The sequence below is a fragment of the Panicum virgatum genome, chromosome 4K (assembly GCF_016808335.1).
Source record: "Panicum virgatum strain AP13 chromosome 4K, P.virgatum_v5, whole genome shotgun sequence".
NCBI classification, from domain to species: domain Eukaryota; kingdom Viridiplantae; phylum Streptophyta; class Magnoliopsida; order Poales; family Poaceae; genus Panicum; species Panicum virgatum.
This window is the reverse complement of record NC_053139.1, coordinates 19,160,899-19,231,684: the sequence shown is the minus strand read 5'-3', so window position 1 is coordinate 19,231,684 and position 70,786 is coordinate 19,160,899. Positions and strand designations below refer to the sequence as shown.

General features: G+C 45.7%; 4 protein-coding genes and 4 long non-coding RNA genes across 14 annotated transcripts in view; all 8 read right to left on the bottom strand.

Moving 5' to 3' along the window:
* LOC120703410 (ERAD-associated E3 ubiquitin-protein ligase HRD1-like) overlaps window positions 1-1,929 on the bottom strand; it is a 6,634-nt gene extending 4,705 nt beyond the window's left edge. For 2 of the 6 annotated variants that reach the window (XM_039987492.1, XM_039987493.1), the window contains exons 1-2: window positions 1,733-1,926; window positions 974-1,612 (exon numbers count right to left, since the gene is read on the bottom strand). In XM_039987492.1, the coding sequence (XP_039843426.1) occupies window positions 974-1,506 (533 nt within the window). In that variant the 5' untranslated portion in view covers window positions 1,507-1,612; window positions 1,733-1,926. Of the gene's footprint in view, window positions 1-973; window positions 1,613-1,732 lie in introns of all 6 variants that reach the window. The other 4 variants (XR_005686947.1, XM_039987490.1, XM_039987489.1 and 1 more) reach the window with 4 other exon arrangements.
* A 25,252-nt stretch (window positions 1,930-27,181) lies between these two features.
* LOC120705118 (putative cyclin-dependent kinase F-2) lies at window positions 27,182-28,625 on the bottom strand. The gene has a single exon (XM_039989632.1). It carries the CDS (start codon window positions 28,577-28,579, stop codon window positions 27,302-27,304), a length of 1,278 nt encoding a protein of 425 aa, XP_039845566.1. The 5' UTR covers window positions 28,580-28,625; the 3' UTR covers window positions 27,182-27,301.
* A 1,140-nt stretch (window positions 28,626-29,765) lies between these two features.
* Window positions 29,766-36,421, bottom strand: LOC120703409 (protein FATTY ACID EXPORT 1, chloroplastic-like). 2 transcript variants are annotated; one of them, XM_039987488.1, is made up of 6 exons: window positions 36,334-36,403; window positions 31,001-31,196; window positions 30,513-30,680; window positions 30,237-30,283; window positions 30,092-30,132; window positions 29,766-30,008 (listed from the first exon to the last, which is right to left on the bottom strand). In XM_039987488.1, exons 2-6 carry the CDS (start codon window positions 31,176-31,178, stop codon window positions 29,927-29,929), a joined length of 516 nt encoding a protein of 171 aa, XP_039843422.1. In that variant the 5' UTR covers window positions 31,179-31,196; window positions 36,334-36,403; the 3' UTR covers window positions 29,766-29,926. The 2 variants fall into 2 exon arrangements, with proteins under 2 accessions (XP_039843422.1, XP_039843421.1); XM_039987487.1 differs by having other exon boundaries at window positions 29,768-30,008; window positions 30,225-30,283; window positions 36,334-36,421.
* Window positions 36,422-46,442: 10,021 nt separating this feature from the next.
* On the bottom strand, window positions 46,443-46,909 carry LOC120705117. The gene is made up of 2 exons (XR_005687790.1): window positions 46,723-46,909; window positions 46,443-46,622 (listed from the first exon to the last, which is right to left on the bottom strand). It is a non-coding gene; the product is annotated as an uncharacterized LOC120705117 (long non-coding RNA).
* A 316-nt stretch (window positions 46,910-47,225) lies between these two features.
* LOC120705116 lies at window positions 47,226-48,645 on the bottom strand. Its single transcript, XR_005687789.1, has 5 exons — window positions 48,600-48,645; window positions 48,424-48,519; window positions 47,645-48,312; window positions 47,450-47,548; window positions 47,226-47,351 (listed from the first exon to the last, which is right to left on the bottom strand). It is a non-coding gene; the product is annotated as an uncharacterized LOC120705116 (long non-coding RNA).
* An 89-nt stretch (window positions 48,646-48,734) lies between these two features.
* Window positions 48,735-49,495, bottom strand: LOC120705115. The gene is made up of 3 exons (XR_005687788.1): window positions 49,447-49,495; window positions 49,280-49,353; window positions 48,735-48,947 (listed from the first exon to the last, which is right to left on the bottom strand). It is a non-coding gene; the product is annotated as an uncharacterized LOC120705115 (long non-coding RNA).
* A 298-nt stretch (window positions 49,496-49,793) lies between these two features.
* On the bottom strand, window positions 49,794-50,633 carry LOC120701999. The gene is made up of 3 exons (XM_039985781.1): window positions 50,467-50,633; window positions 49,983-50,370; window positions 49,794-49,894 (listed from the first exon to the last, which is right to left on the bottom strand). Exons 1-3 carry the CDS (start codon window positions 50,557-50,559, stop codon window positions 49,794-49,796), a joined length of 582 nt encoding a protein of 193 aa, XP_039841715.1. The 5' UTR covers window positions 50,560-50,633.
* Window positions 50,634-51,439: 806 nt separating this feature from the next.
* On the bottom strand, window positions 51,440-52,128 carry LOC120705113. Its single transcript, XR_005687787.1, has 3 exons — window positions 51,733-52,128; window positions 51,593-51,655; window positions 51,440-51,513 (listed from the first exon to the last, which is right to left on the bottom strand). It is a non-coding gene; the product is annotated as an uncharacterized LOC120705113 (long non-coding RNA).
* Window positions 52,129-70,786: the final 18,658 nt, after the last annotated feature.

The window sequence follows — 70,786 nt, the reverse complement described above, 5'->3', positions numbered from 1 at the left end:
GAGCCCAGCAGCAACAGCAAGAATGCAAGAATGCCCCCATCACCAGCCATAGAATCGAGTTGAGAGAGCACCCCCTCCGCGCAACCCCCCCCCCCCCCCCCAGCAGCCTGGTGTTGTAGCATCGGGGGCTCTCTGCCCCGTGCCACTGCTCCCAGGGGCCACGCGGCGCGGGCCTCCCGCCCAGCAGCTGCTTGCACTTGCACAGGCTCTGCCCTGGCCTCCTGCCCAAGCTAGCTTGCTGGCTTGGCGTCAGTGGCTGCTTGCCGGGGGGTGTGAGAGAGACACACACAGGAAGGAGGGGGAGAAATACTAGGAGATGGGACCAAGAGAGCGACCCAGCTGGATGCTGGCTTGCCGCTGGCTGCCTTTTTTATATATACAATTCATCGATCATTTACTTTTGTGTTTTCTTATCAATTTTTATGTACTTTTTTAGATCATGCACATTTAATTCATCTGACAATGTATGAACAACTTGTCCCAAATTACCACTTGCATATAAAATGGCTAACTTGTTAGTTACAAGATATAGATAAAATAAAGGTGTGTGTGAGAAGTAGGGAGGCAAATGAGAGATTGGTTGGAGTGCATAGAGAAGTAGGGGGCTGCAATATGGATGAGAGGCCCTCATATGACAGTAGGGGCTCAAATTTGAGAGATTGGTTGGAGAGTCGCTTATGGTAGGCTTGGTACAGTGCAACTCCAAAAAGAGAGTCGCTTGATACACGGACATAATAACATGTAGTACTTCTGCCATTAGCGTGGGAATTGTTGTTTCACGGTATTTGTTCATCATAATCAATTTCTATCCCTACTCAAAAGTTGCAAAAGAGAACAAATTACTGTAGTGCCTCCCATTGATACAGCTATAACGTGAAAACAGAAACACAGATACATCTCAAGAGTTTCCATATGCACGAGGCCGCAAAAAGAAAGCATTTCAGGAAAAATAAGAGCTGAAAATTGAGCTTACTCAAATGAGAAGAAGATGGCAACTGACGCCTCCCGCTTGTCTATGAGCGACCTGAGCGAGTTCGACAGGAAGAGGCAGTCCATGATGAGTAGGAACACCATGAAGGAGACGATCCTTATATGCGAGAGCATGGGCACCGAGGGCGTGGTCTCGATGTACTCGACCCTCTTCTGTGCCAGCCAGTGCAGCGCCTTGACGAGGAGCAGCGCAGCGACCATGGCCAGGAAGGAGACGGAGAAGTCCTGACGAAATATGGTGACCGCGAAGAGGATCTCGACGACCTCCCGCCAGGACTGCTCATTGAGGCGCTCGACCTCGGCCTCCCGGAGGGAGCCCAGGAAGAGGCGCTTGACGAGCTGCCAGGCGACGCACATGGCGACGAGGCCCGTGTTGAGGAGCAGCACGAAGCAGATCTTGGAGGTGGAGAGGTAGACCATCGCCGGGTAAAACTGCTCCCGGCTGCTGAAGGCGTAGTACACCGCCGACGCGGTCGCCAGCAGGCTGAACGCCGCGTACGTCTGAAGACGGATCATCTTCGCTTCGCCTCCGGCGCCGGCGCCGGCGCCGCCCGCAGAAAATTCCCCCTCAACAAAAATTTCCGCAACAGAATCGCACCGCACCACCACTGGATCAGATCGCCTAGAACAAAAATTCAAATTACTCAGCAGAATAGTAAAAAAATTCACAAAAATCAGCGCGCGTTCGAAACCCTGGGTGCTGTATCAGATCGGGAGCGCCAGTGCGATGTCAGCCCCTTACCCGGATCACCTCACTGGCGCGAGGCGCGGAGAAGGTCGGCGGCTCTACGAGAGGTCCGACGGCGACGCCTTGTCGGAGAGAGGCTTCGACTCATTCAAGGTGGATAAGCCGCCGCTGCGATTTTGGGGGAAGAGGGTTTGGAATTTTCTTTCCTTTTCTTTTTTTTTGCTCGTTCGATTTTTTATTTTCTTTTTTGGGAAAAAACGGAGTTCCCGGCACCCGGCTGGAAGAAGAAGAGGTGTGAGCCTGCGAGATGGTGACTAGGCTCGGTCCACCACGCGCCCACGCAAGATGTTGGCGTGTGGGTGATGGACGGCGGTGGGGCGCCGTGACGTGGTGGAACTGGAATTGGAAGGCTGCGGCGTGGGCGCGGACTTGAGGGTCCATGGATGGCGTGGCTTGCGCCAATGAGTGGCCTCCACGTGTACAAGAAACGTGGAGGATGGCCAGAGGGGAGCCATTATTACTCGGCCTGCTCATTATTACTTGGACGCAGATAATTTTTGGTCGGTTGTAAGTTGGACCGGTGGTACGGCCGATATCTATATAAAAGGCAAGAAAAAAATAAAAAACACATGCATGCACCTACTTTCATAATAAAAAAAATTATAGTTTCAAAACTGAGCATCAGAATCAAAATCCGATTGCACATGTGTGTTTGTTTCAATAAAAATTTCAAAACAATATCTCAAACCATTATGTTTTAATGATATAATTTTTTGAGAGAAAAAAAATATTTTTTCACGTATTCTAATTTGCTTACAGTATTTGCAAAAGTTGCTTAAGGGTTTACATAATGTTGCTTTTGCATGCTCGAGTTCAGTTAAGTAAATATTGGTGTTCATATTACGAAAATAGATTGTTTACTATCCATAATGGATAAGGGTAAACAATTTTTTTAGATAGGTAAATGTTGATTGCATGATTAATAATGGGCAACGTTAGCAGATCGATTGAGCATTTTAACTAATTTATTTTGGTATTTTTTCATTGTACATAAAGCAATCAACTGAGATCTTGTTCTGAAGATCTCCTCAAAAGAGATACAATTATGCAGTCGGAATTTGAATTTAATAGATCGTTTAAGAACTATAACTTTTTTAGTTTGAAAATTGATTGCATGTGTCACTATACTGCGGTGGTGGATGGTGAATTTAGTCTGCTGTATAATAACGCAAGCGGTGGTGGATGGTGAATTTAGTCTGCTGTATAATAACGCAAACATGCGGCCGGCCGTAATAAAATCATTACCTTATTACTTTCCCAGTTACAAATCCACAAGTTCATTCAGACATTCACAGATTCTAATTAAAGAGCTACTCCACTCTACTCCGCAAAGAACTAGCTCCACTCCACTTTTTTTGAGCACCTCAAGAGGTAGATGAAAATGGGATGGGAAAATGTCATCCCGAACGACACCGTTTACCGTCTAAATCGACAATAAATTACTTCCTCAGGAAAATTAGAAAAACAGGAAAAAATGGGAAAACCAGCGGGAACAGGAACGAATCCAATTGGGGTGTTTTCTTGACTGTATTCTCTGTTTTTGGTTTTCAAGTGGGAAATTTTCCGCGAGAATTCCTGTTTTTATAGGTCATAATCTTCATTTCAGCCATACTTACTTCCTCAGCGCCAAGAGGGGTGGCCAGTATTTCATGAACCACGATAAATCTACAAGCGCACGCAATACCGTTATAGCATTTTACCCGAGAGTATATCAGAGTGTCATTTATATTTTCACATTGAAGACGGCGGTTGAAAGTGCTAAGGCTAGTTAATGAACTGATCTAGATTAGATATTCAATTGCATAAACAGGAGTAAGATAAAATAGCAGGATAGGAAGTAGTGTGACACACAAATTTACACTCAGCTCCAAATATTCTATAGGTAGGGAGCAAGGAAGAAGTTAGCAACTCGAGTCAAAGGTACTAGGCTAGCTATATCTATGCTATTCTACGGTTAGATCAACAGAAGATTAAACTGGTACAAAAGGGAGACCGCTACTAGCTTGACGGGAGGAGCCGACCAAACCATACGGCTTTTTATGGACCTCCTACCCCCCCCCCCCAATCCGAATGTGGAGGATTATTGGGCATGGGCAGGGCTGTCACCACCTCTACACACCATGGGAAAGGGCGACAATCCAGCAACACTTAACTAATCTAGACACCACGTCTACACTAGTAAGAAATACTCACTCCGTCCCAAAATACTAGACATTCTAGGAATTCTAAGACAAATTAACAAGAAGGTGAAATGACCATGTTTGCCCCCTATATATTATCTATATTTGGCACTAAGTGATTCTTGCATTCACATGCACTTTTCAAACAAGGTAGGGTGACTTGTTTTTTGGGACAAATTTTGAATCCTAGGATGACTAGCATTTTGGGACGGAGGGAATACTCTAGTATCTCGCGCAGAGCCCCCACCCTCTGGATGGACAGACTCATACTAGAGCAAACAAACGAATACTGCAGCAGTTGCCAGAGTTCTAAAGCTAATATGTTAACCATCGCAAGCACATGGAGATATTTCCAGATCATGAAACATATATACGATAGCTCAGAATATAAATCATATAGATATTGGTAACCATAGTTTAATTTTACTACAAACGACTGAGAATTACACAAGAAAACTAGAGAGGAACCCATACCAGAACTCCTAAGCAACTCCGGGGACTCGATGACTACTAGACTTCACCTAAACTCCACTAAAATAAGAGAGTGAGCTTGAGCTTCAACTTGAGGTGTGTCCTTAATCTAACCCCCTCTCATATTTATAGGAGGAAGCCACGGGCAGCACAACACTCTTCTGCACCTATGCCTCCTCGAACCGACGTTGGGAGCCAATGGGACGCCTCCACATGCCTGGTTGAAGGCGGTGGGGCCGACTGGGCCATCGGCCGACCAACCAGTGGCGCCAACCGCCCCCAACTGTTGGGGTTGGCCTGTCCTAGGCTCCCTCTTGTCCAAACAAGGTGCTAGGCCCTAAGCCAGTGTTGTCGGTCGAAACCTACCGGCGAGCAGCGACAGGCAACACGAAGAGCCGGGAGGTCGCTAGGGCGCTGGCAGGCACTGCTCCCTCGTCGACGGCCCGCAATTCCATCACGCGCCCGGAGGTTCTGTGGAAAACCGGGCGTGCCACCTGACCTATACCCGATCAGGAGGGTGCAGACGTGCTCCAAACAGTTTCCTGCGTACAAAGACACATGTAAACATAAGTCCGAGCCGTGGTCGGCTCCCCGGGACAACTCTTGCATCGGCTTTAAAGAACCGATCGAGTCCCGGTGTCAGATGAGATCTGTTTGCATCCGGATGTGATAAATAAAGCAAATAACTGTAAAGCTGCTTCAATTAAATCTAGCTAATCTAATCCACGATGGTAAAAGCTTCACTGCTAGATCGGAACATCCTACACGTGACTAGGCCTAATGAACGTAACAGATATCTAAACCCAAACCCAAAACAGAGGCCTAAGAACTAGCAAGAGCCGATTCCCGGAACAATCCCTATCAAGGCCAAGATAAAACATCTACTACGCCACCAGATCATCCAATCCGTTTGCAAGGCCTAACCTAGCAGATATTACGCCAACTCCTAAGACAAGAGCAAACCATAACAGATTAGATCTACTAAACATAAAAGAAGCAGGGTGTTGCCTCTGTGCGACTAATTCTATGCGACAAGAACTAGCATAAGATTGAAATGTGACTGCACAGAGACAACATGATATTCATAGATGATAAGAAACGAAGCACAACAGATCTACTAAAAGCCATGCTACGAACATCAGGATAACTAGCATTACTCGCCATCAAAAACGCTTCAGTACGAGTAATGCCAAGGTAAAAGCAAGAACTACGCTGCCCTGATCGCAAGAAGCGATCAGGGCAGCATGGCGCTTACTTGGATGAAACCCTAGGACTAGGGGTGGCGATGCGCCGAGAGTTGTTGTTTGCGAGACGTGATGATGCTCTCCTTTACGAATAACAAAGGGTACATATTTATAGTCCGGAGACTTGGGAAACAATCTAAGCTAATCTTGTCCCGATTGGACTCTATCTCTAATCTTTGAACTAAATCTAAGGATACATGGCCCATGTGGCCCAGATGCTCACGCAGGAGCCGATTTACAAGTCTTCTTCAATCTTCTGCTTTAAACCCATCTTGCTTTCGGCTCATAAATTAATCCTGTTAATTTATGGCGATAACACATGCCCCCTGGTTTTGGCAATGATAGTTCCAAAACCAATTCGTCGCTTCATCTTCTCGTTAATGCTCATTAAACACACTACAATCACCAAAGAAGACGCAACATCTCTGCAACTGGCTCCTTGTAGAATGTGAAACTGCCGATCCGTTTTCCATCTTTTCGCTATTTAACCTCGCCCCGAATTGGCTCTTCTTCACAGCAAACTCCTTCTTCCTCCCAAAGCCAGTAGCGCACCAATCCTTCACCAGCCATGGCCATCTCTTCTTCCTTCGGCTCCAATTCTTTTGGAGATTCCTCTTCTTCCTCCTCCCCATCTCCTTCCTCTTCTTCTCTCTCCACCTCCTCCATCGACTCTATCCCAGAGAGCCGAGAGCCGACCCCCGAATGGGACCCGATAGCGGCGTACGAAGCACTGGCTCCTCTGCATTGGGATGCAGAGGAGTTCGATTTCGGGGTCGTCAACGAGGAAGACGAGCCCGAGACCGAAGGAGAAGAAGACCTCCAGTTCCTGTTCCAAGAGGAACTGGAGAGCAGCGAAGACGACGCCTTCTCTTGGGAGGGAGCCGACCCCTCTGAAAAGATCGACTCTTCCTCCAGCGACGACACGGCGGTAGGAGGAAACCCCCACCAATTCCTCAAAGCTCCCACAGAGGGGAGCGAAGAAGGAAGCAGCAGCGACGGCGGACGAAGCAGCAGCAGTGCCGAGGACGACGGCAGCAGCAGCAGCAGCGACGACGGCAATGATGATGACGACGACGGCGGAGACGCACCGTCGCGAAGCCTGAAGCACCGTAGGTATTCAGACACCTACGACTGGTAGATGTAGGTAGTATCGTAAGGGTAGGATCACAAAGCCGAAGGATTTATTCCTTTGTAAAATTGGCTTTCCTTGTAATGAACCCGTATCAATGAAATCAATTTCCTTTAATGAAATCGAGTTTTCTTCAATTCCGTGTGTCCGATTACCTTCCAAAAAGCCGATGGCAACGCATCAGTCTTCTATAAATATCCAAGAGCCAACGGAATTCAAACTAAAAGCAACCCGCACAAGAGTAGAGTAACACTTCCACCTTGAACCGAACTCTTGAATCCGAGCATAATTTGAAAACCAAGCTCTACAAATGTAACACCCGGTTTATAAAAGGAACATAAACCGAGCTATCACATACGTGCCAGGATCAAGTCACACGTATATACAACAGAATGAACAATATATCACAGCACATATCATGTAAAATGATATAATAAAGCGAATACGAATGTTATTTATTATATTAATGACAAAATGTCTGATACAGCGGAAGCGTAAAATACAAATACGATAAAAACTCTCCGAAGCTGAGCAGGGCGCCACAGGGACGTCGACTGGGAGACGAACGCCTAGAAGTCCTCGTAGTCCTGGTAGCGCTGAGCGAACTCCCTCGCGTCGGCAGGAACTGAGCAGCAGTAGAGTATTCCCAAGAGGAAAAAGAGTAGAGTAGGCAAGAGTGAGTACACAACTTGTACTCAACAAGTATAACACAAACTATGAGGCTCTATGGTTGGCTGACTGACTGCAATAGCTTTTAAGTCTTAGCAAAATTTTATTAACACTAATTACTACAAGTTGATGAATTACCATAAACCCAGTTACATAGTAATTAATCAAAATTAATCATGTTACTACTGAGAACCAAACCGAAACCACCAAGGTAACCCCGAGAGACACCTCCCTCGTCGGAAGGAGATAACCCCACTAATCAAAAGGAGGATCTGGGCCGCTCATGACCGTGAGTATACCAGTTTTACACTCTGCAGAGGTTGCACATCTTTACCCACAAGTCGTGAGCTATGCTAGTTGTTCATCACACTTCCTTAGGTGAGATGACTAGCAAACTCACTACGAGGCCTTTACAAAGAATCTCGTTGGTAAGGAATAACCGCGAGGGTTAGATCGGCAACTATGGAGCAGGTCTAGTGGGCGTCAAGAATACCACAGACGAGGCCACTCAGTACGAGGGACATAGAAGCTTACCACCCTTGCCCCGCAGGTAAGTTACTCCAAACCAAAAAGACCTAATTATTACGCCAAGACCGTCCCATTCCAGTCTTGTGGTAGCGCTGTTGTCCCAGGTTGTCGCTCTATGAACCGGTCCTTATGGAGAGTGGCCAACTAGGCAGTAAGCACCGTGCTGGCCCCCTAAACCATGTTTCTAACAAAACTAATTTTAACGAGATGTGAGCCACTCAAGCCACACAGAGGGCCACTCTCAGAATTAAGTTGCATATACCATTAATCAAATTAATTAAAAAGGACCATTATATGTTATAGCGCGGCACCTATCACAACTAACCAAAATGCAACCCATGGGATATATATAAAGGATATAAAGTGGCTAGAAAAATCCTTATAGACATACAGTATTAAAATGCAGTATGAAATTGTATTTAAAAGTGATAGGTTGTTCATGTTATACTTGCCTTCCTCATACTGGTCCTGCTGCTGCTCAAACTGGTCGGAAGACGGCTGCTCTGGGTACTGGTACTGGGGCTCCTCCGGTAGCTCAACATCTACTCACGAACACATGGCCAAAAACAAAGACAACAACATAAACATACATGCAAATAAAGGCTAACACTAAGAAACAGTACAATAATACATAAAAACAGCACACTTAACTAGTCTAAAACTATTCTATGCGTTACAACGATCGCGTGGACATAAAGAACGCCTAAAACGGAGTTAAAACGCAAATTCTAGGCCTAAAACAAGTTCTAGGGGCTTATCTGCGAGAAAAACTAAGTTCCAGGGGGTTTTCTGCAAAAATCGAGGGCCTAAATATAAATAAACATTAGATCTAAGGGCTAGCGTGCAAAAACACAGGGCCTGGACTGCGGGTTCAAAAACCAAGAAACTCAGGGGCTTAAGTGAATAAAACAGGGCCATTTTGGAAATAGTTTTGAACGGGCGCGGACTGCGGGTTGAAATCAAGAAAGCCGAGGGGCTCTTTAACAAAATGCCAGGCGAACCGTTATCTTCAGATCAGGACCGTCGGATCTCGATCTGAGGGCTCAGGGAGGCTCGGGTCTAGATCTAATCTAGGCCGTCGGTCTTGGATCGGGTGGCCAGGGAGGTTTGGGGTGCTGGGCGGCGGCGCTCAGCGCCGGAGTTCGGTTCCGCGGCGGCGGTTTCACCGGAGGAGGCCAAATCCGGCACTCCGGGTGTCGGTTTGAGCCGGGGATGGGCTGTGGAGCACCATTGCAGCATGGGTAATACACCTATGCGCTCAGAGCAGCGGATTAGGGCTCGGGACGGCGTGTGCGGCGGCGGTGGCGGGTGTGCGCGGCGGAGCATCGCCGGCGTGCGCTCGCGCGGCTACTGGGGTGTGCTACAAGCTAAGGTAGCTAGTGTAAAAGTACGGCGGGGTCTTGGGGGTGCTCACCGAGGACGCGGATTAGTCGGGGTCGCAGTGCAGAATCACCGGCGTCGGGGTCCGGCGGCGGCTCGGCGTGATACTCGTGGACGGGTCGCTGCAGAGCGTCACCGACCTCCTGGATCACACGGGAAGCCTCGCTGTCGATCGGAGTCGAAATCCGGCGCAATCCCGGTGTGGTGCGGGCAGAGCTCGGGGAAGACCGGCTTGTGGAGATCACCGGCGGCACGGCGGAGCGTCTGCGGGGTTTCGCAGAGGCGGAGGTGTAGCGGGATGGCGTGGACGCGGCGGCGCACGAGTTCTGCACGGCGGAGCTAGGCAGGGGCACGGCGTGGCTCGGTTCTAGGCTAAGTAGGTGGGCTAGGTGCGGCGCACGAGGTGACCAGGGGTGTTTAAAGAGGGCTGGCGAGATTCTCGGCACCGGGCGACGGAAAGTGAGCTCTGGTGATCTCGGTGGGGCTCGGTGGCTGGTTCTGCGGATCGCGCGGACTGCGCAGCTACCCGGCGCGATCCCGGATTCTGGGGGCCGGCTTCTAGAAGGAGGAAGGGACGGATATGGCTGACTAGTGGGCCACGGGGGATCGGGGTGGTCCACATAGTAGGGGCGGGCGAGCGGGGCTGAGCTGTGCGGAGCAGAGGCGAGGCCGTCACGGCGGGGAAGAAGGTTCTGTCCTGTGGGGCCGCGGCGTCAGCGAGCGGGGGAAGCGCGAGGAGCAGTGCGGGCTGAGCGCGTTGCGCGATGCGGGCCGAAGCAGAGCATGCCGGGGCGCGCGTGTGCGGAGGGAGTGGGCCGAGCGGGTTGAGCCGGCTTGGCCAGACTGGGCTGAGGGGTTTGCTGGGTTTTTGGGCTGGAGGGAAAGAAGGAGATGGAGATGGGCCGGCTGGTTTGGGGCTGTTTTGAGATGGGTTTTCTTTCCTATTTCTCTCTTCCTTTTTCTATTCTATTGCTAAAACAAACAAACAAAGGTTTGAATTCAAATATGAATTGGAATTCAAACCACACTCAAATATTTTAAACTATGCACCAGCATGAATGCAACACCAAAAATTAAATCTATGATAAAATTTTAATTACTAGAGGAACAAAATTAGATTAAATGCAAGACTAACACAATAATCCTTAGAAAAATAAATAAAGCCAATTAAATTTATTATAAAAGCTGAAATTAAAATTATGGTGTTACAACAAATCCGAGCAAGAACTCTCCAAGCAGCCGGAATTCGAATCAGAGCCTACAGCAATCAAACCCTAAGTCAACAGATCTGAACCATGGCAGATTCTGCAGCTCAGACGATAAGCTCTGCAACCGATGATATGGCAATCTGCGGCCTGAAGGTAATATCCGGCCTAATCCTTTAGTTTTCTTCAGCTTACCAAGCCCCTGAAACACTAAACTCTGAAACATGACACCATATGCATATTTCTGAATTTCTAAACTTCAGGTGTCAGACATCCTTCTACTGCATCCCTCCAATCCAAAATCTTTCTATCTTGGCCCACAAACCCATGAAAACCCCATAGATCTGATCTCTTGTGAAGTAAATAGGATCCCTTTTGTGAGTCAAAACATTGATTTAAACCTCTGGGCCGACTGCTTGAGAGCCTGGCCTAATCCTCCTGAGAGCTAGATTACATGGTATAGCAAAGTAGCAAAAACTTACATGCCCCTATGGCAAGACTTGCACGTAGCCGATGCACTTAGTTTATCATTATCTCCACTCGACAAAGATGAAAATCTTCTGAAAACCATCGGCTATTTCTGGTCCGACGCTCTGAACTGTTTCCTTTTTGGTCATGGACCCATGACCCCTACTCTGCTGGATGTCACCATGATCACTGTCCTAGACATTAGTTCTCCTAATCCTGCTGCCCACAAAATGACAGAAGTCCCCTTCAAACTTTCTTCCAAAGTTAACTGCACAAATTGGGGTACTTACATGAATCAGCACATAAAAACAAAAGGTCCAGTGACTGAGAAGGAACACACAGCTTTCTTAAATCTTTGGCTAGAGCACTTTATCTTCTGTGGTCCTTCTTTAGCTCCAACTAAGAACTATCTTCCCTTGGCCTATCACCTGGCCCATGGCAATCACACCGGCCTAGGCAAACTCTTCCTTGGAGAAACCTACAGATATCTCCATCTGATGACATCTAACCTGCTTAACCACAAGAAACTGAGAACTGGAGGCCCTTGGTTGTTTATTCAGTTGTGGGCACAACTATACTTCCAGCACCATATTCCCAACTTCCAAGGCCTGACCAAGAACTCTTTCCCTGATGAAAGTGGCAAACCAATTAGATGTACTTGTTACGGCCAATTTTTATTCAGCCTTCCTGGCAGTAAACTGAATTCAGCAGATGTAGCAAACTGGTCCAGAGTCTTCTATAAAGGACTAGATAATCCCCTCTACTTCCCATTTACTGAATCTGAATCCTTTGAAAACCCAACTGCCTTTAGATTAGACAACTTTGCCGATGATGACAACACTCGGCATCTGTATTCCTTGATGATTCGACCTGGCTTCCTCCCCGTTGGCATCAGTACTTCTAATAGAATTATCAAGCCAGGTTATGAATCTTACCAACCAGTTATAGTAGCTCGGCAATTTGGCCTAGGACAGGTCCCTCCCCACTTCCATATTCACCACTTGGTGGAGAGCAGAGCCGATCTACCTGATGGTCTCACTAGCTCAAGATGCTATAACATGTTCGATGACCTCCACATTCCAATACCAGCCGATCTGTCCTTCATATTCTCATCAATCGACTTCAGCACATGGTGGGGAATGTGGAAAACACATATATTCAATAAAGCTCTAGGTCCTCAACTGCAGCAAATTGGTCCTGAATATATAATCCCCGAGGAAGAGGTACTAAATTTATGCATTTTGCTCTTTCCAAATCATCCATTCCTTCTTTTGGCTAATCCTGCTCATCCTGCTAGCAGCAACAAGATGGTCCAGAACCTACGACCAGCACTGGGGAGCCATTCCACTTTCTTCCAACTGCTCCTGATGTACTCTTCTGCAAAGGATCACCACCAATGAAGAAAGTGATAATGACTATTCAGCCAGACTTACTTCAGTCGGCTTCCAAGCGAAGACAAACTTCTGCAGTAGTTGCCCCCCGAGTCTTGACCAAGAAAAGGAAGATGATCACGAGGCGAATAGTCAAGAGACCAGTACCAACTTCCCCAAATCCATTAGAGTCCAACACCAACCAGGTAACTCATCATTCAAAAACTTCTTCTTTATTTCACACACATGTACTCTGATTGTCTGTAATTCTATTTCCAGGATGCAGCTGAAGAAATCCCCAATGTAGAAAGCCTGGATCAACATGAGATGGCAGTAACTCCTGATGCACTGATGGATGCAAACGAGGAACAAGCCGATACAGTCGATGTTCTTGACATCAACACCAGCTCTGACAAGACGATTGCTCCTGAACCGCCCAACACTTCTTCTTCAGAACAGGTAACATTTCAAAACCAATTCTGAACCAGCCGATAACTCCATAAATACGTCTTGCTCTAACTCTAGATACGCCCATAGGGCTTTGACATTTCAGGTTTGCTTTCCTTTGACCCGGCATCAATGAGTCTGACTGTCCCTGGAGCAGAAACATCATCTCTGCAGCAATCGGCTATCTTGGCACATCAGTTTCAACTCATCAAGGATCTACTATCTGCTCCGATCACTGCTCTAGTTGATGATTCCAGCAATATAAAGAACATCTTCGAGCAAATAGAATCCCAACTCCCGGAGCCATTGCAAATCAAGCTTTGGCCAGCCAGCAACCTTCCATTCTTTCGGATAGAAGTGAATAAAGCACAACAAAGGATGGAAGCATGTCACTCTCAAGCTTCTCTGAAAGCTGACGTCACCCAAAAATGCAAGGCTCTCAACCAGAAGAAGGCAACTCTAGATATCAAAGTTGACGTGTCTGCCAACATGAACCGACTCGACCTCCTAAAGAAAGAACTAGCGGAACTCGAAGAAAAGGTCCGCACCACCAAGGAACTCATCCAGGCCGAGGAAGCTTCCATTGCAAACTCCAAACAAGAAACCCAGGAAATAGCCGAGCAGATACAAGCAGAGTTCGCAGAGATAAGTACCTTGAGTCGGCAAATAGTAATAGGCGATGACAAGGATGACGAAGCAATCATAGCACGAGCAGACGCCGTCCGCACAGAAGCCATCCACGTCATAGAAGAATTCCTGAACCAGTAGATAGGCTCAAGAAACAATTAGTAGTGCCTATTATCCTGAAACTTGTAACTGTTTTAAAAACATCTTAAGTCGATGGTCAAACATCGGCTGTTCACTTCTCATATATTTTTACTAGCCAACTCAACGTGTTGGCCCCTTCTCTTTTTTTTTACCGGCCAACTCAACGTGTTGGCCTGTCATCTCTCTTTTTTTTTACTGGCCAACTCAACGTGTTGGCCTGTCATGATTACAGCCAGATGGATCTCACCGGCTCTTGTTACTCACTCTCCCACATGTTCGGGAAGTATTTCTTGAGGTGCTGACCATTGACAGCAACAGGAAACTTGACGCCGTCCAATTCCTTATGCATGTATGCATTCCCAGGCAAAGTCTGATCAACCTTGTACGGCCCGTGCCAAGTTGGAGACCACTTGCCATATTTTCTATCTTTAGTTCCCAATGGTAATACTGCCTCCCAGACCAAGTCTCCAACCTGGAAATTCTTTGGCTTGACCTTCTTGTTGTACGCACGGGCAACTTTAGCCTTATTTAACTTGATCTTCTCCAACGACCAAAGTCTTAGCTCTGTCAGGTCCTCCACATTATCGTTCATCAAGACTGTATACTGTTCAGCAGATAGATCATTCTGAAACTCAACACGCCTTGATCCAGCCGTGATCTCCCATGGTAGCACAACATCCTGGCCGTAGACTAGATGGTACGGTGACGTCTTGGTGGACCCATGACAAGAAATACGATATGCCCACAAAGCTTCTGATAACACCTCATGCCATCGCCTAGGATATTCATCGATCTTTCTCTTTATGAGCTTGATGAGACTCTGGTTGGATGCTTCAGCCTATCCATTAGCTTGGGCATAATACGGAGATGATCTGATCAGCTTAATCCCTATGTCATTGGCAAACTTTCTGAACTCCTCCGATATAAAGACCGATCCTCCATCGGTCGTAATGGTCTGAGGGATCCCAAATCTGTGAATGATGTGCTCTTTGACAAAGCTGATCACATCTCTTGACACTACTGACCTCATGGGCACTATCTCTACCCACTTTGTAAAATAATCTGTGGCAGCTAAGACCCATTTATGACCTTTACTAGACGACGGGTTGATCTGACCAATCATGTCCATGGCCCAACCTCTGAATGGCCACGGTTTGATGATATGATTCATTTTTGATGCTGGTACTATCTGAATTTTGCCAAACCTCTGACATGCCTGACATCCTTTATAATATTTGAAACAATCTTCCAGCATAGTGGGCTAGTAATAACCCGATCGCCTAATCAGCCACTTCATCTTATGAGCCGATTGGTGAGTACCGCAGGCTCCTTCATGAACCTCATGTAAGAGCTGATTTGACTCTGAAGGTCCCAGACATTTAAGTAGTAGTCCTTCCAAGATCCTGTAGAACATGTCATCCCCTATCAGAACATACTTCATGGCCTTGAGTCTTATCCTTCTGGGTGCCCCCCGAGCCGAATCCTTCAAGTAATTGAAGATATCGGCTCTTCAATCTCTAGGTTCTAGAAACTGAACCTCCACAACGACTCCATCGGCTGTTTCCCTGTACCCGGAAGCCATCTGTGCCAAACCATTGGCTTCATTGTTCAGAGTCCTGCGTATCCAGTGGAAATTGATGTACCTGAATCGTGACATCAACTCATGGCATTGCATCCATATTGGGAAAAGAGCATCGCTCTCACATCTATATTTCTCCGTGAGCTGAGAAATCACCAGCTTCGAATCTCCAAAAACTTCCACCGCTTCTGCACCAGCTTCGAGGAGCAATTCCATCCCTTTGCGAACGGCTTCATATTCCATCAAATTATTGGTGCATGGGGCAGTCATCCTGATGGAGAAGGAATAAGTCGCCCCACGAGGCGCACCAACAGAATTCCCACACCGCACCCATCATCACAAGCTGATCCGTCAAAGAACATAGCCCAAACACGAACAAATAATGCAGCAATATCAGTGCTGATCCTGTCCGCAATAAGATCCGCCAGTGCTTGTCCCTTGACTGCTTTTGCAGGCTGGTACCGGATATCGAACGCTAACAATGCAAACATCCATTTTTCAAGTCGGCCTTTCAGGACAGGAGCCGACAGCATGTGCTTTATGACATCTGATTTGCATATGACAATTGTTTCCGCCGAGAGCAAAATATGACGAAGCTTTGTACATATAAAGTATAAGCAAAGGCAAAGCTTCTTGATTTCAGGATACCTGGTCTCGGCATCTAACATGCATCTGCTGAGGTAGAAAACCACCCTCTCCTGGCCGTCATGCTTCTGGACTAACACTGAAGCAATGGACGTGTCACCCACAGATAGATACACGTAGAACGGCCTATCTTGCTGCGGAGGAACCAATACTGGAGGCTTTGACAAATATTCTTTGATTTCATTGAAAGCTTGCTGCTGTTCTGCCCCCCAGCGAAACTCATCATCGGATTTGATCTTCACCAAACCCATAAATGGTTCAATGTGCCCAGACAGATTAGAAATAAATCGTCTGACAAAGTTAATTTTACCGATGAGCTTCTGCAACTCTTTCTTTGTAGTAGGTGGCTTCATCGTCTTTACAGCTTCTTGACTCTTGAGGCCGATCTCGATTCCCCGCTCATGCACCAGGAATCCTAGAAATTGACCAGCCGATACTCCAAAAGCACATTTCTTTGGGTTCATTTTGAGCCCAAACCTTTGAGTCCGTTCCAAAACTTGGCGCAGATCTTCTAGATGCCCCCAGCTAATTTGGACTTGACCACAACATCATCAATATAAATTTCTACCAGTTTGCCGATGAGATCATGAAAAATGTAATTCATGGCACGTTGGTACGTCACACCGGCATTTTTCAGTCCAAAGGTCATAACCAAGTACTCGAACAAGCCGACCGCGCCTGGTACTCTGAACGCAGTTTTGTTCATGTCTTCTGGGGCCATGAAGATCTGGTTGTAGCCAGCATTGCCATCCATAAAACTCATCATTTTGTGGCCGGCAGCTGCGTTGATTAATGTCTCTGCAATAGGCATCGGGTACTCATCCTTTGGCGTCGCTCTGTTGAGATCTCTAAAATCGACGCAGACACGCCATCGGCCATCCTTCTTTTGCACTAGTACCATGCTAGAAATCCACTCTGCATACCGGCATGGTCTGATGAACCCAGCATCCAGCATCTTCTCTACCTCTTTCTTGACCTCTTCCAGGACTTCGGCCTTCATCTGACGTGCTCGTTGCTGAAACGGCCGAAACCCTTTCTTGAGCGGGAGCCGATGCTCGACGATATTTCTATCTAGACCGGGCATCTCAGTGTAATCCTATGCAAAACAGTCCCGGTACTCTCTCAGCAATGCAATCATCTCCTCACGCAAGACCGGATCCAACTTCTTGCTGATAAATGTCGGCCATGGCTTATCCCCATGAAGCGTCCCCTCATAAGAGAGAACTTAAATGTGATACAAACATCAGTCCCAGGAGACTGATGCCATATTTATTACATCAGATGGTTCATTACCGTACAAACCTCTGAGGAGGACACTCGATACAGATAATAATAACTAGTAACCAAGCTACAACATAACACCAGACCGCAACCCACATGGGGTCTAGCTCGGGCTCAGAGTATTGCGTCAGCGAAAACATCTCGAACAGGGCCGGTTCCACAGGCAAGGTTGGGTGTAGAACGATAACCCTACTCGGCGTCGTCTGGTACGAAGTCTGGGTCTTCCTCTGTAAAAAGTAAGAATGGGGTGAGTACAAACGTACTCAACAAGTCCAACCACACCCACGGAGGGGGGGTTAAATCAGAATAATATGCACAGGTAAACCAAGGTAAGGTTACGGTTTAATTTGCAGAAAGCTAAATTTTATGCAGGGGTTTATTTAGCAGAAAACATTTCAGAAACCAGTTTTTGTATTGAGTAACACGGAGTTCAAGTTTTAAACTGCTACCGGACTCCCCGTCCGTAGTAGCACACGGCACAACTGCCGGACACAATTCCAAAACAACTCACACCAACCCATCCCAAAGAAACACTAGTTATGTGACCACACCGTAACTCGCCCAATACCGTGGGCACGGCTATTCGAATAGCTTTTAACTCTGCAGAGGTGTGCAACTTTACCCACAAGCAGGTACCACAACACGAGCACCGAAGTGTCGGTGTAGATCCCGACATAGCCATTACCCACCTTAGCTAAACCTGACTAGCCATCACGGGCTGCACCAAGGGGTCATAGACCGTTCACTTAGGTATAACCGGGCATAAGTCACTCGGGGCTTATCCCTTTTCCTTAGTCACCCGTTGCTCTCAGCTCTCCTGATGGCTATCACATTAACTAGTGGGATTTATGCTAAGCCGTTGCCCATTCAACGGTCGAGTGGTTTGCACAAGAGTGGAGTTAGGTGAGATGACACACCAACTCAGTCCTTAGACATGACAAGATGGATATCTCCCTTCTTTGCCCTGCCATCATGGCACGAGCACACCAAATGGCAAATCCGTAGAAATGCCATCCATCCCGTCTAAACTTTCTTTATAAAAACACCACATTTATCCCATCCCACATACGCACACATTTTCTTTATAAAAATAAATCGTATTATGAGTAAAGTCCTAAGCATTCTAATATCGATTAACGTCCAAGCAAAATCAGACATTAATCTAGGTGGTCAAGGAATGGTCATCACAAATCAAGGGGTGGCTATCCAACCATGTTTTCATGCAAGCAAAACATATGCAGTTTTATAAAACAGGTCATTGGGTTGTGTTTATAAAAACTAGGGAAGAAATATGCATCAAAGGATGGGATTGAACTTGCCGTCTTCAAAGCCTTCTGGGGTGTCCTGTCCTTCGGGCTCGGGGTCGCAGAATGGGTCCTCGTTCACCTACTCATAGTACTGCTCATTGACGGGCTCTCCTTCGTTCACTCCGTGGTCTACAGTGCACACAAACAAGCACACCATCAATACACAGAAATAAAGATCTATCGTTGAGCTCGAATCGGGAACACATAAAATATGGAGCATGGAGTAATATTTTTGAGTGGTTTCTGAATGGCATGGCTAAAACTAAGTTAAGAGGGGTGTGGTAAAGTTTCGGGCCGATCAGAGTTCATTTGGTGCATGAAATAATAGGTTATGTAGGGGTCTAGGGTTTAAATAAGGGGTCAGGGACCTTGTTGTAATTATTCTTGGGCAGGCAGGGGCCTATTTGTAATTTCTAGAAATATCTGGACTATTTTGGAAAGGTCAATGGTTTATTTAGAACCATGTTTGTATAAGGGAGGGGTTTATTTTGAAATAGGATAAAGGGCATGGTTTACTTTGCAAAACGGTTAAAGAGGGGGGGGGGCTCTTAACCAAATAAGAGGGAAAGGAGGGGGCTTGGGGCAAATTTGCCCCCTTCTTCCTCCTCCCTCCATGGGAAACAGAGGAGGAGCCAAGCGGCGCCGGTGCCGGCCTGATTCGGGCGCTCTGGGCCTCGGCGGCGGCTCGGGGTAGAGGGGAAAGGAAGAGGGGAGCCTGCGGGGTCGATCCCCGGCCGCAGCTCGGGCGGAGGCGGCCCGGGGCGGTCTGGCCGCGACAGCATGCGGTAGCGGGCGGCGGAAGCTTCGGGCCGGCGCTCTAGGGGTGCGGTGGCGGTCAAGGAGAGAGGGAGGAGCATCAGGGAGCCATGGGGGTGCCATTCCCTACCTCGATTCGGGCCGAGGAGCAGTGGGGAGGGGAGCTCCGCGGTGGTCGGTGGCGGCAATGGCAAGCGGCGGCGCTGCAAGCTAGAAATGGAAGGCTGGGGTGGCGGAGGTGGCTGTGGAGTGGAGAAGCGGCGTGGGCGGTCCTTTTATAGGGCGAGAAAGGCGGTGGCGACGCCGGGGTAGGTGGCCAGCTTAATGAGGTCCACGGGCGGCCATTAATGGCGCTCCGGCATCGCGACGCGGCGTGCGGGCGGTGGCGCTGAGATGACGGCGGAGTTGACGATGCGCTCTGCGGGGCAGCTGGGCTGGCGTGCTTGGGTGAGCAGGGTGGGGCACGGTGAGGTGCGGCACGGCGTCGTACTGGGGCGGCTGCGTGTGGCTGGCGGTGGCGGTGTGCCAAGGTCGTCGTGCACAGGGCGTCGGTGCAGGCGGCGAGGCGGTGCGGCAGCGCTTGTGCAGTGGGGCAGGAGGTGCAGGCGTGGCGGGTGCGCGGGCTGGGGTGGAGCACGGCACGCGGGGCGAGCGAGCAGAGGCCGGGCGTGCGTGCGTGGAGGCGGCTGGTTGCGGGTTGAGCGACGTCGCGGCACGCCGTGCCGAGCGCCGCGTTCATGCGCGCGTGCGCGTGCACGGGCGGGCCGGGGGCGGTGCGCGCGGGCTGGGCAGGCGAGGTGGCGGCGAGCGGCGTGCACGGGAGCGGGGCAGGCGGCCGGGGTACGGGGTTGCTCCGCAGCACGCGGGAAGAGAAGGGGAGGGCCCGGCCGGCGTGCATGACGGGGGAGCCGAGCGCGGGAGGGGGGGGGGAAGAGAGGAAAGGGAAAGAAAAAGAGAAATGGAAAAAAGAAAATGGGAAAAGAAAAAGAAAAAGGGGAAACAGGAAAAGAAATAGGCGCGCGCCGGTGGAATTCGCGGCGGCCGCTGTGACCCGGTCGGCCACGCGCAATGTCGCGTGCGCGTGCGGATGAGGCTACAGGAAAAAGATCGGGGGTCGGGAAACGGACGTTTTGAACTGAGAGGGGTTCCGAGAAAAGGGGTTCAGGGTTTAATGGGATTTTTGAGGTCAACAATGAAAAGTTTTGCAAATAAATATTTTTATCGCATGTTTTAATTTGGTTGATTTTTTTTCCGGGATGTCACACCCCAGGACCGATGTCAAGCTCTTCCAAATCGTCAGCTGACGTGAACCCGTATCCTAGCTTACCGTTGTCTGAAAAACTAGCTGCGAACGCAAGCGAGTCTTCATTATCCACAAGATCAGAGGCAAACACAGGGAGATGACAAGAAAAATTGTTTGGCCAACCGCATGGGCTGGCCGCTTCTACACTTCCATTATCATTCGAAACTAAATAGTCGATGAGTGGCCTACTACTAGAGCAGGCCATCATGCGTGCATGATGTAATAATTCTGAACCAAAACAGGATTTTTCTATTTTTTGGGGCCGATCGCTGGGACCGGCCTCTCTATTTCTATTACTTCCCGTGGCATGCCAGGATGCGTCTACTCTGTGAGGCCAGTGGATAAGACCAGCCTCAGTCCGTTTTTTGTCGCCTCGATCCGATCACAGTCTTCCAGGGCGATCCCTGAGATCGGCTCTTGTCCTTCTGCATCCCAAGCGTTCATATCTGCGAGCGAGACTTCACTGGAATTGTTTGCAGGGACCACTTCTACTTCATCGCCATCCCATTGGACGAGGTACTGATGTATTGTGGAAGGGATACAACAGTTGGCATGAATCCAGTCCCTCCCAAGCAGCATTGTGTATGTACTCTTGCTGTTAACGATGAAGAACGATGTTGGTACAGTCTTGCGGCCCACTGTCAGCTCCACATTAAGAACCCCCATCGCCTCTGATGGCTATCCATTGAAGTCATTAAGCATCACATTGGTCTTGATCAGATCAGTAGAAGAACGACCCAATCGGCGTAGCACAGAGTACGACATCAGGTTGACCGCAGCGCCAGTGTCGACCAACATCCTGTTTACAGGCTTGCCGTTGATGAAGCCCTTGAGATACAATCCCTTCAGGTGCTTGTAGCTTTTCTCCTTGGGCTTCTCAAAGATGATTGGCTGTGGGCCTAGATCCAGCTGTGCGATGGCCGATTCTTCCGGATGGGAGTACGAACACCATGTTCACATCAGCCGATGGCTTCTCATCGGCTTTTGTCTGCTTGGGGCGCCACTCTTTCCTCGGAGGGTGCCTTTCCTCCCTTCGCGGTCGCCTGACTTGCTCCGCGAGATCCGGACACGCTTTCCTCAGCACATCGAGGTAGTTTGCTTCTGCTTCTTCCAGATTGCGCAGGCGCTGAACTCTGCGCTTCTGTGAACGATTAAGCCCGTCAGGACACCACCATGGACGATGGTACCTGTCCTCTTCTTCTGGCTCAGAATCATCCCTGGATGGCCGCCTCACACGGTCATCATGACGTGTTCTGGGTCCTAAGCGCCGGAACACCGATGTCTCGTCCTGTTGGCGTCCTCAAGGCCTGCACTCCAATCAATCATCTATAGTAGGCAATCGGCTCATGCCGGAATTCCAACAGTACCTGAAGAACGGGCAATGCCAGTGGTCGCGTATAGCCTGGCGTCTCCCCAGTGTCCTTCCTGTGCGGTGCTCGTACTCGTCCTCTTCCGATTCGTATCGGCGGCGCAACTTGTACTGGTACTAGTACTTTTCCAGAAGCCGATTAGAAGCTGGAAGCTGATTGCGGATGTGACGCACCTGCTCTTCAGTCACATGTTGCTGTTCCAACTTGCGTTCATCCTGCGGCCGTTTGCCAGAAGCGGCCTCTCTCCTCTGCTTGTCATGGCGGCGCATGGGTCCCACCATGTTGATCTGGAATGCCAAATCCTGGCTCTTGGATCCGAAGTCTGACAGCTCCACCATGTTAGCTTGTGGGAAGGGCTTTGTGTCAACTTTCATCGTGTGTTGAGCCAGGATTAATCGGCCTTGCTCGATAGCCGATTGAATCTGACGACGTAGCTCCTTGCATTCACCCGTGGCATGAGTGAACGAGTGATGCCATTTGCAGTACAGTCTTCCCTGCAACTCCTGTGCCGTCGGTAGCTTGTGATTCTTTGGGAACTTTAGCTATTTTTCCTTGAGGAGCAGATCAAATATCTGCTCTGCTTTGGTCACGTCGAAGTCGAAGCCTTTCACAAGCCCCTGCTGTTTGACCCACTTGCACGGGACAGGATTTGCCCCCGAGTCCACTCCGCCACGGCCACTTCTTGCTCCTCGCCAGAGTCATCAGATTCATCTGCCTGGGCCATGTTTACATGGCGCTTGAACTTGTCCTAGTACAACTCAGGATGGTAATGTTCATATGCTGTTAGCTTCTGCACCAGGTGCGCCAGAGATGTGAACTCCAACTGAAAAGCCGCATCCTTGATCGGCATAGCAAGTCCCAGGACAGCCAGATCGACTGCCTCCTTCTCTATGATGCGCGACAAGTAGCATCGGTTCTTGACCTCCCTGAAGCACTGTATGTATTCTGACACAGTCTCTCCTCGCTTCTGCCTGACTTGGGCGAGGTCGGCAATTCTAGCTTCAGCAGCCTCCGAGTGGTACTTGGTATGGAATTGATCTTCAAGCCGCCTCCAAGTTCGAATCGAATCCGGAGCCAGTGATGCATACCATCCAAAAGCTGGGCCTGTAAGGGATTGGCCGAAGAACCGGACCCTCAGAGGATCTGATACTGAGATCATCCCAAGCTGCGTTAAGTATCGGCTCACATGCTCTATGGAGCTAGCTCCTTCTGACCCGTTGAACTTGGTGAACTCAGGAAGCCGATACTTGGGAGGCAACGGGATCAAGTCATAATCACTTGGATACAGCTTGGAATAGCCGATCGCTTTCCTCTTGGGCAGGATGCCAAACTGGTCCCTCAGTATTGCACTGACCTGCTCCACACTAAGAACTCCTGGGGCCGATGGCTCAGCACTCGGCCCAGTAGCGTACTTTGCCAGCCACGCTTGTTTCTCCGCGTCTGCTCCAGAAGCTCCTGGGTTTACCATCTGCAATGAGCATGTTGGATTGACGCTGTCAGGGATGTAGGCGCACGTGTAGCCGTGTGGAATCTCCTTGGGTGGCTCGGTGAGGAATTGGCCTTCTCCAGGATCACCGCCGATCTTGTGGACGACGTAGATCGGCGATTTTTGTGGTTTTGGAGCCGCAAATGAGAACGGCAATACCGGTCTAGAGTGCAGCAGAGCTTCCTCTGTGTGACTCCCCAGGGTTGGCCCTGATGGAGAGTACTGGTTCTTGATTATTTCCTGGATGACGCGGTGCGCCATGTGCTCAAGTTCGTTCATCAGGCTCTGAGAGTGCCGATGAAGCGAATGGGCCACCATATAGTTCATCTCCTAACGCAGGGCCCTGGTGCACTCCTCTGATGGCACAGAGAGATCTACATTGTCGAGAGCGCCTTCTGGTGAGAACCCCTTCCATCTGATGCCATGGTTGCGGGTCCTCTCAAAAGAGCCGATGAGATCGGCTTCCAGCAGAGCTTTGATCTCATCATACTTCTTCTTGTGTTCAGGAGAGAGCTCTTCATACGTGACGGGTTTGGGAGCGAGTTCTTGATATTGAGGTCCAGACATTGTTGCCGAGAAGGGTCCCACCGGGCGTGCCAGAATGTGTTGTCGGTCGAAACCCACCGGCGAGCAGCGACAGGCAACACGAAGAGCCGAGAGGTCGCCGGGGCGCTGGCAGGCACTGCTCCCTCGTCGACGGCCCGCAATTCCGTCACGCGCCCGGAGGTTCTGTGGAAAACCGGGCGTGCCACCTGACCTATACCCGATCAGGAGGGTGCAGATGTGCTCCAAACAGTTTCTTGCGTACAAAGACACGTGTAAACATAAGTCCGAGCCGTGGTCGGCTCCCCGGGACGACTCTTGCATCGGCTTTAAAGAACCGATCGAGTCCCAGTGTCAGATGGGATCTGTTTGCATCCGGATGTGATAAATAAAGCAAATAACTATAAAGCTGCTTCAATTAAATCTAGCTAATCTAATCCACGATGGTAAAAGCTTAACTGCTAGATCAGAACATCCTACACGTGACTAGGCCTAATGAACGTAACAGATATCTAAACCCAAACCCAAAACAGAGGCCTAAGAACTAGCAAGAGCCGATTCCCGGAACAATCCCTATCAAGGCCAAGATAAAGCATCTACTACGCCACCGGATCATCCAATCCGTTTGCAAGGCCTAACCTAGCAGATATTACGCCAACTCCTAAGACAAGAGCAAACCATAACAGATTAGATCTACTAAACATAAAAGAAGCAGGGTGTTGCCTCTGTGCGACTAATTCTATGCGACAAGAACTAGCATAAGATTGAAACGTGACTGCACAGAGACAACATGATATTCGTAGATGATAAGCAACGAAGCACAACAGATCTACTAAAAGTCATGCTACGAATATCAGGATAACTAGCATTACTCGCCATCAAAAATGCTTCAGTACGAGTAATGCCAAGGTAAAAGCAAGAACTACGCTGCCCTAATCGCAAGAAGCGATCAGGGCAGCATGGCGCTTACTTGGATGAAACCCTAGGACTAGGGGTGGCGATGCGCCGAGAGTTGTTGTTTGCGAGACGTGATGACGCTCTCCTTTATGAATAACAAGGGGTACATATTTATAGTCCAGAGACTTGGAAAACAATCTAAGCTAATTTTGTCCCGATTGGACTCTATCTCTAATCTTTGAACTAAATCTAAGGATACATGGCTCATGTGGCCCAGATGCTCACGCAGGAGCCGATTTACAAGTCTTCTTCAATCTTCTGCTTTAAGTCCATCTTGTTTTCGTCCCATAAATTAATCCTATTAATTTATGGCGATAACAGCCGGTTAACTTAGGTGTTTGGGCATCTTTTGGTCTACTTGATCCTGAATTTGTGCTCTGATTTGTCGGTATTTTATTTCAGATCAAATGTGCTTGCAACCTGCATTTTAGATCGAAAACACATCTTGCATTTGTTAAAGGGATAAAGTGTGTTTTGAGATTTATTTAAAAAATAATGCGTGTAAGAAATGCAAACTCTCATAATTTTTTGATTAGATTGATGCTTAGAATTGGTCATTACTGAGCGTCAACAAGATCCCAGAAGTTGTTCTTTGCTCGTCCCAAGCAAAGCAGTACAAACCAGATTGTTGATTAGAAAATCACTTTGAGTACTGCTTGCTATCATGTCATAGTCTAATAGTACTCATCTTTTAGCCGTTAATCAGGTGTGGCTCTGATGGGTTAAGATGTTCTTGGTATTATTTAGTCTAATAGGAGATAGCAAACTCTTGACGCGGGTGTTTATCCCGTGGTTCGGTTAGCCACAAAGGCACACCTACATCCACGTTGTTGTAGCACTCACTAAGAGTATTGCTACTCGGCCACCAAGTCTCTTCCGTGAACACAATCACGGTCACCTTGGCCCCGGGTTCCACTAAGGAGCTTCTCCACAAAGGATGGGGGTCTCCACGTCCCCCGCACAAAGGTGTCGTCGCCGCTCCACACCAAGTCGGAGGGTCGATGACGTTGCCGGCGAGCTTCACGCTCCAAGGTGCCGGCGCACCAAGCTCTTGTTTTGGTTCACTAATGAACCACAGCACAAAGGCTCTAAGCCTTGCAAACTCACTCACTAAGAGCTAATCCTTTACACAACACTCTCAAAGTGTGCTAAGGGCTAAGGATATGATCTTGATGCTTTTGTATGGCTTGGAGATGTTCTTGGGTGTGTGTGGGATGTCCAGCAACTCCAGCAATCTTCAAATGGCCGGGGTGAGGCGTATATATAGGCCACCAAGTCTTGTAGCCGTTGCTCCAACGGTTAGCTGAAAATCTGCGTACCACCGGAAGAACCGATGCCTCTTGGCAGGGTAGCGTCGGTTCATCCGGTCACTCATAACACGAAGTAGCCGTTGGACTCCTGATGTCTGACGCAGAGACCACCGGTTGAACCGATGCTTTGTACCGATGCCTCACCGGTTCAACCGGTGCTGAAGGAATCTTCTCCTGGACGCTGACGTCATTACACCGGTGGTATGCACCGATGCACCGTCGGTTGAACCGGTGCTGAAGAAACTTCTTCTGGGCACTTGACATCGTCTCTGGTACAAAGGACGGCCATTGCACCGATGCCCTATTTTAGACCGTCGGTTCAACCGGTGCCTATAGGCTGACTTGGCTTCGATTCCCTTCTGCACCAAAGTATCAAGGCGTCGGTTCTTCCGACTACCATCGGATGCTCCGATGCCCTGGCGTCGGTTCTTCCGGTGCTCCTGAATCGAAGAGCTTTCAGGGCGCTGCCCTGAGACCCGCGAGGGGCGGCTCCCCCTCGACCCCCGTCCGCTAACCGGGTAGCGGAACCCCCGTAGGGGCTGCCCTTCGGGCCTTGCTACGCCTATTTTCTCTTTCTCTTTGTCATCACTTGAACCTAAAAGCCTGAGAATGATCATCTTAACAATCATATTAGTCCAAGTGTTGTGTTGTCATTCGATCACCAAAATCACTCGAAATGGCATCAATGGTGCCATGTTCGTCACAAAAGTTTTCTTTGCTCCCTCTTACAACGAACAGGCATTAAACTAGTGTTGTTGTTGGTAGTCTATAAAACCTATGAAGTTAGTCCTCACTAAGAGTCATTTACTTTGATTTCTCTGTAACCACGTTAAGCCCCATCATCTCAATTAGTATTGTCTATTGGATCTCAACACTAGCATAATCTCTACCATTTCACAATTAGTGACAAAATTTTGTGACAATTAGTGACAAGTTTTTGTAATTCAAAAATCCACCATTTCACATATTTCAACAAATCTTGATCAATATAATACTACATGCTCTCCATTGTATTTTTATCTAATTTTTTATATCTTTTAGTCATAATTTATCAAAAAAATTTGCTCAAATCCTGCAACAACACTTGGAGAATCACCTAGTAAAATGGAGAGAGAGAGAGAGAGAGTAACAGATCACTAAAAACTACTCGTCGACAACACTGGACAATCACAGCCGCAGTGCCTTGGGCCTGAGTAAACCTGCTAGCGCACATCCAATGGAAGACATGGCCAGTAACAACGACTTGCTGGCCATGGAGCCGATCTTGGAAACCGTGATGATCCTCCCCGAAACAGGAGCGTCGTCGTCGTCCTCGGTAAACCACGGACACTGGAGCGCGGTGGCCGTCGTCAGCCGCTTCTCGGGATCGCACGACAAGAGCCCTTTCAGGACCTGAAAGCCTTCGCCTGACAGCGTCTCCTCGGGGATCAGCTCGTGCAGTCGATTGCGGGGCCCCAGCCCCACTCGCCGGTGCTGCCGCGCTCGCCACAGCTGCACCTTGTCGTCGTGGACCTGGGGCTTCAGTGCCTGCCACGCCCTCCTGCACGGCACGCCGACCACGTCGAAGATCTTGAAGAGCTGGTGCGCCTCGTCCTCCCCCGCGAACGGCGGCTTGCCGGTGAGGAGCTCCGCCATCACACAGCCGAGCGACCACGAGTCCACGAGCTCGCCGTGGTCGGCGTTCTTCACCAGCACCTCCGGCGCGACGTAAACGCACGTTCCGGCCGGGTCGTAGCACGGCGGGTCCTTCTCGGCCATGGACTTGGCCGCTCCGTAGTTGCAGATCTTGACGGCGCCGCCGTCGCCGACGAGGATATTGTCGGGCCTGACGTCCCGGTGGACGATCCCACGCCCGTGCATGGCCGCGGCGCCGGCCAGCAGCTGCCGCATGATGCGGCGCACCTCGGCCTCCGGGAACGGCCGGCCGCCGCGGTCACCCATTACAGCCCTGAGGCTCGGCCCGACGTAGTCCGTCACGATGGAGTAGTCCGTGGTGCTGGGCTTGCGCGCGACGGTGCGGAACGTGACGAGCGAGGGGTGGCCCCCGCCGGCTGCCGTGAAGCAGGCCTCGCGCAGGACGTCGCCGACGTAGCTCCCGCCGCTCCTGCGGTGGAGAGACTTGACGGCGACGGCGCGGCCCGTGGCGCGGTGGCGCGCCATGACGACGACGCCGCCGCTCCCGCCCTGCTGGCCGAGCCTGCGGCCCTCCTGCTTGTACCCGCGGGCGCTGGCCATCCGACGCTTCTGCCTGAACGCCCTCGGCCTCCCCTCGGCGGCGGTGGCGGCGACGTCGTCGATCATCGCGGAGATGGCGGCGGCTCGTCTGGCGCTGATCGGCGTCCCGGAGGCGCGGTGCCCCTGGATCATGTCGCAGATGGCCGCGAGCCGAGCGGCGACAGTGTCAGTCACGGAGGCGGCAACAGTCTCAACTTCGGCGGCGGACATGGCGGCGGCGAGGTTTGGTCGTGTCTGTCTGCACTCTGCAACTGCACGCTTGCGAACTGGATGTCACGAATCACACAGATCAACAGGGGAGGCTCGGGGGGGGGGGGGGGGGGGGGGGGTTATATGGAGGGAACCCCTGCTGGTGATCGCAGTCGGATTCGGAAATCGTTCCGAATCGCGCTTGGAATCCGAGACATTGCCGGAGCTGCTGCCAATCGGAGTAGGCCAGGAGTTGGTGGAAGGGATCAAGGGAGGCCACTGCCGCGCGGTGTGTACGGTCGCCGGGCCAGTGCGGGCCACGCCGAACAGCTGGCGCCACGTCCTCGCTTGGGTGCTGCACCCTCGCCATACATCATGCTCCATCTGTGAATTGTCTCTGAATTGGAGAGGGAGAGGGGGAGAGCCGTGAAAGGGACGGCCCACGCCGGCAAGCCCCACCACCGGGAGCCAAGAGGCCGCCGCGGTGGCCCACGATGCTACGTAGCAACGACGGAGGGAGGAGGGAGAGGAGAGGGGGAGGGGATAAGTTTATGACAAACAGGGTCCACTGCGACACGTGGGTTCGGACATGTGGGCCAAGTACCACATCAGCAAGACCATATGCGAAACAGCTCTGACCTGGTAAAGGGGATAATTTGACCCGTATTGAAAGTTTAGGTACGCAAAATTTCTAGTATTTGAGTTCAAGGTGGTTTTCAGATTCACTAAATTTCTAGTATTTGAGTTCAAGGGGATTTTTCATATTCACTGTCAAGTTCAGAGGGGTGAAATAGACTTTTCTCTACAAAATTTAGACGAGAACAGGTTATGAGGAGTAGCTGGGGTGGCAAGCAATGCCACTATGCACACTGTAAACTGGACCATTCGGATCGGCACTGATGCTCTCACCCCTTCTCGAGGAATTGGCAGAACCACTGCATTCTTTCAGAATAAAGAAATTAAAGCATAACCTTTATTATTAGAAGAAACAAAAGTTAGTTGCCATTAGATAGTGAAGACAAGAGTACGGCTTTTTAAGCTTACTCATTCAGGGGTTAAATCGGTAAGGAAATGGCATTTAAGGTTATCTGAAACAATAAAAAAGGGAATATATGGAGCTGCTTCTACTGTTCTACAAAAGTCGTTTTTTTTTGCTTGATTGGAGGTAAAGAGTGATGTTATTGGTGTATAAATAAAACAACAGTCATGTAAAATAAGGGAAAATTTTATCTATACTCGGTCTTTCACTTAGTACAGATGCTACAACGCAATTTTGTGTTCAGTATTCACCAACATAAAGAAAACCGTAACCCTATCATCAACATTAGTACAATTATGAGAAGCTTGAGTGAAAGGTCTTCAAGACAATCAAGCAGCAGCTTTTGCCTTCTTTGGAGGCGGATTCCCTCCAGCAAGGAGAACGTAGGAGTAGAAGCAGATCATTGCAACACTGGTGAAAGCAACAGGTTTTCAAAGATAGTGGAGGTATGAACATAACTTTGAAACAAGACACAGAATTGAGGTTAGTAGTACCTGAGTGCAGCATAGAAGCCCCAGGGAAGTAGCTTCTTCGTCTATCACAAAAGAGTAAAATAGATCAGAAAGTGAATCAAAGTGGTCCTTGATAACCAAATTACAGTTTGACTAATTTTCAAAAAAAAATTACAGTTTGATTTACTATAGTGTATGCCTGACAGTGTTTCCAAGCGACCGCAGCAGCAACACCTGCAAATGATGAGCATCACAGATTAAATTTCATAATTTTCCACATGCAGAACTTCAATTCGGATTATGGTAGCAGATAATCAGCAGGACCAAGATTTTAGGGAAGTTATCATATTGCCTCCTCAGAAATACGTCTAAGAAGACCTATCAGATAGTCAACTTGCACAGGAACTCTTCACTTTGATTCAATGAAATCTGATAAGATGCTATATTGGAAAAAGCAAACTACCCGCTTGTGCCAGTATGAATGGCAAGCTGGATTTTCCACTTCTCCAAACCTTAAGGCTAAGCACGCCAAGGGCTAATATAGCAAGGCCAGGTGCGACACCGAAAGTAAGACTCACAGGAGTCCTCCAAAATAGAAATCCAATAAGGCCCATAGAAAACAGAAATCCACCTGAAAGACGGAAAGTGCATGTTGTTAGTACTAATGAACTTTTTGAAGAGAATATGGAACAATGAAGGGTAGCATAATATTAAAGAAATTAACAAGCTCACAAAAAGGTTGAGATATACAACTCTTCCTCAGTTATATCTAATGATAGAATATCTGAGGCATGGAAAAATAGAAGAAATAGAAGATATCATTCAAAAGTAAAAGAAACAAACTATATAAAAGTAAAAGAAACAAACTATATAAATAAGACTAAAGTAATGACTAGCTTCGGCTTAAAGGTATTCACACTAAAATTTGCTAGAACAAATATGAAATCATACCAAAAGGAATCCCTAGGCAAAAGTCATGTATTTTTGCACACTTTTGTTGAGGAGCAACCTCCTGCGCTGTATTTATCTCTTCATTGGCAGGTGCCACAATGGCTGGCTCTTCAAGTTCAACACCTGCTTGCTCTGTAGCAGTGACAGAATCAACAGGAGTGGTATAGTCTGCCTTCATGCACAGTGTAGTCAATGGCTGCAGAGTGATACAGCAATGCCATCAGATCAAATTTAACCATAGAGATTAGGAGCACAAGAGGACCAATGCAAACAAGAGCAGATAAAAATATTCCAGAAACTTTTTTGCTAGAAAAGATTTTTATTGCTAAAAAATTGCTTACTCCTCCATAAAGGAAGAACACTAAACTATTTGCATGGAAGGTACAGAACATAGTCATAATCACACATACATATATTCATGGGGTTCAACAAAAAGCTTGCTTTAATCAGAAATATTATCTCTTACATCATAAAACAACACGGGTGCATAAAAATGATATAAACATTCTAGGCACAAAGGGTATGAGATCTGCTAGTTGCTTTAGCTTTGAACTTGTATAAATAGATGCTAACTTCAGTAAGCGCGTATCTTGAAACCAAAAAATTATTTAATTAATCTGACAATTAAGTTAAAGTGATGTTTCGCGAAGGAGTATTTGGATGGAAGTTTCCAATAGCATGATCTAACAATATATTTGCAATATTAATTTGAGGCAAAAGCAAGAAGGCGTTGATAGGTATCAAGGCTACTCATGAGAAAAACAATTGAAAAGCTCAAATATAGAACTTCAGTAATGTAACACACACCAGGAAATGCACTCCAAGTTCTACAGCACTTAAGGCATATTCAGTTTTTTAAAAGAAAAAAAGAGCAAAGAGATAGTAAAGGCCATAATGATTAATGACATATTAACTCCGGTCCTTCAACTTAGTCTACCAAATAAACATATTTGTAGTTTTAGACTTTGGAATCTAGTTCCAGATTTGGAATTGAATAATAGCATATAAATATGACAAGTGACAGTTCTGAACACTGCTACTGCAGCACCAATAAACTGAATAGATAAAGAGCACAGCTGTACAAAGCTTGATTAGCCGCTATAGGATTCAGAAAAAACACACACACATGTCTAATCAAGGGCTACTAACGCAAATTGAACTACAATCAATCATGTAGTTGATGTCTACTGCTAAGTTACACAACAAAACCTTATTAGTGTGAAAACAATACTTTAGTTCTCTATCACAAGTTACAAAATTCAGATTTAAAGAAGAACAGAAAAAAACTGCACATGAATACAACTAGCTTTAAACTAACAACACAGAAAAGATTTAGTAACTAAACACACAAATATTGCTGAATGATTCGAGATCACTGAAAATCAAGGACACTACTGCATACAGAAATAATTCTTATAACAGTCTGGTTTATTGGGCCAGGAAACCGAAGTTCTGACAGCTCGACAGGTTGAAGCTATAGACTCATTTTGAGTTGAAATTCCGTTCTTTAGTACCCACAACAAGTTGAAAGGTTCCTCTTTCTTATGAGCGCACCCACATAACAAAAATGGGCACAAAAGCAAACCGCTTGACAAGGAAAATCAGGACAAAAAGGTTGCCCAAGCGCTCCCGCAAAAGGCAAAGAAGGCGCCCTCTGGGAATTTTCACACTGACAAACTTGAATTATGCCATGCTCCATGGCATTGGCTTCATAACTTATACAGCAGCATTGGCGACCCCAATTCTACTATATAGCCTCAGAAATTTAAGATATTTTACAGAAGGGCAACATATGTCCATGATCCACGCATTATCTTCAAAAAGTTTGAACAAAAAACTCCACTTGGCTTCCACTCTTTGTCTACGTTACACGTGAAATCACCGAAATATGATCCAATTTTGAACATTAATAATAGTTCACTTTATTATTTTTATATACTGACTTGAGGTTACTTTTCTATGTATATTGTGGTCTAGGTAACTTATTTGTAATTTTCGGACAACATAACAATATTTTATTTTACTAGAATTTTTTCTAAATTATTGATAAAAAAATCAATAATTCACAAATAGTTTTGAAAAAATCAAATTAAATTAGTTGGGTCGAAAAGATTATTTTTTGGGCTTTCCATCCATATATAGAATGTCCAAAATAGATTTCATATGCGATTTTGAAGCCCGTTTTCGTGTGACCTCGGATAATGACTCGGGTATTTGAGTATATATCCGGTTGGATATCGGATATCCAACGGATACTAAGCATCCCGTATCCATATCCGGTATCCGAGACATTATCGGATACGGATATCGGGTATCCAATCAAGCTATCCGAATATCTAACCGGTATCCGGATACATATTCGGTTGGATAGTCGGGAAATATCCGTCCCACTTTCATCCCTAGATGTTGGTTCCCGAAAGGCAATTCATTTACGGATGAACGCAAATTTTCCAGTCATCTCATCAACGATGCGAACATGGTTTCAGACACTTTCACTCGCACGTACGGACATGTTTACGAGATTCGACTTGTTATTGGGAATATAAAGATCAGGAGTTGATTTTATGTCCAATTGAACACCTAATCAAAACCCTGGTCTTACAATCCAAATGCGCGCCTTGCTGAATAAGTAATCTGTCACTCCAGTTTCTCCAATCTGAAAACTCAAAACCTTGCCGCCTTGAACTTAGGTATCGAAATGCAGCAGCAGCAGCAATAATAATAATAATAGTAATAATAATAATAGTAATAATAATAATAATAATAATAATAATAATAATAATAATAATAAGTATGAGTCTATCATGTAGTATTATATAGCAACAAACATAATAAAATAAATCTATCCACTACCATTATCAGGATCACTCATTCTTACCTTAACTTCTTGTTGAGAATTGAGATTGAGTTGAACCTTCTATTCTCATACCTTTTCAAACCAGCTTTAACTTTGTTTTTTAATCCAGTTCGTAGAAGGCATGAACTGAATTTGAAACTGGAAAAGTAAAATTGAATGACGCATTGGACATCGATACGCTAGTCAATGATTTATAAATAAAACGCAATATAGGAGCATATAATTTTGGGCCAGGCCTTTGGCTATTTCCAATGTGAAATAAATAAACATCCTCCATAGTATCACACTCATGTATTTGAGAGACAGTTAATTAATGTTGTGTTATGTCTAGAAAAATGGAACCAAAATATTATATTTTCTGGGTTGTTATGGGTGGTCAACTAGGCTTATTGGGCCATATGGGCCCAAGTACTGTAGCGCCGCGGTACTGTAGCACCACCAGTACTTTAGGGTTTGTTGGGGATAAGATTAGAAGTCTTAGGGGTCAAGTAAGTCACTCTATATAAAGAGAGGAGATGTATCAATCTAATCAATCAAGGAAGAAGAATCAATCCTAAATCCCCCAATTCTCCAAGCCGCCGGAGCAGCAGGGCCTACCCTGTCCTCTGTCGTGTCCAAGCCGCCGGAGCAGTAGGGCTAGACCCTGCCCTCTAGCGTGTCTCTACCCTAATGATCCAATACCCATGACATGGGTTGCTAGGAAGCCAGCCAAAACATGTGTTAGTTTGTGGACTGCCATATAAGGCTACAAACTTTTTTGGGGCTTCTGTGGGAGTGGAGAGGGCCACCATATACAATTCACCCCACTTGCACATATATTTATGTCACTACAGAGGGTAAAATAAATAAACACAGGCTAATTAATAAGAAGATGTCTCACTAAAAACACTGACTGTATTAATAAGGTAAAAGGTATTACGCTGTTCACCCTTTACTGACATGAAATATACATAGGTCTTATTATTAGGCCTAGATTTATTACAACAATAATATAGGCACATGTGCTCAGTAATTCCACAACATCATTCTTATACCCCGAAATACCTCCTCTTGTTTTGCAATAATCGTGATGATGCCATCGACTTCTTGCAGGTACGGAGAGTTATCATTTACTCTTCACGCTTAGCTATAAGCCTGAGTGGAGTAGCCATGCAAACCACGGCTCCATACTTTTCGGTCATATCAATAACACTGTCCTTGGCATCGAGCGTCCAATCAAAGTGGTACAACAATGACCCAAGTATCAGATTCAGCATTCTATCAGCCAACGGCACTCCAAGGCATGTGCGTCGTCCGACACTAAATGGGATGAACTCAAAGTCCTTACCCGAGAAGCTGATGTCTTTGTCGATGAACCTCTTAGGCATAAACTTATCCGGCTCAACCCAAGTGTTATGGTGTCGATTAATTGCCCATATGTTTATTATTATGTTGGTTCCTTTAGGGATGGTGTATCCTTCTACGTGCACGGGAGCCATTGCTCGTTGGAATGCTAGGGGAACAACGGGATGGAGTCGAAGTGTTTCTTTTACCACAGCTCGTAGATATGGAAGTCGGCTAATGTCTGACTCGTCAACTCGCCTTTTATCGCCAATAACCGTCTTAACCTCCTCCCTTGCTAATTTCATTGATTCCGGGTGCCGTAGCAACTCTGCTGTCACATCCGGTTTTAAGGACAAAATCGAATGCATAGCTATATGTATGCTAGGATCCAAGTTTCATACATATAGAGACATCATAAGTGAATAATCAGTAACAGTATCACGACTAAGAGAATTACAAGAATAAAAAGACTATTAGAGTTATGCAGTTTATCCTGGAAACGAAGGCTTCAAACTTCACAGGTAATCGACTGGGGTTGCGTACGCGTAGAACTCAGCATCATCTTCAAAAGACTTCACCACAACTTTCTTCTTCTGAGCAGCAGTAAGCAAGGGTGAGTACACTTATGGTTGGTACGCAGCAAGGCCACAAGAAATAACCAGAATATGATTTATATCCATCTTCAAGTTTATTAATCATGTGAGGGTCCAAGCCGCTCTTGACCGTGAGCACGGCTAACCGGTTAGTTTTAACTCTGCAGAGGTTGTACACTTTCACCACAATTCGCGTAAAAGTTCCGAAGAACTTTGAACCCAACCACGCAATGTGCTAGATAGGCACAATATCACACTTCCGAGGTGTGATTGCATAGGGATGCTACGAGGCCTTTACAAAGAATCCCTATATGTATGTGTTGGTCCCCGCCGTTGCGGTCCCTCAGAAGACGCAGCTTCCTTCACCCGCTCCACAACACAAACTCATAACCACCAAGCAAACAACCCCAACACAACATATAGTTCATCTAATTACTTAGCCAAGACCAGAGCCATATAGTATTGTGGTTGTATGGTTTTCCTGGGTGGTTTTCCATGTTCCAATTAAATCAAGTATTCTCATAAATAAGCATAGATAGAAAAATGGTTAGGTCACTTGCCTTGCTCCAACAAAAAGCTACTCTTACTGCTCTTCAGCTCTTGCTCATACAAGCTTCTTGATTCTTCAAGCTTCAAGCAACGATCCTTCTACTCGAAGCAATCATCATCGGACAAACATACAAAGCAAACAACAAGTACAGCTGAGAACAATACACCAAAACAAAAGAAAGGCTTAAAAGAATACACTAAAAGATAGGGCTCGTTGCTACGGTTACGATAGCGCAAGAAACGCGGAAAACGGAGCTACGGTTGAAAAGAAACAACTATCGGAAGATTTATATTATAAAAGAAACAAAAGAACTATAAAATTTATTTATTTTATTTGGGAAACAAAAATAAAGGATTTAAAAGAATTATCCTATAGATTATATTTAACTCATATTATATTTGTATTTATAAAATCAAAGTAAAACTTAGTCAAATTTTATATATAATTGTCTATGTAGGAATTTCATTAAACTAATTAAACAATTAATTTGAAGGAAACGTGTGAAAACATCTAATCGCACAACTATATATGATTCGTGTGAAACTAACAAATTATATTGTTTACGCTAAAACAAAGCTAACGCAATAAGAACGGATCGAAACGGACCTAAAACCATGAATCTATGGGCAAGACGGTGATCTAGAGATCTAGTCGCTATTAACCGTAGACTTCAGGGTTTAGCAGAAATCTTTTGCAAGACACAGAAATAGTTCTCACAAATTGGGTAAAAGATAGAGGTAGATCTGAAAAAGGTCATGGGTGGGCTTGGGTTGTAAAGATGTATTAAATCTGGGGTGTTTTCTGCTATTTTTGCAAGAGACAAAGAAAACTACAAAAATTACATTATCTGTTGGGGACCTAATCGCAAGAGCTTGGGGATTTCTGGCCATGGCGTACAGAACCTCAGGTGGCTTCCGTCGCTGGATTTTGGAGTCCTGGGAGGACATGGCGAGTAGGGAAAACAGAGAGGAGAGGCAGGGGGTTCCATTTGATGTCTTACCCACGGCAGAGACTCACCATGGCAGCCGGACTCGAAGCCGAAAGGGGCGGCGGCGGCTCTGTTCAGAAGAGGACGGACGGTAGCAGGGGCACGGGGAGCCCTCGGCGCGCGGGCCAGGAGGCGCGGCAGCGACTTGGGAACTTGGGTGCCGTGGTGCCTCACGAGATGGATGCAGGGAGAGGGCGCAGGGTGCTGCAGCAGTAAGCGATGGCGCTCTGCTCCGCTTCCGTTGCTGGATGGCGGCGGCGCACTGCACAGAGGCAGAGGCGTTAACCTGGGCGCGCACTCAGAATGGAGGACGCGCGGGGATCGCGTGCAGGGGGCGCGGGGAGGAGCAGCGCAGGCAGCAACGCAGGGGCAGGGCCGGCGACAGGTGCAGGGCGGCGCAGGAGGAAAAAGGGAGGGGCCTAGGGCCGGCGGCGGCTTGAGCTCTGCGCAGAGAAAAATAAGCAGGGGGCGGTGCATATATATATATATAGGGATGGAGAGGGGATTCTTGGCTCGTGCGTTAAGGAAAGAAATGGACGAGACTGCTGGTTGGGCCAAAAAAGATTTTTTCTATTTTTCTTTTTACGAAAAAATTCAACAAATTTGATTTGAATTTAAACTCCACGAATTCAAATTAAAATCAAACCACAAACAATAAAACAATATAAAGCTGCATGAATGCAAACAAGCAACCTCATTTAGATTTAGAAAAACAACTAATTTTTATTTATTTTTACTAAATTCCCTGTGAAGAAAATTAAATGTTGCGAAAATTTTAAAATTATTAGAAAATTATTGTTTTAATTTTAATTTTAATCACATCCTGAAATCCAAAAATTTCAGGGTGTGACATCTGCCATTGCCCATTCAATAGTACTTGATATTGTCTCTGTTCCCCGCAACAAAGAATTCCTGAAATATTGTGTTGATTAGAGAGACAAATTCATCATGGTCGTATCCTATTTTTTTTTAGATTGAACCTAACCTTTTACGAATGTCATTAATCTCCTATTTATTTTCATCTCTAAGACCCCACCTAGATACATATGATTTGACTCAACCATGTAGTGGTGTGGGCGGGTGCGAGTGTAGAAGAAATGTTAAGTCTAAAAACATCATACCTTACTATTATAGTTTTTTTTTTCGCGATCGTGCTTAGCACGTATTTTATTAAGAAGAAAAGAGTTGGTATACATCCCGCGTAAGCCTAGGCTTACCGAGCAAAACACAGCACAGCACGGAAAATAGGCTTAATTTACATGATGATCTTGCGACCAAATGCCAACCTAGAACCAGCCCTCAGGGCAGCAACCCTGACAGGTTTTGGAGCACCCCAAAGCCTGCCTGAGCCCAAGTATTTGCTTCCATTAACGCCCGATCGACCACCACCCTCGCTTGGGAACTGATACCTCGGAACACCCTCTCATTGCGTTCCTTCCAGATCGACCAGGAAATAAGCAACACGAGAGCGTCAAAGGCCTTCCTGTACTCCTTAGGTACCAAGCGTCGAGTTTCCGACCACCAAATCGCGAGGGCTGCTGCAGCTCCCGGTTGCATACTGCTCCAGCCCAGCTTTGAAAGAACTAACCACCATACTTGCCTAGAGTATGAACAGCCCAATAGCAGGTGGTCAATTGATTCCACGTCTTGATCGCACAACACACAAGAGTCAGACGCTTGCAACCCATGGCGACGCCGGCGATCTCCCGTCCAGCAACGATTATGCAAAGCCAGCCAAGCAAAATATTTGACTCTGGGGGAACTTTCGCCTTCCAGAGGTACTTTGCTCCCAGGAATAACGTGCTGCCTGTAAAGCAAGCTTTATAGGCCGAGGAGGAGGAGAAATCACCATTCGTAGACCAGCGCCACACCAACCGATCCGCGATGTCTACTTGAAGCGTAATGCCTCTGATCATTTCCCATATATTCAGGTATTCCACAATCAGTTGTACTGTGAGCGCTCCTTGAATGTCCATTGCCCAGGCCTCCCCATGGAGTGCATCCCGAACACATTTCTTCCGACCAATGGTGGTGACGGCCTTGAACAAGGACGGTGCTAGGAATTCAATGCAAGATCCATTTAGCCAGTTATCCGTCCAGAAGAGAGCCGTTGTGCCATCTCCTAGAATCATTGTTGTAGAGACTCTGAACAGCGCTTGCACCTTATGATCTGCATCACGTGGGAGACCACTCCATAGAGAAGTCGATCCATTACTTTGTAGCCAAAGCCAATGTGTACGCAGAGCTATACCAAACATCTTCAGGTCAGTTATACCTAGACCACCCAGCTCTAGCGGTCTACAGACCACCGGCCAAGCCACTCTGCAACTCCCAGATACCACCTTGTCAGTACCACACCATAAGAAAGCACGCCGCAGCCTGTCAATAGACGCTAAGGCCCAGGATGAAAGACCAATAGATATGGCCACATGAGTGGACAAAGTAGATAAAGTTGACTTGAACAAAGTTGCTCTGCCCGCCAAGTTGAGCATCTTCCCCTTCCAACTTGGAATTCTTGCAGCTATTTTATCAATGAGTGGCTGTTCATCCGACCTCTTGAGACGGTAAGCTGATAGAGGAATACCCATATATGTGCATGGCAGGTTGGTGATCTGGCATCCTAAAGTCGAGCGCACCAGTTCAATCTCTACTTCAGAGCATGCAATTGGCGTTGCAGAACACTTTCCCAGGTTCGTTGTCAATCCAGATGCACCAGCAAAAGTTTCCAGGATAGCCTTTAAGACCAGAATGTCCCTCCTATTTGGTACAAAGAAAACCATCAGGTCATCTGCATAAACTGTTGTTCTGCATTTGATCGCTGGGTGTCCTAGGGGAGTGAGGAAACCCCTCTCATCTGCTGTCCTGATCAGTCCATTCATTACTTCCATGACCAGAACAAATAACATTGGAGAAAGAGGGTCACCCTGTCGAAGCCCACGAGCATGACATATCCTTCTACCTGGTTGGCCATTAAGCAAGATCTTGGTGCTGGAAGTGGATAACAAGGCAGATATCCAATCGCACCACTGCCTACTGAAACCCAGAGAGGACAGGAGTTCAATCAGAAATGGCCAAGCAACACTGTCGAAAGCTTTTGAAATGTCCAGTTTGATTAAGACAGCCGGCAGTTTGCGTCTGTGTAGAAGCTTGCAAGTGAGTTGTACCACTCTAAACGCATCATGGATGGATCTTCCTTTGATGAAAGCACATTGGTTCGACTGAACTAGCTGCTGCAGGAAGGGTGCCAACCTCATCGCTAACATCTTGGTTAGAAGCTTGCTATAACTGTGAATCAGACTAATAGGCCGAAAGTCACTGACGGTTGTGGCATTTATCTTCTTTTTCAGAAGTACCATATATGCATCATTAAGAAGGAATAAACTGCGACAGTCACGGGACCAAAAGGCATTGAGCGCCCTGACCACATCCTCCTTGATGACCGACCATGCTGTTTTGTAAAATAAGCCTGTGAAACCATCAGGACCTGGCGCTTTCTCTGAAGGCATCTCTCTGATAACATTCCAGATTTCATCGATGGAGAAGCAACAGTCTAAAGCTTGCAGATCAACCGGCAATAGGCCCAGCAGATCGAAGTTAATGTTATGCACTCTTGTAAACTCCTGACCCAGAACTTGCTGGTAATGCTGGAAGAAAACAGAGGCCTTGGCCTCCTCTGTCACCACAAGCGCCCCCTGGACTTGGATCTCATCTATGAAATTTTTCCGACTGCGATGACAGGCTTGTAACAGGAAGAATTTCGTATTAGCATCCCCTGCTTCAAGAAACAACAGCCTGGAACGTTGCCTCGCGATTGTGCGGGCCCTAGAAGCCAAACCCAGTGAGCGAAGTTTCAGGTCTACCCGCAGTGACTGTTTATCATTCGACAATGGACGAATGTCTTGTGCCCTTTCAAGCCTCAATAGCTGCACCCGCGCAATAGCTAGCTGCAACCTGACTCCACCAACAAATTTAGCACTCCAACTCTGAAGATGCCTAGCTGTATTTCTTAGCTTGAAGTCTAAGACCCGGCAGGCGTCAACATTCGCGGGGGGCTGGATGGACCAAGCTTGTGCTATCATTTCCAAGTAACCTTGAAACTTTGGCCAGATTGATTCAAAACGAAAGGGTCCATCTATGGCTAACTTTAGTGATCTGAGACAGTCGAACACAGTGTTTTGATCGTTTGTATCACCTAGAATTTGGGAAAAACTGAGTGAAACATAGGGTGTCCTCACCTAAAATTTGTAACCATCCGATCTGAGATCAATGACAGCCAAAAAAACCAGAAGAAAATAAATAAAAAAAGAATATAAAATACAAAATACTATAAAAAATAAACCAAATAAATAATAATAAAAAAACAAAATACCACACAAAAACAAAAGAAGAAAAGAATAAAACAAAACTGAGAAATAAAAGAAATAATAAAAAATACCACACAAAAAACAAAAGAATAAAACAAAAGCAAAATACCACACAAAAACAAAAGACGAAAAGAAAAAATTAATTACAAGATAAAATTACGAAATATATATATAATTTCAAAAACAAAAACACAAAAAACCAAATACAAAAACCAAAATACCACACAAAAACAAAAGAAAAAAGCCCAAATGAAAAGAAAAAACAGAAACAGAGCCCACGCAAAAACAATAGGAAGGAAAATAAATAGAAGCACAGTCCAAATCAGATAAATGGGGGTAAACTAGCCGGTCCAAATCAAAAGAAATAACGAAAAATAGAAAACCAGCCCAATTAAATAAATGGGCCTCCAGATTATTGGGCTTGCCAAATTAACAGAGAAAAAGATCAACTTGCCGCACAAGAATAAGGTGTTCGGAAAAAAGGAAAAGAGCAGAGGAGTAGAAGAAAAGTACCTTTTCTGTTGGGGAACACGTGAATCCATCATCACAAGAACAAGAGGGTCTGGCGACTTTTGCTTCAAGGAGATCAAGATGAACCAGATCTCCCAGGAGCCACCAGACAAAGGGAATCGAAGCACCAAGTCTGGAACAGATGGCCAGAGAAGGATCTCCAACACATCAACACACCACATCAGGAGCAAACAACAAGTTAAACTAATTCAATTCAGGTCAGTATGTACGAAGAAAAAAGGGTAGAGCTAAAGTTACTTTCATACATTGTATCAGTTCTTGGTAGAATATAGACTTTGATTCCTATGGAACAGAAATCAGATATTACAATTTTAGATTGAATTGCATGAACAAGTTTCAACAGCAGCAATGACTATTATTAGCAGAAATATATATGATAGCACAAATTGAAGCAACGTCAAGGGTAGAAAACAAGTTTGAAAAAAAACAAGGAATATTCTGATCACACTATAGAGTATTAACTTTATTGAACTGAACTATTTTGCAGGAAGAAATATTAGTTGACACAAGAAGCACAAATTTGGAAGGCCAAATGTAATCTGTTCGAGAATCACAGAAGGAGAACATAAAAGACATGCAAACAAATCGAAACAGCTATAATGAGGCAAGGATTTGTATAATATCCTTAAAGAGTAATCATAACTGTTATCTGACATTACAATAAAACTATTCTTTGACAGATTGAAGTCTATCAAGTGGAAAAAGCAAAGAATCTAATGACAGATAGTTCAATCTCAGAAGATATATTCAATGAGGTAGCAGATCTGAGATTTGAAAATATGAGCAACTCTGGAATGGTAAAAATACAGTGTCAACAAGTATTGTAAAACAGTGAGCAAATCAATTAGACAAATCATAACACTTTGTTTTGAACAGGGATTTTACACAGGATTGATGTTGGAACAAATAAGAAATTCTCAAGAAGAAGTCTGCAATGCAAGCAATGGTCAGGTATGAAAAATTTATAAAACAAGTACAAAAACTAAGTTACAGTGAGATTCCAAACAAATGACAGTTACACTAATAATGTAAATTTTTTGTGCATCTGACTGTATCTATTAGGTAAAGGAAAGATCTTATATGGATATGCTCACAGGGAGCTTCAACTATGAGGTACACAAGTAGAAATCGGTGAATGAACATATATTTAACAATTATAGAACAAAATTCAGTTAACACTTAAGTGCAGGAGACACAACTTCAGAAACTGCGACAAGATGATGAAGGAATCGAGGAATTAATGAATTTATAGTTTTGGGAGACACCTATGACAAACACCAGAAGATATGACGAACAAGAGGGTGGAACAAGTGCATCAGTAACAGTTGGGCAGGTAAAATAACAATTTTAAAATAAAAATGAAGTATTAATGCTAATGAAAATAATGATAAATAAAAACTAATCTATTGCAGATTGATGGAATCGAAAGAGAAGAAGATCAAGAAAGTGAATTGTTGAATGATGATGCTATATGCAATCAGGATCTCTTTGAATCAATGCAGTTAGAGCAGGTAAATGGAAATTAGTTTTACAATCAAAGCATTTGTCAATTCCTTCCTGAATTATTAAAGACCAAATTAAGAAATATGAGAATTACAAAGTACATTATACTAACAGATTGCTGGAGGACAAATCATGAAGACATTAGGAAGCAATGCTGGAAAAGAATTCAATGGTTCAGATGAAAATAAAAATGAGGCAGAACTGAATGGAAGTCAGGAACTCACCGAGGAAGAAGTGGAAGAATTCATTCGCAAAGAGAAGCAAGCGGCATCTGAAGGGAACAATGTAGATATTGACAGCAAGTACACATCTCAGATTGGAATGGAATTCAAAGATAGGGATGCAGCTCACCATTTCTTCTCATTCTATGGGTTCCTTGCAGGATTTGAAGTTGTGGTTGCACATGTTGCTAGAACATCAGCTAAGAAGAAGAACAATGAGATCTACAAACAAGAAATGAAATGTCATAGGTATGGGAAGCAATCAAAAAAGGAAGAACAGATAGAGCTAGCGGATGAAACATTGCTGCGAGAGGCAAGTAATGATGACAAAGCTAAAAGAAAAACAAATGTGCAAGTCAGAACTGATTGCAAGTGTGTCATGGTGGTGAAAGTAATAGCAGGGATATGGAAAGTGATAAGACTGGATTTAGAGCACAACCATGAGTTAAGTCCAAAGGATAGAAACCAATTGTTCAGTGGGAGGAAATATATGACTAACATGGAGAAAGGCATAATAAGGACATTAAATGATAACAACATTCCAACAAGGAAAATGATAGCTATACTATCATACCTAAGAGGAGGATTGACAGCTCTCCCATACAAGACAAAGAATGTACAGAATATGCGTACAAAAATTAACAGAGAAGTGACGGGCAATGATATGACTCAGGCAATGGAATATTTTAGGAAAAGGAAGATGCAAGATTCAACATTCTATTTCAGATTTCAAGTGGACAATGACATGAAAGTGAAAAATATCTTTTGGAGAGAAGGAATATCATTAAAGTGGTATGCGGAATATGGGGATTGTATTAGTTTTGACACAACTTACATGACTAATAGATATAATCTTCCTTTTGCACCATTTGTTGGAATAACTGGACATGCACATACAAGCTTGCTTGGTTGTGCCTTTCTGTCAGATGAAACAACAGAAACATTCAAGTGGATTTTTGAGACATTTCTTGAATCAATGGGGGGGGGGGGCAAGCATCCAAAATCGATCAAGACAAAGCAATGAGGTCTGCGATAGAAAAGGTTTTTCCAAACTCAAAGCATAGAAATTGCTTTTTCCATATCAAATCAAAGTGCTACAACAAAAATCTAAGATGCTTTGCAGTCAATAAAGGACTACCAGAAAAATTTGAAGATATAGTCTACTTCTCGGTAACGGAAGATGAATTTGAGATGTTATGGCAGGGGATGATTGCAGAGTACAAACTCGAGAAGAACAAATATTTCAATAAGATGTGGGAGACAAGAAAAAGAATCATACCAGTGTACTTCAAAAATGATTTCTTCCCATTCATACAAAGCACCGGGAGGAGTGAAGGGACAAATGCTCGGTTCAAAGATAATGTCGGGCCTACATATAGCATAGTCAGTTTTCTGAGGGAGTACCAAAAAAATTGTGGATACAATAAAGAATAAGGAAGAAATTGAGGACAATTTCAACAAGCAGAAAATGCCAAAGGAGATACAGTATGGTTACACTATTGAACAGCAAGCTGTGGAGTTATATAATAGGAACATATATATCAAATTTTCAAATCAGCTTAGGCAGACAAAAATGTACAAATACAAGGAAACAGAAAAGGGGCGGTGCTTTGAAGTATGGTATAAAGCAAATCAGCTGAAAAAGAGAGAGGATAAGGAAATATATAGTCCTTACTGACCTTACAGAGGGTTGTGAGGAATTCAGTTGCATCTGCGGAAAATTCAACAAGGACGGGATCCTATGTGCTCACATCCTGAAAGTGATAGTTGAAGAGGAAATTAATAAAATATCAGAGAAATATTTTATAGACCGCTGGAGGAAGAAGGAAAAGAAATTTCATATTCCGAAAGATATTGACGGGAATGCTACGCATGAATTGCTAAGGTTCAACATGCTGTCAAGAAAAGCTGCATTATTGACATCAAAAGGAGCAAAAACAAAAGAAGGGATGCAATACCTGGATGAAGAGTTTGAAAGACTGAACAAACATTTGGACTTCTTGTTGGAAGAGAAAGAAAGACAAACAACATTAGTGATAACTGAACAGTCAGAAATACATCACGATGATGGAGGATCAATTTCAAACAACGTGGGAGAGATAGTTATTCTTCAGGATCCAAAAAGGATACAACAAAAGGGGAGACCAAAAAACCCAACAAGGTTAAAACCACTGGTGGAACAGGAAAGGGCTAAAATGGCCAAGGCAGCCGCAAAGAAGAACAAAAAACAACAACAAACATCAAGTAAGCCACATGTGTGAACAAAAAAAATAGATATAGGGAAATAAAACTATTAACTGAAATATATTAATACAAACTGAATTTTGCAGGTCCAGTCGCGAAAAGCAAAAAGAGGGTCCGCACAGTGATCCAACCAGAAGCTGAAGGATCTTGAGACAAAAAGTAAATGGGAAAAGGAAGGAGAAGGAAGACATGAAGCATATTCAAAAAAATATATAGACAGCACAGACATATATATAAAGGAGCAAAAGTCCATGTAATAGAGAGTTCATAGATGGGGGGGGGGGTGATCTGTTGCATTGACATTCATCTATTCTGTTACAAAAAGTTGTAAACCTGAGCACTACAGACTTGTGACGACTGAAAAAACAGTACTTAAAAATCTACCATGCTTCTACTAGCTTATACATGGTATTATTTATCTAGGAACAATGCTGTCATTTTAATGATCCTGCAAAAAATAGCATTACAAGCAAAATTAAAAACAGGAAGTATAAAAAAATGGAAAAGACGGGAAGAGGATGAAAGATAGAGGTAGAGAAAAATATAACCTTTCTGAAATCAGAGACACGATGCTTCATTCCAGAATTTTTTGGTTGGAAAACCAAATCATTGGCAATCTTGATCCTTATATTTGGAATGTCCTTCTGACTGAATGTACAACGCAGAGCAAATATTCGTGAGGTCCAGTGTTCAATGAACATCATTGCATATATCCCGGAATCGGTGTTGCAGTGCACAAATAGAGAGCAACATGAAAAACATTGAACAAAATCTCATAAAATACACTCAAAATGCACCAAAAATAATTAGAAATACTATATACTAACTTGTTATCAAGAGGTTGTTCGGGGACGGCAGGGTATACAAAATCAAAATCATTGAAACCCATGCCCGCCTACATGTACTTCTCCCATTGATGCTGAAAAGATGATCTCTGTATAAAAAATATTGAAGAAAGAAATTGTCATTACAAGATAAATGCGAAAATTCATAGATGATGTGGGAGGGGGATAACAAATATAATAGGAAAAACAAGAATACTAACCAATCTTTCACGAATAAAAACTTGAAAATCATCATTTTGCTTATGCAAAGAGTCAAGGATGACATACTTTCTGTCCTTTAGATCGACTATGAATACAAACCAATGGTCTTTGAAGCAAGTTGGATAGAACAACTGAAGTAGAACAAATTGAAGACAATTAAATGAAACAAAATAAAAATGAATAGGTATATAAATTTTAAAAATTAGTTAAAAGTAATAAAAATACTAACCATATTAGAATGATTAAGAGGTCTGGCTTTGGAAGATTTAGTAAAAGCACGAGACAAAACCTGTTGATCTGCTTCATCATAGTCCTTCAACAGATTATACTAACATATCAAAATTTAAAAATTAATAATGAATGAAAAGGAAGTAATTCAATAACAAACTCAAAAAGGGCTTTAAAAAATTGTTTGAGAACTTACAGCAATGTTTGGGAAGAAATAATGCCTCTTTGAACTGTCAGGATGGCCATTGGGCTTTTGGAACAGACTGAAGCAAAAAGCAGAAACAACAAAAGACTTGACGAAACCACCAGGCTTCAATGAATCGCCAAGAGACCAGAACGTGCATCGAACTCCAAAGATATTAACAGCATCCTCACTGAAAAAAAGAATTTGAAAAAAAATCATGGAAAAAGACTTAACCAAAGAAGGCCTGCAGGCTTCATTAGGAGCAACAAGAAAAAAAAACTGAACAAATGAAGATATAAATGGAATACAAACCATTGGTACTAAGATGAAGCCAATTTACAAATGATGTTATAATTCTCAACCTCAGACTTAGAAATAGCAAAAACGTTAGAAGCAGGAACAAAGCCACTGTTTGAAATGGGGGCTGGTTTTGAAAACCTCCTCGGACCATGAATAGGCAATTTGCCACCAGTTATTAAATCAGATCTCCTGTGTTGCTGAGAGAGTACAGAGAACTGATGATTGAAATGATGGCCAGAACAACCAGCACCTGAAGATATATTTGCATTGTTTCCAGATTTCTGAAGATTGGAATTATAAATCTCATCAGATCTTTTAGTCATTCGAATGACAGTGTCAGATAAAGTTGTCTCATCGATAATCTCGATATCTGGGCAGACCTGAAACAATCATAAAAAAGAACATACATTATTGAGAGCCAAAATATGAACAACAATTATTAGAATGTCAATACAGGAACATTAATGGGGAGAACAAAAAAAAGAACATACTTTAGGAGATGATTCTTTATTTTCTTTGAAGCCACTGAACTTTGACCTTGGTGATGAATGAGGAGTGGAATCCAATGTTTGCATCACAATAGGAGTCTGGCAGATGGTTAAAAAAAAGATAGGAAAAACAAAATTTAAAATACCAATTGAAGAAGGAGAAAAGAAAAATGGCATACTCTATGGGGAGAAGCAGGAGGGATATTCTCTTTTCCAGATGATTTCTACAGAAACGAGTAAAACAATACAAAGGGAATTAGGGAAAGATTGAAAAAAAGCAAATAATTACAATTAAAAAAAGCTCATACCCAGTGAAATGAAAATCTACGCATTCCAGGAACTGGGGAGGGTGAAATTGAATCAGGGACATCTGTTTTCAATATCAATCAAGAAAACATCACCGGGAGAATCCCCATCAACTTCAGAATTATCTGATTTCTTCAAACGTTTAGGACGGTCAGAATTTGATGGATCAACAAGAGGTGTTGTAGAATCATGCTTTTGGCTTATAGAACGATATAGAGGATCTGCAATTATATAAAAGTCAAAACATCAGATGAATGGGGGGCAAGAAAGGCAGCTATAGGGGGGTATTATAAAAAAAATATGAAAAAAAGAAGCTTCTAATATCCTAGCGACGAAGGGATGAAAAAGCTAACATGAACATATAGCTGAAAAATTATAGAACAAATAAAGCTGACTGTATATACAAATAAAGTCTATATACAGATAAAAAAGTTAACTATATATACAGATAAAGTTGCATGTACATACAAATAAAAAGGTGATACAGGCATTTGGGAGAAAAAAGGATAACACTATGGTAAAAAAACAAAAAATAGAAGAAAAAGAAACTTACGAGTAGGGGGATAGCCAGATGGTGGAGGGACGAATCTTGGGGTCGTTTTGTGAACAGACAGGGGGTGGATGAATCTAAAACGCAAAAAGAAGATGGGATGAAAAATTAACTGAATACTAAACATAACTACTGACCAAAAAAATATAACTAAATCAAAATTAACTAACTGTTTCTAGTCAACTTCTCCATAACTCTAGCAACACAGGGAGCATCAAGCTGGAAAAAGAAAATATGCAAACATAGTAAGTTTTTTTAATATCCCTAATAAATAATAGAGTACCGAGACAAGAGAAAAAAAAATTTACGTTCACTTTCTGACTGTTGATATTTGGACGAGACAAATTGGGGGTGGGTAAAGGAACTGGTCTTTTCAAATCATGAACAGGAGTACCACCAGAGACAGAGACAGGAGGAGAACAAATGACCTGATAAAAAATAAAAAAAGGTTAAGATTAACTAAAATCATATAGCATGAGTAACTTAAAATGACTAAAAAAGAATCAAAAAAGGGGGGCTAGGTAATAACCTGTCCAACTCTAGTAGTTGCAACTGAACTAGAGTTATCATATTTGTTTGAGGTGTGTTGTTGGGAGCAGTGAACATGATCGGTGGCATCTATATATATGAAAAAATAATTAAGAAGTTATAGAACAAACTAAAACTAGTAACAATGAGAATAAAGCATAATGAATGAACAATTTACCTGGATATTTAACATTAGGAGAGTTCTGAAGTTGGGTGGCAGCATTAACATGTTGTGAACTGTCCTCTTTAATATTTTCATCACCAGTAGCAATAGTATCAGCAACAAGCTTCATAAGATCTAAAACCAACTGTTGTGATCGGGAGTCAATAGAGTAAGCATGAGTCAACTGTTTGCAAAAACAACTTTTCAGATTATCTGGCAAGGCATTAACGGAATGGACATCCAAATTAATGGATAAGCCAGAATTGAAACAATGATTTTGAATGAGTTTGCAAATATCCATCTTCAAGATTTCAGGGAGTGTGCAGCAAGCAAAAGTATCGAGCTTCTCTTTGAAATCATCACCGAATGAAAGAGAGGCGGGATTGCCAATGAACCTAAGATCCTATAAAAAAGAATATTTTGTTGCAAAGTAGAGAAAATAAAAAATAATAAAAAACAAACAAAATGTAAGATAAGTAAGTCTGAAAAAACATGATACCTTAGAAAAACATGTACGAGAAATGTCAAGAAGTGGGTGATACCCATAACAGCCAGGAGATTTCGAATCAAAATATGCATAATCCCTAATCATTGAGCCTTTCCAAACACTAATACGAGGAACAGACAGGGGACCTGACGAGCACCAAAATCAACATAATCCAAGTACAAAACCTAAAATACAAAAGAAGAAACAATTTGACAGAAATTAGAGAAGCAGATAACAAAGGTGAGAAAAAAAATTAAGAGAGCTATGGATCAAATATACATACAGCCAAACAATAAAGGCAGCCGGGGAGAGCTCCTCCATCAGAATGTTTAGCCTTGTTGAAGCTTTTGACACCATCAAGCAACCAGTCCAGCACAAAACCACACCAATCCAGATCCTTAGCATTACCAATGTCTTCAAAAATTCCAAAGTACTTTGGGCTAGGGGTCAATGATAAATTTGAACAGAGGAAACTATTCATTGCCACCAAAATGAAACATATGAAAATCTCTTCATCTGACAACACTTCATGATCAATGAGCTTTTTAGAAAAGAATGTAATAGGTGGGATCGACTGTTTCGCAAACTTAGACAAGACAATTGATTTCCCAAGAGATGGATCCGAAGGAAAACACTTGTTAGACAGTGGCAAACCAAGAACTAAATGCACTGATTCTTTGGTAAGAGAGATGACTTTGCCATTGAAAACAATATCAGCAGATCTGTAATTGACATGTCTAGCTACCCACTTCACGAATTCAAAACACCTATCAAACTGAAGTAGACTGCCAAAGCCAAAATCTTCAATAACCTTCCTATTCTCAGGTGTTAGAGATTCAACAACAGATGAGAAAGTGGAAACAGAAAATCTTGTGAAAGCATCTTTGCTAGGCTTGACAGAAATAGATTTAGTCTCCTAACAAAAGGAGAAAACAAAAATTATTCTAGGATGAGCTAAAAAATAAGAAGTTGAACAGAGTTAAAAAAAAGAAAAAGAAAAGTTACCTCACGGCTAAAAGACAATGCCAGCTTCCTTTTCAAAATTTTGATATCTGCAAACTAAAAAAATAATTATAATGTAAAAAGCTAAGTTAAAAATAATAAGAAATAAAGAATTAAAAAAATAAAATGTACTCACATCCTTAAGAACTTCCTTATAAGCAGCTCGTTTGATACTTTCATGATCGCCATCATGAGAATGCTGCAGACAAAAAAATATAATTACATAACAAAAAAATACATAGTAACATTTATAAAAATAATAATAGCAGCGCTTACATCAATTCCATGAGAAGCACAGCTATGGTTATCTTCTGAGTCAAAGATATCTTCTGAGTCAAATATATCTTCAGACTCAACGGAATCACAATCTTGAGAACTGTCAATATTAATACAAACATTGGACCTCTTCCGAACCATCTGATAAAGAAAATAAAGAGAGCAAACATAAACACAGCGAACTGATATGAAGAAAATCAAAAGTTGTGCAACGCTTATATGAGCTAAAGACCTAAAATAAGCATAGAACTGAATCTAATAGGTTATTCCAAACATCATACATGGAACTACACAAGCATACTATGGTATTAGCATAAAAAGGAGTTTTAGAGATAAAAATGAACAACTGAAATAACCAAATTAAACAGAAGTACTCTATTAACCAAGAAATTAAACAGTAACACATTACACTATATAGCAAAAATGAAGAAATTATAAATAAAAAAGTAGGCTAGCAATAAATAGGTGTAAAAAATGCATCCTAAAAACTGCAGTGTGAGGTGCAAATAAGCTTAGATGAATTTAAACTATAGCTACAAACAAGATTATCACAAATATTTGAAACAAAATATTTCTGTAACTAAACTCTATATGCAACCTATCATCACAACTAAAAAAATGCTTTGAATCACACAATAACAAGAAATATCCTAAAATCTGTATGCTGCACATGAAGGGAGGAAAAAGGTATTAAGCCAAAAGGCAGACCACATCAATCGACAATAAACAAAGTACTGGATCAAAATAATAAAAAAATTCTATTCTAAATTAACATCAAGACAAATAGCAAAAAAGAGCTAACTGAAAGAGAGAGAGAGATGGCCTCCAGCTCTAAAGCAGCAGCTGCAGGCTCGTGCTCTCCCCTTGGTGGCAGATCTGCTCTTCCCTCGTTTGCGTTACAAGGTCCAGGCACAGCAAGGCCGGGTCCCAGGATCGAAGGGCACATGCTGCAGGTATGAGAGAGAGAGAGAGAGGCAAAACACCATGGAGACAGAGGCACAGAGAACCGGAAATAGAGGAATGCAGGGAGAGAAGCAGCGGCAGCAGAGACAAAACGCTATGGCCCATGGAGAAGAAAAGGGGTGGCGGCGCATATGCAAACACAACCGCAGGCATACCTGCGCCGTCTCCAGCCCAAAATCAATTCGAGAAGGCGCAAATCTAGGCCTTAAATCAATGGAAAAACTGACCCAAATCAATCACCGAGAAACTCCTCCTCAAATCTGAGAAAAAAGGATGGAGATAAAGGTGAGGACAACTGAACCAAACGATCCCATCGATCCATGTCGAGACCCCCGGCAACCTCCCCGACATCCGTGCCAGCAGCGGCCACCCCCCCCCCCCCAGCTGCGCCGGCAAATTGCGCATCGCCATGGAATCAACTCAAAACACACCTCAAAATCCCCCACAAAGTTAGAAAATGGAGAAACAAAAGGGGGGGGGGAGGGAGCATACAACGAGAAGAAGGATCGCAGCCAGGTAGAGATGGCGAGGACGAGGAAACTGACCTCCAAAATCGCCGGGTACGAAGGGGAATCGCCTGTGCTAAGCTACAGCAGAAGAAATCGCCTCTCCCTGGCGAAACCAGAAGGGGGGAACCAAAAATGAAAAATGAAAATAGAAGCAACGGGAATGTAGCCGGAAAAAAATGGCGCGGTTACGAATAAAAAATCCAAAACGATCTGACAACTTGTGTCCACGTGGCGGAGGTAAAAACAAGGAACATCGTCGGTGTTGGGGGGCCACAAAGATAGGAGAGCGCCTAATACAGAACGGAGGGAGGAGATCGACGAGAATTTAAATCGAACGGCTGCCAAAATCGAGTGACGGAGGAAATAGAATCACTCAAGTGACGCGTAGCTTTTCTTCCACGGGATGCATGAGGTCTGTAATAACAGCGGAGTGTGATCCGAACAGTCCGTAGACAAAGCACGCAGCCAGTGATCCGGGAACATCTCCAGCCAACTGGCAGTCACAAAAGCTCGATCAATGGGCTCCAGTGTAGGATGTTCACGTTCATTACTCCAGGTGAACAACCTACCGTTGAGATGGAGCTCTTCTAGAACCGCCTCTTGTAAGAAGAGGTTGAACCAGGACATCACACGACGATCCAGCCTATTGTTACTCTTGTTTGCTACCACTCTGATCATGTTGAAATCCTCACAAATCAGCCATGGTTCATTCAGACCTGCGCCCAGCTCTTTGAGCTCTTGCAGGAACGCCCTACGCTGAATGTTATCTAGCGGACCATAGACCACTGTGATCCACCAGGGGTGGTTCAATGCTCGGTTATGCGCTAATTTAACCGCTAGCGAGAAGGATTGGGTGGAGGACGCCACAACTTCCCAGGTATTACGACGCCATGCTAGAATGATGCCGCCCGACACATTTATCACAGGCAGAAACACATAACCGAAACCACTTCCCGTTATATCATTAACAATCCCATCATCTACCACAGCTAGCTTGCTCTCCTGCAAGCCCAACAACGACACAATTTGCTGCACAACCAACTCTCTAACTGCATGACGACGAGCCCTAGCATTGAGGCCCCTGTCGTTCCAGAACAAAAGGTTTTCACCTATCATAAGAACAGTTTGCGACGATTGGTTGTGAAACCAACCTAACAGGCAGCCACGCTCCAGACCGCGTCAGGAAACAACACCCGGATCGCCTCCTTCTTGGATGCTGTTAGCGGAGATTTGAAGGTGTTCTCAAATTTATCATAATCCACTTCACTGATTACTTCCTTGCCAATCGAGGGATTCAACTTCCTGATGAGAACTTCCTCCGCTTGTCGTTCAGGCTTGGCCATCCGGAATTTGTTCTTGGAGGCTGGCCTGCGACTGCGCCGAGGACCTGATGGGGAGCACGCCACCTTGGACCGATGGAGGCGTGGTCATTCTGGGACCACACACCCAGCCAACGGTCTACGGACCAACTCCATAAACTTATCGCGAATCTGCTTTTGCGGTTGACGGCTAGCTGCCCTCCGGTGCTGTCGATGCGAGCGCACGTGGGTGGCCCCCACAAGCCGCGCGCAAATGACTAGTGTCCACCGCCTTCTCTTCCCTTTCAGCTTCTTCTCTCCTCCCTTTCCTCTCTTTTTCTCCCCTAGATTTGAGCTCAGCGGTGCAGCGGCAGTAGCTGCTGGGCGGAGCGGGCGGCGGCGACGGAGCAGAGCAGCAAGGCTAGGCGGCGGTGGCGGCGGCGCGGCCCGGCAAGGTGCGTGGACCGGAGCTACTAGGCGGAGGCGGCGCGGCAGCTCAATCCCCGGCATTCGCCCACGGTGGCTCGCTCCCCGGCGCTCGCATCGACGTCGCCGCCGCCGCGCGCTCCACCGACGTCGCCGCGCGCCGAATCCGCCTCCCCGGGGTGCGGCAGCCACGTGCCTCCCTGGGCTGCGCGCTCCCCCGTCGGCGGGGAGGACGACGGGGGCAGCGCGGATCCGCCGCCGCCTCTATAAGATTTTTTTATTTTTTATGTAAATATTTTTTCTCTTGATTTTTTAAAATTTATTTTCAAACTTTTTTTGAAGCTTCCTCTCTCACCTAATTTTTCCTTGAATTTTTTTTTCTGCTCTCCAATTTTTTTTTGAAATTTTTTTCTGCTCTTCTATTTTTGCTTGAAATTTTTGTTGGTCTCCAAATTTTTTCTTGTATTTTTTTTCAATTTTTTTATAATCAGAAAATGACAAAAAAAATTCTATCAATGGAAAAAAAACAACGGTCGGAATATAGACCGTAGGAAAGGGGTTCTACGAGCCACATGTTGCTACTCACGTGAGGGGGGAAGGGTTTCTTCCACCGGACGCCAGCCCCGCCGCACCGCCTCCGGCTTGGCCTCCGGCACCTCCGGAATACCGGCCACCGGGTGCCACCGACGGTGACCCATCGCCTGGGAAGCAGATATGGTACCGCCACCACCCGCCGACATGAACGTGGAACCCCAGCCTGGGCCCAACGAGATTCCGCCCGACGCAGTGTGATCACCGAGCTTCGATCATTTGGGCCATGGTTGTGTTGTCGATCAAAACCCACCGGCGAGTAGCGACAGGCAACACTAAGAGCCGGGAGGCTGCAGGGGTACTGGCTGGCACCGGTCCCTCAGTCAATGGCCCAGATCCTGGCACACGCCGACGCTTCCGGAGATGCAGGGCGTGACACCTGACCTATACCCGATCAGGAAGGTGCGAACGTGTTTTCGACGATTTGCCTGCATGCACAAACACGTGTAAATATTAGTCCGAGCCGTGGTCGGCTCCCCGGGACGACTCTTGCATCGGCTTTCAAAGAGCCGATCGAGTCCCGGTGTCGGATCAGATCTATATATCTGGACATCAATGGATAAAACAAATAACTGCAGGAACTGCTTCGGTTAAATCTAGCTAATCCAATCCACGATGGTAAAGCTTCACTGCTAGATCAGAACATCCTACACGTAGTTAAGCCTAACAAACGTAATAGATAACCGTACTTTAACCAGAACAGAGGCCTAAAAATAAGCAAAAGCCGATTCCCGGATCAATCCCCATTAAGATCAAGGCAAAGCATCTAATACGCTGCCGGATCATCCAACCCGTTTGCAAGTCCTAACCTAGCAGATATTAAGCCAATTCTTAAGTATAAGAACGAACCATAATAGATTAGATCTACTAGATAGAAAAGAAGCAGGGTGTTATCTTTACGCAACTAACTCTACGCAACGAGAATTAGCTTAAGATTAATACATGATCACGTAGAAATAACATGATATTCGTAGATGATAAACAACAAGAGCATAATAGATCTACTAAAGGTCATGCTACGAATATCAGGATAATTAGTACTACTCGCCATCAAAAACGCTTCAGTACGAGTAATACCAAGGTAAAGGCAAGAACAATGCTGTCTCGATCGCAAGAAGTGATCAGGGCAGTATGGCTCTTACTTGGATGAAACTCTAGAATTAGGGGCGGCGGTGCGCCAAGGTGTTGTTGCAAAATGTGATGACGTTCTCTTTCATTACTAATGTCATAGGGTACATATTTATAGTCCGGAGACTTGGAAAACAATCTAAACTAACGTGTCCAAATCGGACTCTATCTCTAATCCAAACTGAACTAAATCTAAAGATACATGGTCCACACGACCCAAATACTCACGCAGGAGCCGATTCACAAGCCTTCTTTAATTCCTGCTTTAAGCCCAACTCGCTTGCGGCCCATTAATTAATCCTGTTAATTTATGGCGACAACACATGCCCCCCTGGTTTTGGCAATGATAATTCCAAAACCATTCCATCGCTTCATCTTCCCATTGATGCTCATTAAAACCCACTACAACCACCATGGAAGACGCAATGTCTCTGCAGCTGGCTCCTCGTAGAATGTGAAAATGCCGATCCATCTTCCATTTTTTTACTACTTAATCTCACCCCGAATCAACTCCTTTCACCACAAACTCACCTTCCTCCCAAAGCCAAACAGCACAGAACACCCAAACCTACAGCAGCCATGGCGATCTCCTCCTCCTCTGGCTCCAACTTCATCGGCTCCCCTTCAGCGGCGATGACCCGACGGTCGAAAACGCCTTCCAGTTCCTCGGGTCCTCCGAAGAGGACAGCGAAGAAGAAAGCAACGGCGGCGGCGGCCGGAGCAGCGACGTCGAGGCCTGTGGCGGCAGCAGCGCCGCCGCCGACGGCGACAACAGCGACGGCAGAGACGCGCCGGCGTGAAGCCCCAAGCGCCGTAGTACCTAGGTACCTACGAGCGGTAGATGTAGGTAGTACTGTAGGAGTAACACTGTAGAGCCGAAGGATTCATCCTTTGTCAGATCGGCTCTTTTATTTGTAAGATTCAACTTTCAATGAAGTCTCTTAGCTTTTAACCCGCTCGCTCGGATCACTCCCCAAAAGCCGATGGCACCGCACCGGGCTTTATTAATATCCAAGAGCCGACGAAATTCAAAATTAGAAGCAACCCGCATAAGAACAGAACATCACTTCCACTCTGAATCAAACTCGAAATAGATACTCCAAATCCGAGCGCAATTCGAGAATCCCGCTCCATAAGTTCGAGCGAAGACTCACAAAGTATCCAAAATTCAAACTAGAGCCCGTAAAACAACCAAACCCTAAGTCAGCAGATCCGAACCATGGCGGACTCCGTAGCTCAAACAGCAAGTTCTTCAATCGATGATACGGCAATCTGCGGCCTGAAGGTAATATTCAGCCTGTCCTTTTAACTTTCTTCAGCTCATTAAATCTCCGAACGAATTAAACTCTGAAATATGACACCATATATAAATTTCTGAATCTCTGAACTCCAGGTGTCAGACATCCTTCTGCCGCATCCTTCCAATCCCAAATCCTTTTGTCTTGGCCCACGAGTTTATGAAAATCCCACAGATTTAATCTCCTGTGAAGCGAATAGGATCCCTTTCGTAAGTCAAGACATTGATTTAAATTCTTGGGCCGACTGCTTAAGAGCCTGGCCTAATCCACCCGAGAGCTGGACTACATGGTATAGCAGAGTAGCAAAAACTCATATGCCCTTGTGGCAGGAATTAAACATAGCTGATGCACTTAGTTTATCATCATCGCCCCTTGATAAAGATGAAAACCTTCTGAAGACCATCGGCTATTTTTGGTCCGACGCTATGAACTGCTTCCTCTTTGGTCATGGACCCATGACCCCTACTCTGCTAGATGTTACCATGATCACTAGCCTAGACATTGGATCCCCTAATCCTGCTGCCCACAGAATGGTAGAAGTCCCTTTCAAACTTTCATCCAAGGCAGACTGCACAAACTGGAGTACTTACATGAACCAGCACATGAAGACAAAAGGTCCAGTAACTAAAAAGGAACACACAGCCTTTTTAAATCTTTGATTAGAACATTTCATTTTCTGTGGTCCTTCCTTAGCTCCAACTAAGAATTACCTTCCTTTGGCCTACCATCTGGCCTATGGCAACCGCATCGGCCTAAGCAAACTTTTTCTCGGAGAAACATACAGATGTCTCCACTTGATGACAACTAATTTGCTCAGCCAAAGGAAACTCAGAACTGGAGGCCCTTGGTGGTTTATTTAGTTATGGGCACAACTCTACTTTCAGCATCAGATCCCAACTTTCAAAGCCTAACCAAGAATTCCTTCCCCGACGAGAATGGCAAGCCAATTGGATGCACCAGCTATGGCCAAGCCCTATTCAACCTTCCTGGCAGTAAACTGAACTCGACAGATGCAGCAAACTGGTTTAGAGTTTTCTACAAAGGTCTAGACAATCCTCTCTACTTTCCATTCACTGAATCTGAAGCCTTTGAGAACCCAACTTCCTTTAGGCTGGATAGTTTTGCCGGTGATGACAGCACTCGGCATCTATATTTCCTAATGATTCGACCCAACTTCCTCCCTGTTGGCATAAGTACTTCCAACAGAATTATCAAACTAGGTTATGAAATCTATCAACCAGTCGTAGCAGCTCGGCAATTTGGTTTAGGACAAGTCTCTCCCCACTTCCATATTCACCACTTGGTGGAGAGTAGAGCCGATTTGCCCGATGGTCTTACCAGCTCAAGATGCTACAGCATGTTTGACCACCTCCACATTCCAATACCAGCCGATCTATCCTTTACTCCCTCATCAATCGACTTTAGCACATGGTGGGGAATGTGGAAAACTCATGTATTCAGAAAAGCTTTATGCCCTCTACAGCAGCAAATTGATCCTGAATATGCAATCCTCGAGGAAGAGGTATTGAATCCGTGCACTTATTCTTTCTAAATCCTCTATCCCTTTACTTGGCTAATCTACTCACCTTGCTTACAGCAACAAGATGATCCAGAACTCGTGACTAGTAACAGGGAGCCATTCCACTTCCTTCCAACCGCCCCTGATGTTCTTTTTTGCAAGGGATCGCCATCAATGAAGAAAGTAATAATGGCTGTTCAGCCAGACTTACCCCAGTCGGCTTCTAAGCGGAGACAAACCTCTGTAAGTGTTGCCCCCCCCCCCCGAGTCCCGACTAAAAAAAGGAAGATCATCGCGAGACGAGTCATCAAGAAAATAGCACAACCTTCCCCGAGTCCATCAGAATCTAACACCAACCAGGTAATTCATCTTTCTGAAACTTCTTCCTTATACATATATATTCTGGTCGACTGTAATCCTATTTTTAGGATGCAGCTGAAGACATCCTCAGGACTGGAAGCCCAGCACAACATGAAACCACCGTTGGAACAACTAAAACTCCCGATGCTCTGATGGAGGTGCGAGACGAACAGGCTGACATAACCAATGCCCTTGTTGTTGCCTCAAACCCAACTGGACCGATCGCACTCGGACCGACCATTGCTTCTTCCTCAGAACAGGTAACACTACAATAGCCGATTCTAAATCAGCCGATAACTCCATTAATGCATTTTGTTCCCAAAACTAACTCCAATATCTCCACAGGGCTTTAATATTTCAGATTTGCTCTCCTTTGACCCAGCATCAATGGGTCTGATTGCCCCTGGAGCGAAAGTACCATCTTCACGGCAGTCGATTGACCTCGCAGATCAGCTTCAACACATCAAAAATCTGCTATCTACTCCAATCAGTACCCTGGTTGACGATTCCAGGGAAATAAAGGAAATCCTCGAGTAGATAGAATCCCAACTCCCAGAGTCACTTCAGGTCAAGCTCTGGCCAGCCGGCCATCTTCCCTTCTTTCAGGCAGAGGTGAAAGCAGCACAACAGAGAATAGAGTTACGTCACTCTCAAATCCCTCAGAAGCCGACATCGCTCAAAAGTGCAAAATGCTCAACCAGAAGAAAGCAACTCTGGACGCCCAAGCCGATATCTCCATGAGTACAAGGCGACTCAATCTCCTGGAGAAAGCACTGGTGGAACTTGAAGAAAAGGTCCGCACCACCCAGAGACTGATTCAAGAGGAGAAAACCTCGATTGCAAACTCCAAGCAAGAAGCCCAAGAAATGACCGAGCAGATATGGGCAGAGTTCGCAGAGATAAGCACCTTGAGTCAACAAATAGTAACAGGTGATGACAAGGACGATGAAGTGATCATAGCAAGAGCCGACGCCGTACGCGCAGAAGCCATCCATGCCATAGAAGGGTTTCTGAATTAGTAGAACAATTCAGAAAACATTTAATGTTGCCTATTAAATCTAAAACTCGTACCCATTAACAACATCTTAAGTCGATGGTTACACATCGGCTGCCTTGCTTCTCATATATATATTATTTTCTTTTTTTTACCAGTCATCTCAACGTGTTTGCCTCTTTCTTTTTTTTTTACCAGCCAACTCAATGTGTTGGCCTCTCTCTTTTTTTTTACCGGCCAACTCAACGTGTTGGCCTCTCTCTTTTTTTTATCGGCCAACTCAACGTGTTGGCCTCTCATAATACAGCCAGATGGATTTCATCGGCTCTTGTCATTCGCCTTCCCACATGCTCGGGAAATATTTCTTGAGGTGTTGGTCATTGACAGCCACATGAAACTTGACACCATCCAATTCCTCAAGCATGTATGCATTTCCAGGCAAGACCTGATCAACCTTGTACGGCCCATGCCAAGTTGGAGACCACTTACCATACTTTCTATCTTTAGTCCCCAATGGTAACACTGCCTCCCAAACCAGGTCTCCAACCTAGAAATTTTTTGGCTTGACTTTTTTGTTGTATGCACGAGCGACTTTAGCCTTGTTTTCCTTAATCTTCTCCAGTGACCAAAGTCTCAGCTCTGTAAGATCCTCCATGTTGTCGCTCATCAAGGCTGCATATTCCTCAGCCGTCAGATCATTCTAGAACTCAACACGCCTCGATCTAGCCGTGATCTCCCATGGCAACACAGCGTCTTGACCGTAGACCAAATGGTATGGTGACGTCTTGATGGATCCGTGACACGAAATACGATATGCCCACAAAGCCTCTGACAACACCTCATGCCAGCGCCTAGGATATTCATCGATCTTTCTCTTGATCAGCTTGATAAGCCTCTGGTTGGATGCTTCAGCCTGTCCATTAGCCTGGGCATAATATGGGGATGATCTGATCAGCTTAAACCCCGTGTCATCGGCGAACTTCCTAAATTCTTCTAATATAAAGACCGATCCTCCATCGGTCGTAATGGTCTGGGGAATCCCGAACCTATGAATGATGTGCTCTTTAACAAAACTGATCACATCTTTTGATGCCACCGACCTCATGGGTACCACCTCTACCCATTTCGTGAAATAATCCGTAGCAGCCAACACCCATTGGTGACTCTTGTTGGATGGCGGGTTGATCTGGCCAATCATATCCATGGCCCAACCCCTGAATGGCCATGGCTTAATGATAGGATTCATTACTGACGCCGGCACCATCTGAATCTTGCCAAATCTCTGACATGCCTGACATCCCTTGTAATATTTGAAGCAGTCCTCAAGCATGGTAGGCCAGTAATATCCCAATCGCCTAATTAGCCACTTCATCTTATGAGCCGATTTATGAGTACCGCAGGCTCCCTCATGAATCTCATGTAAAAGCCGATTCAACTCTGAAGGTCCCAGACATTTAAGCAGCAGTCCTTCCAAAGTCCTATTGAACATATCGTCCCCTATTAGAACATACTTCATAGCTTTGAGTCTTATCCTTCTGGGTGGCCCCCGAGCCGAATCCTTCAAATAATTGAAGATATCGGCTCTCCAATCTCCAGGTTCTAGAAACTGAACCTCTACATCGACCCCATCAGCTGTTTTCTTGTACCCGAAAGCCATATGTGACAAGTCATTGGCTTCATTGTTCAGAGTCCTGCGTATCCAGTGGAAATTAATGTACCTGAATTGTGACATCAACTCACGGCACTGCATCCATATCGGAAAAAGGGCCTCGTTCTCACACCTATACTCTTCCGTGAGTTGAGAAATCACCAGCTTCGAATCTCCAAATATTTCCACCGCTTCTGCACCCGCTTCCAGGAGTAATTCCATCCCTTTGCGAATGGCCTCATACTCTACTGAATTATTGGTGCATGGAGTAGTCACCCTGATGGAAAAGGAATAAGTCACCCCTCGAGGCGATACCAAAAGAATTCCCACACTGCACCAATCATCGCATGCCGATTCGTCAAAAAACATGTCCCAGGCACGTATAAACAGTGCAGCCACATCGGTGCTGACCCTGTCTGCAACGAGATCCGCCAGTGCCTGTCCTTTGACTGCCTTCGCCGAGCCAGCCTTTTAGAACTCTAACAACGCAAACATCCACTTTCCGAGCCGGCCTTTTAGAACGGGAGCCAACAACATGTGCTTTATGACATCCAATTTGTAGATGACAATCGTTTCTGCCGAGAGAAAAATATGACGAAGCTTTGTGCATGTAAAGAATAAACAGAGGCAAAGCTTCTCGATCTCGGGATACCCGGTCTCGGCATCTAACATGTGCCTGCTAAGGTAGAAAACCACCATCTCCTGGCCGTCGTGCTTCTGAACTAACACCGAAGCAATGGAAGTGTCACCCACGGGTAGGTACACGTAGAAAGGCCTGTCTTGCTAGGGAGGAATCAACACTGGAGGCTTTGATAGATATTCTTTGATCTCATCGAAAGCCCGCTGTTGTTCTGCCCCCCAGTGAAACTCATCATCAGACTTGATTTTCACCAAACCTATGAACGGCTCGATGCGCCCAGACAGATTGGAGATAAATCGTCTGACAAAGTTGATTTTGCCGATGAGCTTCTGCAACTCTTTCTTCGTAGTAGGCGGCCTCATTGTCCTTACAGCTTCTTGACTCTTCAAGCCGATCTCGATTCCCCGTTCATGCACCAGGAATCCTAAGAATTGACCGGCCGATACACCGAAGGCGCATTTCTTTGGGTTCATTCTGAGCCCAAACCTTCGAGTCCGCTCCAAGACCTGACGCAAATCTTCCAGATGTCCCCCAGCCGATGTGGACTTGACTACGACATCATCAATGTAGATTTCTACCAGTTTGCCGATGAGATCATGAAAAATGTAATTCATGGCGCGTTGATACGTTGCACTAGCATTTTTCAATCCAAAGGTCATAACCAAGTACTCGAACAAGCCGACCGTGCTTGGTACTCTGAACGCGGTCTTGTTTATATCCTCTAGGGCCATGAAGATCTGGTTGTAGCTGGCATTACCATCCATAAAGCTCATCATTTTGTGACCGGCAGCTGTGTTGATCAACTGAATGCTCAGTAACTGACCAACTACCAGAGCAGGCTATTGTTTGTACATAATGTAACAGTTTCAAATCCAAATAAAAATTATCTATTTTTTGGGGCCGGTCGCTGGGACCGGCCTCTCTAATCCTGCTGAATTCCGTAGCGTGCCAGAATGTGTTTACTTTGTGAGGCCAGTGGATAAGACCAGCCTCAGCCCATTTTTTGTCACTTCGATCCGATCACAGTCTTCCAGCACAACTCCTGAGATCGGCTCTTGTCCTTCTGCATCCTAGGCGTTCATGTCTGCGAGCGAAACCTTATTGGAGTCATCTGCACGGACCACCTCCACTTCGTCGCCATCCCATTGGACCAAACACTGATGCATTGTGGAAGGAATACAACAATTGGCGTGAATCCAATCCCTCCCAAGCAGCACTATGTACGTACTCTTACTGTTGACGATGAAAAATGAGGTCGGGACTGTCTTGCGGCCAACTGTCAATTCCACATTGAGGACTCCCTTTGCCTCCAACGGTTGCCCGTTGAAATCATTGACCATCACATTGGTCTTGATAAGATCGGCAGAAGAACGCCCTAATCGGCGCAGCACCGAATACGGCATCAAATTGACTGCGGCGCCAGTGTCGACCAACATCCTGTTCATAGGCTTGCTGTCGATGAGGCCCTTGAGATATAATCCCTTCAGGTGCTTGTAGCTCTTTTCCTTTGGCTTCTCGAAGATGATCAGCTAGGGGCCAAGATCCAGCTGTGCGACGGCCAATTCCTCTGGTTGGGGTGCCCGAAACTCTGATGGGAGCACGATCACCATATTCACATAAGCCAATGGCTTCTCATTGGCTTTTGGCTGCTTGGGGCGCCACTCCCTCCTTGAAGGGTGCCTTTCCGCCCTTCGCGGGTGCCTGACTTGCTCCATGAGATCTGGACATGCCTTTCTTAGCACGTCGAGGTACCTTGCTTCCACCTCTTCGAGATTGCGTAAGCGCTGCACTTTGTGCTTCTGCGAGCGACTGAGTCCGTCAGGACACCATCGTGGACGATGATACTTATCTTCTCCTTCGAGCTCAAGATCACCCCTGGATGGCTGCTCAACATGGTCGTCGTGACGCGCTTTGGGCCCCAAGCGCCGGAACACTGACATCTCGCCTGTCTGGAGTGCCCGAGGCCTGCATTCTAGGCAATCATCGATAATAGGCAATCGGCTCATGCAGGAATTCCAACAGTACATGAAGAACGGGCAATGCCAGTGGTCGCGTATAGCCTGGCGCCTCCCCAGCGTCCTCCCCGTGCGGTGCTCGTACTCCTCCTCTTCCGACTCATACCGGCGACGCAGCTTGTGCTAATACTCGTATTTTTCACGAAGCCGACTGGAAGCTGGGAGCTAATTACAGATGTGACACACTTGTTCTTCAGTAATATGTTGTTGCCCTGACTCGTCTTCATCCTGGGGCCGTTTGCCAGAATCGACCTCTCTCCTCTGCTCGCCACAGCAGCGTATGGGCCCCGCCATATTAATCTGGAACGCAAAATTCTGGCCCGTAGGACTAAAATCCGACAGCTCCACCACGTTAGCCTGTGGGAACGGTTGACTATCAACCTTCATCATGTGTTGGGCCAGAATTAATCATCCTTGCTCAATAGCCGATTGGATCTGCCGACACAGCTCCTTGCAGTCCCTCGTGGCATGGGTGAACGAGTGGTGCCACTTGTAGTACGGTCTCCCCTGCAGCTCTTGCGTCGTTGGTAGCTTGTGATTCTCTAGGAGCTTCAACTACTTTTCTTTGAGCAGTAGATCGAATATCTGCTCTACCTTGGCCACATCAAAGTCAAAGCCCTTCACAAGCCCCTTCTGTTTGACCCACTTGCACGAGACGGGGTATGCCCCCCGGGTCCATTCTGCCACAGCCACTTCTTGTTCCCTGCCAGAATCATCAGAATCATTTGCTTGGGCCATATTCACATGGCACTTGAATTTTTCCTGGTACAGCTCAGGGTGATAGTATTCATACGCCGTGAGCTTCTGCACCATGTGTGCCAGAGAGGTGAATTCCAACTGAAAAGCCAGATCCTTGATCGACTGCCAAATCGACTGCCTCCTTTTCTATGATGCGCGACGAGTAGCATCGATTCTTAACCTCTCTGAAATGTTGTACGTACTCTGACACACTTTCCCCTCGCTTCTGCTTGACTTGGGCGAGGTCGGCAATCCCGGCTTCAGCAGCCTCTGAGTGATATTGGGTGTGGAACTTATCTTCCAGCTGCCTCCAAGTACGGATCAAATCTGGGGCCAATGACGTGTACCATCCAAAAGCTGAGCCCATGAGAGATTGGCAGAAGAACCGGACTCTCAGAGGATCCGATACTGAAATCATCCCGAGCTGCGTTAGGTATCGGCTCACATGCTCGATGGAGCTGGCTCCTTCTGACCCGCTGAATTTGGTGAACTCCGGGAGCCGATACTTGGGTGGCAACGGGATCAAGTCGTAGTCACTTGGATACGGCTTGGAATAGCCGATCGCCTTTCTCTTGGGCAGGATGCTGAACTGGTCCCTTAGTATTGCGCCGACCTGCTCCACACTAAGAACTCCTGGGGCCGAGGGCTCAGCACTCGGCCCGGTAGCGTACTTCGCTATCCATGCCTGTTTCTCCTGTACTCACCAGCTGCCCCGCACGTGTTGGGTTGATGTTGTCAGGTATGTACACACACATGTAGCCGTGCGAGATCTCCTTAGGTGGCTCGCTCAGGAATTGGCCCACCCCGGGGTGACCGCCGATCTTGTAGACGACGTAGATCGGCAAACTCTGCGGTCCTAGAGTCGTGAGCGAGTATGATACTGGTGGCCTACACTGCAGTGGGGCTTCCCCTCTGTGACTACCCAGGATTGGTCCCGATGGGGAGTACTGGTTCTCGATCACCTCATGGATGACGCGATGTGCCACATGCTCGAGCTCATTCACCAGGCTTTCTGAGTGCCAATGAAGCGTGTGAGCCACCATGTAGTTCATCGCCTAGCGCAGGGCCCTTGTGCGCTCCTCTGACGGTACGGACAGGTCAAAGTTGTCGAGAGCGCCTTCGGGTGAGAACCCCTTCCACCTGATGCTGTGGCTACGGGTCCTCTCGAAAGAGCCGATGAGATCGGCTTCGAACTGAGCTTTGATTTCATCATACTTCTGCTGGTGTTCAGGAGTCAGCTCTTCCTACATGATAGGTTTGGTGACCGGCGGAACGGGCGCTTGGTTGTGAGGTCCAGTCATCGCGGCAGTGGATGTTGTTGCTGAAGTGTCCCACCGGGCGTGCCAGAATGTGTTGTCGGTCAAAACCCACCGGCGAGTAGCGACAAGCAACACGAAGAGCCGGGAGGCTGCCGGGGCGCTGGCTGGCACCAGTCCCTTGGTCAACGGCCCTGATCCTGGCACACGCCGACACTTCCGGAGATGCAGGGCGTGCCACCTGACCTATACCCGATCAGGAAGGTGCGAACGTGCTTTCGACGATTTGCCTGCATGCACAAACACGTGTAAATATTAGTCCGAGCCATGGTCGGCTCCCCGGGACGACTCTTGCATCAGCTTTCAAAGAGCCAATCGAGTCCCGGTGTCGGATCAGATCTATATATCCGAACATCAATGGATAAAGCAAATAACTGCAGGAACTGCTTTGGTTAAATCTAGCTAATCCAATCCACGATGGTAAAGCCTCAATGCTAGATCAGAATATCCTACACATAGTTAAGCCTAACGAACGTAATAGATAACCATACTTTAACCAGAATAGAGGCCTAAGAATAAGCAAAAGCCGATTCCCGGATTAATCCCCATTAAGATCAAGGCAAAGCATCTAATACGCTGCCGGATCGTCCAACCCGTTTGCAAGGCCTAACCTAGCAGATATTAAGCCAATTCATAAGTATAAGAATGAACCATAATAGATTAGATCTACTAGATAGAAAAGAAGTAGGGTGTTATCTCTATGCAACTAACTCTACGCAACGAGAATTAGCTTAAGATTAATACATGATCACGTAGAAATAACATGATATTCGTAGATGATAAACAACAAGAGCATAATAGATCTACTAAAGGTCATGCTACGAACATCAGGATAACTAGTACTACTCGCCATCAAAAATGCTTCAGTACGAGTAATACCAAGGTAAAGGCAAGAACAATGCTGCCCCGATCGCAAGAAGTGATTAGGGCAGCATGCCGCTTACTTGGATGAAACCCTAGAATTAGGGGTGGTGGTGCGCTAAGGTGTTGTTGCAAAACATGATGACATTCTCTTTCTTTACGAATGTCATAGGGTACATATTTATAGTCCGGAGACTTGGAAAACAATCTAAACTAACGTGTCCAAATCGGACTTGATCTCTAATCCAAACTCAACTAAATCTAAAGATACATGGCCCACACAGCCCAAATACTCATGCAGGAGCCGATTCACAAGCCTTCTTTAATTCCTGCTTTAAGCCCAACTCGCTTGCAGCCCATTAATTAACCTTGTTAATTTATGGTGATAACAGGTTGCCAACTTGAATGTCGGTCACCACCAAACTCGTCATCATCAGAAGAACCACGAAAACTTGACAAACTGCTGTTCTCCGGCATGGTCCAGTCTTGGAACTCGATCAACTCAATTAGCACCTTGTACTTCAAACAAACAAGATTAGAATGGATGATCTCTTCCGGCTTGAGGTAAAGGTTGCCCGGTTCATGGGGTTTCACCGGCTCCTAAACCCAAACCCACCTCTCTTTGGGAATGTGATCCGGATGCAAACACCATGTTGCAACCACAAACTTCTTAAGATCAGCCCCTCTTGCCATCTCCGGTGTTGCTTCAATCTTAGTGCATGCTGGTCCTAACACGATAACACCCACTGCGCTGTGTCTAGAGACCAAACATGTGCAGGGATGCCCCGCAGTACTAGCAGCACCTTGAACCGCAGGGAGTCCGCAACGGCCATGGATTGTCTGCTCCATTTCTTCCAGATCAGCCTGAATGGAGGTGAAGGTGGCGGTGGCCCATGAAGGACACACTTTATGGATGTTCTGTCCTTGAATGTAACCAAGAAGTCCTCCGGCATCGCTCGCTGGATACCAGCCAGTTGATCCACCCCATGAAGAACTTCCAGATATTGCGCGACCTGATCCACCGACACAGGCGGGCACGTACCTCCGATCGTGGCCACCAAGGCTAGCGACAGCCGTACCTCCTCCGTGTCTAACGTAGCGGTGCATGCGATGAAGATGACATCATCCAGCACAACCTTGTGCTCATCCATCTTTATGGCCGACGATTGCAGTGACGGCGGCTGAAGCCATCCAGGTCATGTCCAAGCACCCGCCAACCCTGTGGAACCCGATCGAGCCGATGCAGTGCTATCTGATGAAGCGGCGGTGGAGTGGGAGCTCTTGGGGCTCTGCTCCCGCCCTCCAGCGCAGGAACGACGACGAGGCCGCCAGCATTCCTTAGCGCGATGACCTTCCAGGCACCAAAAGCAACGAGATGCCCTCCTGTAGGCCGCAGCCACATGATCCGAGCTAAGGCAGTTCCAACAACGACCCTCAAGCTCCTTCGGCACTGGCCGTGAGCGAGGTTGAGCTCTGCCTTGCGTCCAAGAAGACAAGGGGGGAGCGGCGACGACGCGGTGCAACTTCCGTCCACCCATCATCTTGTGGTTGCCTCGTAGGGAGGGGCAACCTTGCACCACGATGAGACACCTCAGGCGCACGGTGCAAAGGAGGAGGGGGAGGCAGCTGGGATCCTCCTCCGGCACCCATCAAGGGGCCATGACCCTCTGGCGAGAGACGACATGAAGGCCGCAAGGAGCCCCGCCTAGCATCCGCCATGAACCCACAACCCACCAGTGAGGAACGAGGAGCCACCACCGCCGAGGCAATCTTCTTTCCTTTATCGATGCCGGTGACGACCTCCGAAGCAATCTTCTTCCCTTTATCAATGCCGGCAACGACCTCCGCAAAAGATGGCGAGATATATTCATCATCCGAAAGATCTCCCTGGGATGAACCACTGCTCAGCTGCAGCTTCTCTGAGCTCTCTACCGAACCTAGGAAAGGTGTGGCATCGGGGTTGAGGGTGGACACCGACGCTGGAGTGGCAAGCGGTGGTGAGGATGGGTCGGCGGCCCCGCGGGGGGAGGCGGAGCGAGAGCAAGCGTGCATGTTGCCTCCACACGTCGGGCTCCTGTACTATTATAGTAATGGGATAAGTCCATTTTACAACCTTGAATTGTTACGGTCGTTTGATTTTCAACCCTCAACTATGAAACGGGTAAGCTGGAACCTCGAACTAGCCAAACCGGACAAATACCACCCAACACCCTGTTGAAAGTGGTATCGTACGGTGGTGTTCTGTTTATTTTAATAGTATAAAATATCATTTAATATCTAACAATTTATAATTAATTCATTTTAAATTATAAAAATATCACTAGTACAAAAAGGGGTTGCAGAAGCGCCTCCATATTTACATCAGAAGCGGTGGAGAATTACCACCCGCTTCTGATCTTTAAGTGTGGGTCCCACCTTATGCACCGCTTCTGCAAATCTATTTTCAGAGGTGGTGGACTATACCAGCCACCTCTGAAATTATCAGAGGCGGCTGGTATAATCCACCGCCTCTGAAAATGTCTATTAGCAGAGGCGGTCCGTGTAATCCACCACCTCTGCTAATGGAGTATTACCAGAGGCGGTGGATTATATGAGCCGCCTCTGTTAACTTATTTTCAGAGGCAGTCCATGATATGAGCCACCTCTGTTAACCTCTTCCATATATATATCTTCTTCCTCCTCGGGCAGATCTGCACAATGCTCAGTGGAGGAGCTTGGAGGCCAACAATGGCCTCCAAAGATTGAAAATG

Excerpts from the sequence above, each read along its gene's own strand:
- LOC120705118 (XM_039989632.1), bottom strand. The coding sequence starts at position 28,579 with ATGTCCGCCGCCGAAGTTGAGACTGTTGCCGCCTCCGTGACTGACACT.
- LOC120703409 (XM_039987487.1), bottom strand. The coding sequence starts at position 31,178 with ATGAAGGCAGACTATACCACTCCTGTTGATTCTGTCACTGCTACAGAG. Across the intron at positions 30,133-30,224 it reads ACACTATAGTAAATCAAACT|ACGAAGAAGCTACTTCCCTG; the intron begins GTAATTTTTTTT and ends CTTTTGTGATAG. Across the intron at positions 30,009-30,091 it reads GGCTTCTATGCTGCACTCAG|TGTTGCAATGATCTGCTTCT; the intron begins GTACTACTAACC and ends TGCTTTCACCAG.
- LOC120701999 (XM_039985781.1), bottom strand. The coding sequence starts at position 50,559 with ATGATTAGGGATTATGCATATTTTGATTCGAAATCTCCTGGCTGTTAT. Across the intron at positions 50,371-50,466 it reads CTCGTACATGTTTTTCTAAG|GATCTTAGGTTCATTGGCAA; the intron begins GTATCATGTTTT and ends TCTTTTTTATAG. Across the intron at positions 49,895-49,982 it reads TCCTAATGTTAAATATCCAG|ATGCCACCGATCATGTTCAC; the intron begins GTAAATTGTTCA and ends TCATATATATAG.